The sequence below is a fragment of the Primulina huaijiensis genome, chromosome 1, assembly GCF_012295235.1.
Source record: "Primulina huaijiensis isolate GDHJ02 chromosome 1, ASM1229523v2, whole genome shotgun sequence".
NCBI lineage: Eukaryota > Viridiplantae > Streptophyta > Magnoliopsida > Lamiales > Gesneriaceae > Primulina > Primulina huaijiensis.
In genome coordinates, this window is record NC_133306.1 from 20,336,068 (window position 1) to 20,405,708 (window position 69,641).

At 34.4% G+C, this 69,641-nt stretch overlaps 9 protein-coding genes across 34 annotated transcripts; 4 read left to right on the forward strand and 5 right to left on the reverse strand.

Moving 5' to 3' along the window:
- The first annotated feature begins 3,204 nt into the window (after positions 1-3,204).
- Positions 3,205-7,152, forward strand: LOC140983190 (guanylate kinase 2-like). Of its 4 annotated transcripts, XM_073450144.1 has the most exons (12): positions 3,205-3,498; positions 3,916-3,951; positions 4,084-4,194; positions 4,288-4,364; positions 4,455-4,584; positions 4,862-5,224; positions 5,657-5,778; positions 5,862-5,997; positions 6,077-6,122; positions 6,203-6,308; positions 6,472-6,568; positions 6,914-7,152. In XM_073450144.1, exons 2-11 carry the CDS (start codon positions 3,949-3,951, stop codon positions 6,563-6,565), a joined length of 1,188 nt encoding a protein of 395 aa, XP_073306245.1. In that variant the 5' UTR covers positions 3,205-3,498; positions 3,916-3,948; the 3' UTR covers positions 6,566-6,568; positions 6,914-7,152. The 4 variants fall into 4 exon arrangements, with proteins under 4 accessions (XP_073306245.1, XP_073306230.1, XP_073306254.1 ...); XM_073450129.1 differs by lacking the exon at positions 6,914-7,152 and having other exon boundaries at positions 6,472-6,859; XM_073450136.1 differs by lacking the exon at positions 6,914-7,152 and having other exon boundaries at positions 3,252-3,416; positions 6,472-6,859.
- An 11,538-nt stretch (positions 7,153-18,690) lies between these two features.
- On the forward strand, positions 18,691-22,140 carry LOC140983215 (zinc finger CCCH domain-containing protein 30-like). Of its 2 annotated transcripts, none has more exons than XM_073450174.1 (2): positions 18,691-19,082; positions 19,703-22,140. In XM_073450174.1, the coding sequence occupies exon 2, from the start codon at positions 19,724-19,726 to the stop codon at positions 21,887-21,889; it is 2,166 nt and encodes a 721-aa protein (XP_073306275.1). In that variant the 5' UTR covers positions 18,691-19,082; positions 19,703-19,723; the 3' UTR covers positions 21,890-22,140. The 2 variants fall into 2 exon arrangements, with proteins under 2 accessions (XP_073306275.1, XP_073306266.1); XM_073450165.1 differs by having other exon boundaries at positions 18,691-18,982.
- Positions 22,141-28,669: 6,529 nt separating this feature from the next.
- On the reverse strand, positions 28,670-31,533 carry LOC140983228 (uncharacterized). 14 transcript variants are annotated; one of them, XR_012176399.1, is made up of 4 exons: positions 31,008-31,533; positions 29,713-29,757; positions 29,366-29,494; positions 28,670-29,254 (listed from the first exon to the last, which is right to left on the reverse strand). XR_012176399.1 is itself a non-coding variant. In XM_073450205.1 (4 exons), the coding sequence occupies exons 1-3, from the start codon at positions 31,400-31,402 to the stop codon at positions 29,194-29,196; spliced, it is 504 nt and encodes a 167-aa protein (XP_073306306.1). In that variant the 5' UTR covers positions 31,403-31,528; the 3' UTR covers positions 28,670-29,053; positions 29,184-29,193. The 14 variants fall into 14 exon arrangements, 10 of the variants coding, with proteins under 10 accessions (XP_073306306.1, XP_073306301.1, XP_073306295.1 ...); XR_012176400.1 differs by having other exon boundaries at positions 28,670-29,257; XR_012176402.1 differs by lacking the exon at positions 31,008-31,533 and adding an exon at positions 30,462-31,001.
- Positions 31,534-32,897: 1,364 nt separating this feature from the next.
- Positions 32,898-35,461, forward strand: LOC140983293 (polyol transporter 5-like). The gene is made up of 3 exons (XM_073450281.1): positions 32,898-33,127; positions 33,380-33,742; positions 34,085-35,461. The coding sequence occupies exons 1-3, from the start codon at positions 32,974-32,976 to the stop codon at positions 35,116-35,118; spliced, it is 1,551 nt and encodes a 516-aa protein (XP_073306382.1). The 5' UTR covers positions 32,898-32,973; the 3' UTR covers positions 35,119-35,461.
- A 273-nt stretch (positions 35,462-35,734) lies between these two features.
- LOC140983311 (alpha-1,6-mannosyl-glycoprotein 2-beta-N-acetylglucosaminyltransferase) lies at positions 35,735-37,628 on the reverse strand. The gene has a single exon (XM_073450302.1). The coding sequence runs from the start codon at positions 37,235-37,237 to the stop codon at positions 35,936-35,938; it is 1,302 nt and encodes a 433-aa protein (XP_073306403.1). The 5' UTR covers positions 37,238-37,628; the 3' UTR covers positions 35,735-35,935.
- Positions 37,629-39,745: 2,117 nt separating this feature from the next.
- Positions 39,746-46,770, reverse strand: LOC140983320 (uncharacterized). Of its 9 annotated transcripts, XM_073450380.1 has the most exons (6): positions 46,295-46,770; positions 45,859-45,962; positions 45,671-45,739; positions 45,247-45,297; positions 45,065-45,147; positions 44,265-44,464 (listed from the first exon to the last, which is right to left on the reverse strand). In XM_073450380.1, the coding sequence occupies exons 2-5, from the start codon at positions 45,925-45,927 to the stop codon at positions 45,100-45,102; spliced, it is 237 nt and encodes a 78-aa protein (XP_073306481.1). In that variant the 5' UTR covers positions 45,928-45,962; positions 46,295-46,770; the 3' UTR covers positions 44,265-44,464; positions 45,065-45,099. The 9 variants fall into 9 exon arrangements, with proteins under 9 accessions (XP_073306416.1, XP_073306481.1, XP_073306463.1 ...); XM_073450362.1 differs by lacking the exon at positions 45,859-45,962 and having other exon boundaries at positions 45,077-45,147; positions 45,247-45,267; XM_073450372.1 differs by lacking the exon at positions 45,859-45,962 and having other exon boundaries at positions 44,265-44,485; positions 45,077-45,147; positions 45,247-45,267.
- Positions 46,771-46,907: 137 nt separating this feature from the next.
- LOC140983303 (adenylosuccinate synthetase 2, chloroplastic-like) lies at positions 46,908-50,512 on the reverse strand. The gene is made up of 4 exons (XM_073450292.1): positions 50,054-50,512; positions 48,516-49,208; positions 47,747-48,058; positions 46,908-47,324 (listed from the first exon to the last, which is right to left on the reverse strand). Exons 1-4 carry the CDS (start codon positions 50,384-50,386, stop codon positions 47,154-47,156), a joined length of 1,509 nt encoding a protein of 502 aa, XP_073306393.1. The 5' UTR covers positions 50,387-50,512; the 3' UTR covers positions 46,908-47,153.
- A 2,489-nt stretch (positions 50,513-53,001) lies between these two features.
- On the reverse strand, positions 53,002-60,144 carry LOC140983361 (uncharacterized). Its single transcript, XM_073450394.1, has 15 exons — positions 59,934-60,144; positions 58,951-59,742; positions 58,516-58,609; positions 57,666-57,852; positions 57,159-57,414; positions 56,656-56,871; positions 56,483-56,569; positions 55,742-55,876; positions 55,501-55,614; positions 55,166-55,413; positions 54,986-55,066; positions 54,163-54,394; positions 53,683-53,781; positions 53,401-53,586; positions 53,002-53,137 (listed from the first exon to the last, which is right to left on the reverse strand). The coding sequence occupies exons 2-15, from the start codon at positions 59,371-59,373 to the stop codon at positions 53,039-53,041; spliced, it is 2,457 nt and encodes an 818-aa protein (XP_073306495.1). The 5' UTR covers positions 59,374-59,742; positions 59,934-60,144; the 3' UTR covers positions 53,002-53,038.
- Positions 60,145-65,271: 5,127 nt separating this feature from the next.
- Positions 65,272-65,858, forward strand: LOC140959187 (uncharacterized). The gene has a single exon (XM_073417046.1). The coding sequence runs from the start codon at positions 65,396-65,398 to the stop codon at positions 65,660-65,662; it is 267 nt and encodes an 88-aa protein (XP_073273147.1). The 5' UTR covers positions 65,272-65,395; the 3' UTR covers positions 65,663-65,858.
- Positions 65,859-69,641: the final 3,783 nt, after the last annotated feature.

Below are 69,641 nucleotides of genomic sequence, written 5' to 3' on the forward strand. Positions count from 1 at the left end.
GGCGCCACGGGGTACTATATCAATCATGAGGAAGTCAGAGGAAGGTTGCATTAGCGGATGTTGGGTCGAAGTACAAGTCATCGTAAACATGTCTCCGAGGTCATCAATGTTAAGTGGATGTGGGGCCCATACATTAAATTAAATAATATAAAAACATGCTTTCTCACATATCTCACATCGGTTTTGTTATAAAACTGAACGAAGAATTTAGTTATAAATAGAGCTCAATTCCACCAGTTATTGTATCTCAAAATCAAAAGCTTTTTAAGCTTTGATAAAAAGAGATTGCATAGAAAAAGAATGTATTTTTTTCTTGAGTGCGGAAATTCTCTTTTGTGAGTTAGAGAAATTATTTTCTCGGTATACTCGGGTTGGGAGTGTGCGAAAGATTGAGTGTATTGGTGTATACACTTGTTGTAATATTATTTCATGTTATAAAAGTTGGTGCTCCGTGGACGTAGCCTATATTGGGTGAACCACGTAAATCTTTGTGTTCTTGTTGGTTATTTTATTCTGCAATTATTTGGTACTATATTATCATCGTGATTGGCATCGCTTCGGTGTAATTCCCTAACAATCAATAACTTTTTCCCCACATATACCAGTTTAAATTCGTTCAGTTCATATGGCAATTTGTTTGCAATTATATATTTTGTGTTATCTCTCTTTTGCGAGTCAAATAGTGACTAAATCGTTGGGGTTGTTACGTCAGAAAACTCTTCTGATGTCTCATTCACGAGTTTGTTGTTTGAACTATGTATAGGAGTTCAACTGTTAAAATTCATATCTCAGAGCTCAGTCATTATTCATCTCGAGCACTATCCACGAAGAGAAGGCTCCTAGCTCAGAAATCAAACACTAACTCTACCCCATTTTTCCGAATTACATCACTAGAGTTTCAAAAAGCATTCACGAAGTGTTTGGATTTCGACTACGCTTCTCCTGTTTGATATTTAAAAAAAAAAAACAAAAATCAAATAACAATATCCATCAAAGAGACTCGAATTAAATTATGGGAGAAGTTGACATCTTGGATGATATTGCAAGGCAAGTCATGATATACTATTGTTCTATTCTTCCAAAAGATGCATTTGTAGGCGGAAATATCGTCCCCATCAACAAGACCCAATACTATTATTAAGGGCCAATCCTAATAATATCCTAGCGGGCTGGCCTGGGTAGATTTCACTCAAATATGGGCCTAGTCATACAGGCCCCGTAGGGAATTACATTTTATTTATAACATAAAAGCTATTATTTTAACCCTATCAATTTTATGTAAATAAATACTAAATATTTAAAATTAATTTACATCTATTTTTTATGAAAATGTAATTTGACTAATATTTCAACTATAAATTTGATCAATAATATATTAAAACATAAGAACGAAGCATAACCTGTTTCGAGAAATAAAAAATAATATGTTAATTACTTAATATGAAAATAAAAGTAATAATTAATTAAGTAAATAATACTTATAATGTTTATCTCGAGTTTTTTTTAAAGGATATTTACAAATTTGATGACAATTTCGGGTAGTTAATGTTTTAGGTAACTTATTTTAGGAATTAAGATTATTATTGAATTTACTAAAAAAAAAAATAAAACAATCAAAAAAAGATGTAATTGTCAATTTATAATACAAAATTAAACTCTATTTTTTTTTTAAAAAATAAGTGGAATATGAATAAAACTCCTGAAAATACCTAATTTATGAAACATTTGAATTTCAATAGCTTTTAAAACCTAATGAACATAAACCAATTTAATAATTATCGAGTTATATTGAGAAACAATTACTTTAAAAACAAAAGTTTCGTTAGTGCGGATTTCCGGACCTAATAAATTCTTTTATGTTTATTATATGTAGATTAATTAATTAAAAAACGTACTGAATATTTTAAATTTGTACTAGTGATTACTTTTTTTTTTAGTTGCAGTACAAAAATTTATATTGATTAATTATTGTGAGACGATCAGAGTCGACCCAGTCTTTATTTGGAATCAAAATTAATATTTTTATGGTAAAAAGTAAAATGTTTGGTTAATTGTATCGATATTAAAAAAAAGTGGTTTTTGCATATATTTGGTTTTGTGATATTTAATCAAATTGTACTTGAACTGATATTTATCACAAAAATTCTTGTGAGACGATCTCACGGATCAATTTCGTGGGTCGAATATCTTATTTGGGTCATCCATACTTTTTATGCTAAGAATATTACTTTTTATTGTGAATATCGGTAGGATTGACCCGTCTCATAGATAAAGATTCATGAGATCGTCTCACAAAAGACATATTCGATATTTATATATTGTTTAGATGTATAAGATAAGATGACTTAAGTCAAACGGGTAGGCGGCTTAATAAAGCGAAGGGTTTTTAGAGCTTGACTCATTCAATTTCTTTCGAACTTGACTCATTCAATTTCTCTGTGTTGACAGTAACGTGAGAAGATAAATTTTTAATTTCAGTCAAAGTCTATAAATTAATAAAAATGTAATTATGAAAGAGATTGGAAATGTGTCGATGAATATTATTTTAGAGAGCAATAGCGAATAGTTCTCTCCTGAAAATTCATAACCATGTACATATACTTAATGAAACCATACTTGGATTGATAAATTTGAAGTTATGAATTTTAAATTCATTTATTAATTGTGCAAATCAATTTGACGATGTATTTTAAATCTCAAATAGTTATTTTTGAGTCATTGTGGTGAACTTTAAATATATTTTTGAGTAGGTCTCTTGTGAGACGGTCTCACGAATATTTATCTGTGAGAATAGTTTCAATCCTACCGATATTCACAATAAAAAGTAATACTCTCAGCATAAAAAGTAATACTTTTTCATGGATGATCCAAATAAGAGATCCGTCTCACAAAATACGACCCGTAAGACCGTCTAACAAAAGTTTTTGCCTTTACATAGAGTAATTTCAAATAATTCAATTAAATATTTTCTCAAATTCAAAGCATTCATTCAAACCCTAATTAAATACTTGGATTTTTTATTTTCTGATATTTTACCAAGACTAATTTACCCTTATTTTATATATTGATGCATGAATAAATCTAGAAAAATACAATCTTATATATATATATAATTTTTTTTTTTTATTATTATGAAGAAGAAAAGGTGAAAGACAAACCGAAAGCGGACATGGTCCAAGAATTCCAAGCTTGGTGTTTATGCCACCGGCATCCACCTCTCTCCCACGCACAAACTAATACACACGGTCTCTGGATTATTTATTATCGTAGCCTCTCGACATTTCCTTGCAATTTCTTCATCTTTTTCAATCCATCCAAAGTTTTCTTCTCTCTTTTGTTCCTGTGGTGGATCAAATCACCACCTCAAGAAAAACCCACCGCCGAAAAGGGAAAAGTTTGAGCCCCTCAGTATTTACGTAAAGTGCCCCTTTTTCTTGGTGTTTTTCAGTTTTAATATTTAATTCGATAATTTGACCTTGTCGTGGTCACTAGATTGAGGTGGGTTTTCTTCTTCTTGTAGTTATTTATGGTTAGGGATGCTCCTTAGCGGAATTTATTGGTTGGTTTCATTACTTTCTCGCATGTTGGTCGAAAATCAATGCAGTTCTCGGCTTCTTTGTCGAAGTCAGCACAATGTGTTTTGGGTCGTTTCTGTTTTCCATTTGTTATTTTGTGCGGCATTAGAATCTTTGATTTCGGTTGTTTTTTGAGATCGTTTCTTGCATTTATATGTTTGAATTAGGTCAATCATTAGGTATCGATATGTTAATGAAGGATAATTCGTAAACGGGTATGAAGGGTGAAATTTTTTTTATGACCTTTTAATCTTCGGTTGGATTTGAAATATTTTGTTGCTATGAGCTTCGGATATTAGTTCTCTTCTGATCTATTGCTTTGTAATTTTACACATAACAGATTCAACCTTGATTGGGTGGATCACCTTTATCAATGGTGAGATGATGTTTCGGATCTTGTTCTTAGTTCTTGGATAGGGAAATAGAAGAAAATAACGTTTTTGTTTTGTTAGGATATTGTGATTTGAGTTCCCTATGGTCGTTTTAAAACTGTTCTTGATTTGATCAGGGAGAAGCTCCAGCTTTCTTTGTAGACGATCTCCCAGGTGATTACGCAAATGGGCATCACTTAAATTGGAAGGGCAATGAAACCGCTGTTACTATTGACGGCAATAGAACTGTACGTCGCTTGGAATGAATAATGTTCTTTAAGTGTGTTGTTTCTTCTCTCTCATGAGGTGACAAGTTCTTGTTTTTGAATCTATCGATTTAGTATTTCATTGATGTGACGAAAAATGGAGATTCTTCAGTGGTTGGAATTCAAGTTTTTGATAGATCTACTGGTGAATGGTATGGTTTTAATGTACATATAGTTATTGAATTATTGTTGTGTCCTTTCATTTAGAGAGGAGGGGAGGGTTTATACTATCGTCTTTGCAGGCAGATCCCCACTGTTTTAGGGACAAAACCTGATCTGTCTAAGGGTCACTCAGCTATTCTTTTGGATGAAGAGCGAATCTTGTTTATTAAGGGGGACTCCACATCTGATGCTTGCTTTTGGTTTCTTGAGGTAATGTGGAATCATGTGTTTTTACTGCTGTTGTTAGTTGTAGCCAGGGGCGGATTCTGGAAAATTGAGGGGGCAAGGGGTGGCTAGAGATCTATATTTTTTGGGAAATTACTCGTACATTCTTGTTTTGTCACTTGACAACGCACTCACACTTGTAGGGTCCCAGTCCCTGCTACCATGAGAGAAGGATGATGATTGTTCACTTCATCGACTTATTGCAGATAAATTTGTTGTTATAATTTTATACGTAGTGTGGTTAAACTCTGAAATTGTGCAGGTGAATACTCCTTTTGTAAAGGACCAGAAAATCATATTAGGCACCGAAGTGGTTGCCTGGAGTAAAGGAGTGATTGGCGAAACTGAAAAGCCAATTATTATTAGTGGCCCTTCTGGCGTTGGTAAGGGTACCCTCATTTCCAAATTGATGGAAGAATTCCCATCAATGTTCGGATTCTCTGTAAGCCACACAACACGTGCTCCAAGGAACCATGAGAAAAATGGTGTCCATTACCATTTCGCCGAAAGAAGTGTCATGGAGAAAGATATTGAAGATGGAAAATTTCTAGAGTTTGCAGCTGTCCATGGAAATCTCTATGGGACAAGTATAGAAGCAGTTGAGGTGGTTGCGGACAAAGGAAAGGTACGTAATTTCTTGGGGTGTGATTGAAATTTGTTGAGGTGGTTGCGGACAAAGGAAAGGAAAGGTACGTAATTTCTTGGTGTATGATTGAAATTTGATAATGTGAGTAATCAATTAATGTTTTGAGTTTATGCTTCACATACTTTGATTTTTCACCTGAGAACAATATGATTTCATTTGCAACTCTTGGTAATCAAAGAATAAATTTTGGAATCAGATTTGATAATTATTAGATCAATATAGCCTTAGCCCTATTATTTTACATTGTTAATGTAGATCTCCATTCCGAATCACGGGAATTACATGTTGTGCTGCATTTCTCTCCCCCGCCATCTTTTTTTTACTTGAAAATTCAACAATAACTTTATACATATGGATTTTTTGCATTTATTTAGCAACTGTAAAGATGGTGGTTTGTGTGATTTCATGTAGAGATGTATCCTTGATATCGATGTTCAAGGGGCGAGGTCTGTGAAGGCTAGTTCTCTTGAAGCTGTTTTTATCTTTATCTGTCCTCCATCATTCGAGGAGCTTGAGCAACGCCTCCGAGCAAGGTGCTCTTCTATACCTATAGGTGTTTTGAATACTCTCTCTGTGCTGGCCCTTTTACTGAAAAAGTTTGTAAAAAATGTGGCAGGGGGACTGAGACAGAAGAACAGATCCAGAAACGACTCCAAAACGCTAAGTTGGAGCTTGAGCAGGGAAACTCGTCTGGTCTCTTCAACCATATCTTAGTTAACGATAACCTTGATGTGTGTTACGAGAATCTTAAGGTGACTATTGCATCTTTTTTTTAATGATCCATTCATAAAAAAGAAATTGTTCTTAAATTCTCTCTCTTGAATCCTGTAGAAACTTTTGGATCTCGATAGTGGCATCAAGACCACCAAGAAACCATGTAAGTTTGTTCCTCTAGTAAATCGTTTAGTTCAAGTTGTTTATAATTGATATTTGGAGTTTTGCTTTGTGTCTATCCAGTTTCAGAGTCCATTCTTGTACCAGTACAGCATGAGACATCAAAAGTAGAAAACAAGATCATGATAACTTATGCTGCTCGCAAGCAAGAGAATTCAGCTGTTAACACGTATGTTTCTACCTTTTATGTATGGAATAGATTTTCAAATTCTACCTATAATTTTTCAAAAACTATTGTTTCGCCCCGAAAATCCATAGGTCCCTGTCGCCTCCTGTATCCTCCCCACTCGCAGAAGTTGCATAAATTCTGATTTCTGCAGCATTTCTTGTAGGTTGGTGCTGGATTTATCGTCAATCAAAGGTGGGACGCCTGGTCGGACAAGGGGTCTGAATATTAACGTATTAGAACCATCCAAAATGGCATAAACGGTACCATTACACCGAGTTAACTCCTCAAATTTATCAACTGACGAATTTTCCTTCATAAACTTTTAATCCATTGTTTTATGCCATTTACTCGGCTAAAAAATTATTGAAATTTCAAGATTGAAGCTCAGTGTAGCCAGACAATTTGAGGGTATAGATTCTTGAGAATGTTGCGGCAGTGTAGGTTGAGCTAACATCATGTTCCTAATTGTCTTCTGATGGAAACACTAAGATTCATATTGGTCGTCCTCTCTTGGAATATGATAAATTTCTAGAAACTCCATTTACATTTTAGATATACATATACACTATTTATATATATGTCAACACTTTCTGTCCGTTGAGCAGAACATGGCTGCCATGTGCATTCATGGATGGAAGTAAGGAAAAAGGACCACCTTTCATGGATGATATGTGTAGGGTTCCTTTCAAGTTAGCCAACTACGATTTTAGGTTGGGGTTGAAATCTTAGTTCTGAAATCCCGAGTTTATTTATTTTTGTGTAACTCGGAAATCAAGAAATTTCTCATAACGATGTGAAGAAATTTCAATAGTAATTGTGATTGATTTTAAATATATGAATGTGTTTTTTTTTTTTATGTTAGGGTCTTGAATTCACCTTCTGCCTATTAGACTAGATGCTCAATCAAATTGGTTTGCATGATTCTTTGATGATGATTGTACCATTCGTATTGCTATGAAACATCAACTACGTCAACTAAGTATTCGAGTAACTGATAAACTTCTACATTACGTAGAGTGTTTTTCTATTCTTTATTATAAAGATAAGACTATCGAAAAAATTATTTTGAAATATATCAAAATATTTTATTTCATAATTATCATTCATATTTGATCTAGCACAAAAACTCTTGTGAGACGGTCTCACAGATCAATTCGTAAGTCGAATCTCTTATTTAGGTTATCCATGAAAAAATATTATTTTTATGTTAAGAGTATTATTTTTATTGTGAATATCGGTAGAGTTGACCCATCTCACATATAAAAATTCGTGAGATCGTTTCACAGTAAAATTATATATCTAGACATTATTAAATTTGTGTTTATGTTTGTCATTTAATTTTATACATATTCCGATCCTCCACTAATTATCAGATGGGATAGGTTTTTTCCTCGAAGCCGGGCTTCTCGCATGATAAGTGGTAGACGTCATACTCGACAGCTTGCAAAAAAAAGAATAAGAAAGGGGACTTGAATTCAAACAATCATTCAATACTGAAGTTTTAAAGTCGCGGTCCAGGTCCATTGAATTTGTCAGTACATTTTATCCAGATTCCATTTAGATAACTATTTATAAAAATATTTTGTTTAAAATTATTTTAAAAATAAATATGTATTTGGACGATTATTTTATAAAATATTTTTTCAGTTAAAAATGTTTAAACAACTTTTTCTAATTTTTATTATAAAAACATCAAAAAACAATTTTCAACTATTCTTTAAAAAATGTACTCAGAGAAAATTTTTTTAAAAAACATTTCCAAAATTTTTTTTCTATAAAAAACTCATCTAAAAACATCTTTTGCGAATTTTATACTCATAAAACACTAAAAATATTTTTACGATTCTTTAATAAATTGAGCCTGGGATAGTGATCGGACATGGACGAGTTTGTCATCCTCATCTATGAATTCAATATTCACTGTCATGTCCATTATTATCTCCGCTTTTTCTGGTTCATGGAATCCATGAATCCGCATTCACAGGGATCAAAACCCCATCCCTATCTTATCTTTATTTCAAAAATATTAATGATGTATGGTTTGGAGAACGGGTTCATATAATCCCGAACGAACTTATTATTATAATGATAATATTAATATTAATATCAATATTATTTATTAATATTATTATTATTTTCGGGGTGAGTTCGGGAATGAAGATAATATCTCTATACTCATCCTTCATCCCGAACTATTTCAAGAATTTAAAAAAATCCATGAACTCGGAGATTCCTGTCCTGGTTTTTGGATTTTTTCGCGAGGCTCAGAACTAATTGAAAAAATTGTCATCTCTGACGGAGCCTTTGTTTAATCCATCGTTTCTATTTGCTGCCGAAGGATAATATTCTTATCAGTGGCATGACAAAAAGATAAAACAACGAAAANTTTGTGGGGGCTTATCGACGGGGATCACTTTTGGAAAGTTCAAGAAAACCACCCCCCATTTAATATATTTCTTTGGCTGAGTCTTGTTAATTATTTGGAAAATTTTATTTAAAAGCTTTTAAAAAAAAAATACACACTATTAGAATTATATTTATTTAATATATAAATAAATAAATAATATTAATAGAGTATTCAAATGTGCTAGCAACTCGTAAATCATTACACAAAATAATTTAGATTTGAGTTTGACTTTTAAAAAAAAAAAAAAATCATACCCCGAAATAAAAATCCACCCGAAATTCATAAAAGATCAAATCAAGAGTAGAAGATATTTAATTAACTATATATTTTAAAAATTACTAAAATCATGACAAAATAAAATTTGAATTGAATGTAACCCTTACTCTTTTTCGTCTGAGTTGAAAACTTTCAAATCTTGATTACAAAGCCCATATATGTGTAGTCCGAAGACTAGATGATTTTGAAGGCCCAAAATAGGTAATCGGCCTTGGAAACTTGGGCCTTCGATGGGTCTCAATATTTTTAAAAACTAGTTCAACTTCAGTAACAACAATATATTATGAATAATGCAAAATGTACAACGATATTTATAATTATTATATCGTGAGATTTCGATAAATGAAAATTTTGAAGTGGATTTTTTTGTTATGAGAATTGTTATACAAATTTGGTTATACATGTAACATTACTTATAGAATATCTGATACCAAAATTTTGAATTTGAGATGAAATATTGAATTCGATTTACAAATTTAACAAACACTCCCCTAAGTCATAAATAAATCACAATTTGTAAACATTTTTTACAACTATCGGTATAATCTCTATATTCTAAATTATATTATTGATTAAAGATACATAAATTGATCAATAAACTAATAATTTTACTATTTAATGAATATACGCATAATCAACTTGTAATGTGTGTATTTTGTTGACTTTAACCAACCAAATATGAAGTAGTCTATTAACGTATTAGGAATGTATTAAAAATTAATTAATCAACCAAATTGATTATGCTATAAAAAATTACATTGTTTGACAATTTCAATAGCATAATAAAATATTATGCACAAAATATTTCAAGAAAACAAATTATTTTAAAATCGTGATGAATGTATCTTCGGATCATAGGGTTTTTTTTTAAAATATTATAAATTAATTAAAGCATTGTAAAAATATGACAAGTTTGGAGAATTTGTAAAAGTAGTGCAATCCGAGACTTACTGTCCCGAATTTAGATTTTTTATTTTTTATTTTTGCAAAAAAAAAAAAGAAAAAAGAAAGTGGGGTGGCACAGATTCTAGAATCCGTGTGTCCAATCCGTGTCTCCGGACTTTATTTTATTTTATTTTTTTTAAAAAAAGGGAGCTATTGACGACGGTTTAATAAAAAACCGTCGCTGTTTGCGACGGTTTAAACAAAAACCGTCACTAATATTAACTGCAGTCTGAATCCGTGGCAGAAATCCGTGACTTGCCCCTTGACTTTTAATTCTCGTGACTTCCAGTATTTAAATGTGGTGCCATCCTCCTAATTTCGCATCGAAGTCGAGCTAGCCGCAGGAGCAATTCTTTGTTTCGAATACCGATCTTCAACTTTTCCATTTATTAACGTAAGTCTTCGATATTTTTCAGAATAATTAGAGGTAACGATATTTTTTGTTGTTAATAATATTTATTATTGAGATGACACCACTGAGATGACAACATGATTAATTATTTCAAAATTGTATATCTATTAGATGATTATCACCTCACTGATAGATATAGAAATGAGTACGATCAGTAGACAACATATCAAAATTGATTATATATATATATATATATATATATANTAATAAATAATAATTGGTGGTAGAAACTACAAAGATGAATTATTAAATTTTAAATGGTGATGGTGCTTTTCTTCGCATTTGGCAACTAAAACATGACATGTGTACATAGGCCATCGAATAATGTCCCTTTTTTTTTTTTTTTAATTTATTTTCGGTGTCTGTTCTTTTCCTCGATTTGTGACTTTCACTAGAGAAAAATGGTTTTATCATTATATCCATCGGATATAGATATATCAGAATGTAATCGAAACACATCATTCTAATATGGTAATGGCTTTTAAATAAAAGTAATATTTGTTGGGTCACTAGTGAGTTCAAATTTTGAGGAGAAAGTTTTTTTTTTTGAATTTTTTTATATAATTAATCAATAAAATAAAATAAAGATATAGCATTTTAAAGAATAATCACAAATAATATAGTTAGACATTTACCATAATTGACATTTATTTACAAGAAAATATAATTTAAAAAAATATTGATTCAAAATAAATTTAGAAGTACTTAGAAGGCAGACGTTTACAATTCTTTATCCAAATTTTTTTAAAAAAAATAGTATTATTTTTATAACACAATTTCTTACAATAATAATAATTTTTTCTCATTTATAAATTAGAACCAACATAGAGTTATGAAAACTCATATTGAGAATACTTAGTAATTTGTTACAATATTGAACTTAAATTAAATAACATGAGTAAAACAATAAGAGTAGGTCTCTTGTGAGACGGTCTTACGAATATTTATCTGTGAGACGGGTCAACCCTACTTATATTCAAAATAAAAAGTAATACTCTTAGCATAAAAAGTAATACTTTTTCATGGATGACTCAAATAAGAGATCCGTCTCACAAAATACGACCCGTGAGACCGTCTCACACAAGTTTTTGCCAAACAATAATTAATTATTTTCGAAGACCTAAGAAGCAGAACCGTTTGAATAGGGAATTCTAGTAATACACTTGCTGCCTGGCAAAACGGACCCAAAACGCCTAGAATTGCGATTAAACAAGAAACAAAAAATTTGCCAAACCATTGCTATATAGAAACACTTAAAAAAATCAAATTTACAGGATAAAATAAAATTGAAGGTATACAATACACGTAAATTACTTTTAAAAAATGGGATGAAAAAAACAAAGTAGTAAGAAGACACAAAATAAAAATAGTTGTCCTGTTTATGAGTGTAAACAAATCGAATCGAGCTGAATGTGTTGAAATTTTTAAATCTTTTGGTTCAAGTTCGATTTTAGTCTGAGCTCGAGTTCGAGTTCGGTTTGAAAGATCCGGACATGTTCGTAAGCTATTAGAATTATTACTCGAAAATAAATAATCAACATATTTGAAATCTATTTATTTTATATTTATAATATATCAAAACTAGCGAGCGGCTCGCTAAATATCGCATAATCTAATTTAGGCTCGAGTTCGATTCGAAAAAAGTTCGAACATGTTCGGCTCGAATTCGAATGAATACTTTTCGAGTCAGATAAAAAATTTCGCGAGCCGAATCAGTTTGTTTACACCCCAAGTCATGCCCCGAGCCTAGGACTGCGCAAGCACGACTTCATAATACACGTTTCTAGCAACTGCTATGTATCTATCCTCGCTTTATGAAATAACTAGACCAAGTTGCTGTATGACTGTGTTGTAACCCTTTATTAACTAATTCACACACTCATAATCTCATATGGGATGAGATATCACAATCACCCATCCTCAAAATATGATGATCTTGTCGCCGGCATGATCCTCTATCCATTAGCTTCGTGAATTTAAAGATGATTTTTATCGATTCAGTGGTGGCTTTCGTGATATAGAACTTTGCCCCGCAGGTTAAGAAGTGACCCACACACACATAACACTCTTTCCCGCATAACACTTATTTTTCACTATTTTGGTTGGTGATTGCCTCTGATACCATTATGTCGCATCCGAGCCCAGACCTATGCAAGCGTGACTTCACAATAGGTCTAATAGAAAATATTTCGTATTCATCATTATTTTACTAAAATAACTAACTAAAGTTGCTATATTAGTGCATTGTAATTATTTATTAACTAATTTTCATACTCCTTATGATCGGATATGGGATGAGATAACACAATAGGATTAAAAATCCATGATAATTGAAAATTATAACACTATATTTGGTTAGACAATCAATTTAGAGAGACACTATAATATTTATAATTTTATATTTAAGATTTTTTTTAATTTTAATTTAAAATTTTTGATTGAAAGTTATATTTCTAATTAAAACTTTGAGAATGAAGAAGAATCGAGGGGGAGGGGTATAATATTTTTATTTTTTATTAATTTATTTTTATATAACAAATTATAAATATAGTTTTTTTTTTTAAAAAAAAAAAAACCAAAACTAACAACTAGAGATAAAAGCTGAGGGATGCGGGTGCCACTGATGCTCCGTCTGTGCTTACACAATAACACACAAATAAATTAATTATAACTTAGTCTTGAATGACCTTTTGCTGATTAATAACCAACTAAACAAGAACATGCATATGTTGATGAGTAATTTTGACAATATATTTTTTGTTCTTCTAAAATATGATATTATTGTTATCGGGTCATCCGTTATAAGCGCTGAAGTTTATGAGTTTGGAGGAAGAAGACGAAGGCCTAATTTAATGAAAAAGTAAGATTGTATATGTTGGTGAAAAAACTTGTTATAAGTGGATTTAAGGAATCTAAAACTGGCGGTAGGACCAAGTCGAGTTAATGTTGAACATTCTTTTCTTTAAGAAGATTTTGCCTCTTTCACGATGCTGATAGGATCCGACATTCTTAGTTCAACTTGTGATATCATCACTATCAATAACAAGTTTTACCAGCACAAAATGTTCCAAACTCTCTCTTTTGAATATATTGGATCTCAATTTATTGTTGTTGTTAATATGGAAAAATCATTGATCCATGAAAATTTGCACCATTTCATGAAATAGTTAACTTACTGATATCGACAACAAGATCTTTGGATATGTTTTTCATTAAAAGACTTTGATTAATTACAGAAGCTGTAATAATTCACTTCAGTTTGGACTTAGACACTGTCGAATTGAAATTCTTAGTTCCCTTTACAATTTATCAGCATACAACTGATTTTCTTTCTTAGCACAACTGATATTAGAAGATCAAATACAACAGTGTAAGGTGCTAGTACTTTAGCTCAGATTATAGCCTTAAAGCTATGAATGTTTCTGTGAAGTGTGAGCTTTTCTGTATGAATATCTTAACTGAACATGTATATCTGAATTCGAAAGTCAATCAGAATAATTGTCCAAAAGTTCTTCTCTCAGCTGAACTCCTCGGGTATTTATAGGCTTTGCTTCCAACGGTAACATTGAATGTATTAATTAATACTTATCCTTTGATTTGTCCTTTCTGAATATGTCAACATTATTTTGACAATAGTACACTGTGACAGTCTGTTATGCGGCGCTCCTTCTGATAATCTTTGTGTTCTTCATTCTTGAAGTATTCAATATGTCATTCAGTTTGTTTATGCACTTTAAAGTTAACTAATCGATATTGACAACAAGATTATCGAATTCAGTTTATCACTAAACTGATTCACTCTTTCGAAAAACTTCGAAAATGGTAAATGTAGTTTACGTAGGTTGGCTTTTTGGGATTTACAAAATATGTTTGTATATTTGAATATATAAAAAGAATAAAGAATCTAGCTTGTGATTTTCTGATAAATTTCATTTTATTACTAAGGGACTAGTAATAAGATAGTGTGTGGGTGTGATGAAAATTAAAATTAATAATTTATTATATGTTAAAACCTGTATTTTAAATTTAAGTTTCATTAAAATTATAAAATTGTCTTATTTTAGTATTATTTGTTTATATTTAAATGTCTTACTAAATATGTTTTATTTTCAGGTTTTTTACATGTTGATAAAATAATGATAACTCAAGCTACACAATTCAAATTGAGGTGATTCAAACATGTTTGGAATCCTTGAGGATGTATTTACAACTTTGCAGAAGACATGAAGGCCTAAAAAATCTATTGAGATGATCAAATTGTGCAAATATCAAAAGGATGACAGATTTACTTTTACTATACCAGCTTATAGTAAAAAAATAATAACTATTTTAATACTTAATCAAATGAGGTGAATCAAAATACCAAATTCATCTACAGCCAATTCCCTACATATGTTGTGTTTTGAGCAAAGTCAAATTTGGAGATTAAAGTCGTGGATCATATCATTCAAAAAAAGGTCATGGAATTGAAGTTAGAGGAGACAAAAACTACTATTACAACTACATGACATTAATAAAAAATTTTATCTTTTATCTCATTTGGTCTATAAATAGAGGCCTTGTGTTAGCTTGAGAGATATCATATCCCATTGTAAAATAAAGTGTGTGTGTATTAGTGTGGAAATAAAAAATTTAAATTCCAATATATTTTTTTTCACTTTTCTAACTATGAGTGATGATTTTACCGTTGATCAAAAGTAAGTTAATGACAAGCTAAATCAAATACATCAAGGTGAAGATGATGAATTTTTGGTGTAGTAAGATTATTTATATTTTGTATATTATTTCTATATTTCTTTTCATTTAACTAACTTATTTTTACAGTATGTATAAAAATGAATTATTTGTTGTTATCAAATATATATATATATATATATATATATGTATATATATATTTAAAACATATTTTTCATTGAGAAGATAGCTTGGCCATGTCGGTTGTTCTAAATGCAATATTATGATTCAATAATAACATCTAACAATTTAACATTTACCTTATTGCAATTAACATTTTACCTTATTGCAACTAACTTATTAAATCATATATTTCATTTAGGCAATAGCTTGGCTCTGCCGGTTGTTCTAAATGAAATATAATTATTTAATTTAACATTTATTTTATGCAATTTTATATTTATACAATTATATATATAATCATAGGTGCCATATATATAAAATATCGGTTAATTCAGTATTTTTTTATAGTGGGAACTATATTATATTATGTATGTGTTTAAATATTTAATTTTTTTTCTTGGAACCATTATTTATGGTATTTTCTTTTGTTTTTCCTTTAGTTAAACATTATTACATAAATCAGGAATAAATCTTTGAGCCTTGACAAATTTATAATTTGTAAACTTATTTCTTGCATTTGGTAATTTATAAATTAATAAATTTAAATTTAAAATAACCTTTATGTGGATTGATCTCGTACTTACGAAATATATTACTTGCAAACAACCTACACTTGGGTGAATTATAATTTATATAGTAGCACTTCCATACTCAATCGATATCTTAGACCTAAAATGTCCTAGGTCACCGTATCAGTATGTGTCGTATCATCACTCGGTTTCTCTCGATACCCAATCGTCCAAGAAACATGGCTGAGCGGCCCTTACTAGTTCAAGGCTTATATCAAAGGATACTCATGCTCAAGATGACATGCATATGCCACATAAATATCATGTCATGACAATAAAACATGCATCATATGAAAAGTAAAATACAAAACATAAGAATACATACTCAGCTGGATATCTCTATCAGTACTTGTATACCTCTATTATAATCTTGAATCCCTACGCTCCAAGCCTAGACAATATGACCAAAAACAATATTATACTATAATCATGCTTGATAACTTAAAATCTATCTCCCAATTATAGCTAAGGCCCTCTGACATACTTTCGTCCGTCGATAGCCCTTCGAAGATGATAGCCTTGCCGCTCGATCTTTGAGTTGCCGATTAATCCGGGAGAGTTTTGCAACTCGTACAACATTAGGGAATAGCTGGAAAATCCCATAATATGTTCTAGAAACAATAAAGTAAGCTTGAGAGGTGTTCTTGGAAATGAATCCCGAGTGACCTATTTATAGGTGGAGTTTGGAAGATCCAAACAGGCTTCAGACATACTTATCATGCTCGCTTTGACACCTCATCGAACAAGTAAGATTGGAAGCTTCGATCTTGAAAGGTCTGAACTATTGTATGTCGATGTTCGTTATACGCATTACTTCTTTTTTGGCTGCAAGGATTCAGAAGGTCTGATCCTAGGTTTGGAAGGTCCGAATTAACAGACTGGTAATTCTGAACTGCTTTGTGATATTTTTGAACCGACTAACGTCTTTTTAAGTTTCGGGTTATTACACTTTGATCCGAAGATCACTCTTGTAACTAAGTACTTTGATCTCGTTTTCTGGTATGATATTTGACCTTAGCTCTGATCTTGATTTGACTACATGGAACAAGTTAGTTCAAAAGTGTTTTAAGTATTGTTAATATCCAAAACTAGATTTTATCTTATAATTTCGACGTGTTTTTCCGACGCTTAAAGTATAAGACAGGAGAAATAGAGGTGATAACAAATTATGATCAAATTATGAATATAATGAATAAATAATAAAGTCCTCAAACTTTGTTTTTACAAGAGTGAAAGTGGAGGAGACACATAAGTATTATGTTTTTTCCAGCTATAGGGCGCTACTATCTAGGTCGAGCTAGTACACCAGCTTACCTCTTATCTCCTTGGCCACTTAGCAGCATACTTCATAACTCCTAGACAATCATCATATCATCATGTTACACCTCCTGACTAGAACACTCAACTATCCTCTGGTTACGAACTTTCCCTTCTATGGCGATCCAATAGACTAGGGTCGAGCTCCATCCACGACCCCAACGCACCTTTGGGTTCCCTAGCACATTTCCTAGCTACATGCCAATTGATGATGCTTACCTTAATGGGCTGGTCCTGTTGTTCAACCCTTGTTATTTGGACATAAGAACAACAAGTTGGACTTAAGCATGTGATAAGCTCACTTGTAAAATATCAACAGTGAAAGTATAATAAAGACTTAAATTTATGAACAAACCAACAAATGGCCGGACGTGAAGCCTACATTTATGAACAAACCTGCATTTATAAATAAAGGACCAAAATCAATAGTAGTTACTTGTAAAATAGTTCGAAGTGGCATAACCGGCTTCCAAAGCGGTAGGAAATATAAATACTATTCACGCATGATACCGATCTTCTATTCGTTTGCATCTTGCCCTTTATATATATAAAAGGGATATATACGACTCACGCATGACACCGATCTTCTATTCGTTTGCATCAATCTTCTAAAATACGACTCGTGAAATCGTCTCACACAAATTTTTGCCTAATAAGATTAAAAAACTACAAATAATCATAAATTGAAAACATACGTACATGATACCGATCTTCTATTCGTTTGCATCTTGTCCTTTATATNGTTGTTATTTATTATTATTTGTAGCAGTTTAGGGCGTCAATTTGTGTGAATATAAGAATGTATTCTTATGCCACCTCTTATTCGATCGACACTTGTGAAGCAAGAATCGATGGATATATCCCAAATCGACCAATTTAAATTAAATGTAAATGTGGGGAAACACTATAAGATGTTGGTCATTGAATAAAGTGTAGTCTTTCTTTTCATATTAGATTACCGATCACTCCACTAACTAAAAGATACCAATATAAAGCCAAAAGATGTCGACTTAAGAAATTACTCGATTACCACCATTTTACCATATCATGGAGTAACTGTTATCTTTAACACATGTCCTGAATATTGAATTTGAATATTCAATGCCCACAAATTCAAAATACTAGGATAAAAATTTGTGTGAGACGGTCTCACGGGTCGTATTTTGTGAGACAGGTCTCTTATTTGAGTCATTCATGAAAAAGTATTACTTTTTATGCTAAGAGTATTATTTTTTATTGTGAATATCGGTAGGGTTGACCTGTCTCACAAATAAAGATTCGTGATACCGTTTCACAAGAGACCTACTCAAATATTAGAAAAGCATAGTTTTTAACATTTAAATTTTCTAAGTCGTATTCTTAACAAGTAATCAAAGCTACAAATAACAACCAAACACTAATTAATACACACAATCCTAGCTCGCTGGTGAACTCGAACTCGAACTCGAGATTCCAAGATTTTAAAACATCAGATTTATCATTCGAAACAAATTTTGCATAAGAGAAGAGGTATATTTTAAGAATATAGGAGAGGGTAAAACAAGATTAACTATTAGTATGAGGGAGCAAACTGCAATTTAGCTTTATATAGAGAAGACACGAGAGACTGAGGGCAGGCCACGGCGGGCAGAAAACATAAATAAACGTAGGAAATGGTTAAGAAAAAAGAGCGAAAGAGAAGAAAAGCATCTGCCCTTCTTGTCACTTCACTTCGATTTCTTTATTCTCTCCACTTACTCTTCTTTCTCTAGATCTGTGAATAATCAGGCCCTTACAAAGCTAACTCCTCCATCTTTACAGTTTTTTTGGGTCTGTATATACTAAAAAGAATGAATTTTTTGCTGCTCTTGGTGATGGGGTCACTGGGTTTTTTCCATCTATTTTTTTCCTGGTACTGAGTTTTTGTTTGTTTTCTAGTTTCGGTTGCTTTTGTTTTGCTTGAATATGTGATAAATTCGTGAACTCGCTGCTAGCGAGCTAAATGTACTGGTGTAAGTATTCTGATGCTGGCAAGGTTCCGATTTTGGTTTCCTTTGTTTTTTGCTGCGCAAGAATCTGATATAAGTCCAGATATCTGATTTTAAATTAATGGGCATGCATCATAAAAAGGGTTGCGTTGTTTATATCCCTTTTATTTTCTTTCTCTGGGGTTGGACTTTGACTTTATGAGAAAGGGTTGGATTTCTTGGCCGCCGGTTTCTTGTTGAACCATCCAAACTGGCAGTAAGATCGAGGCTTTTTTTACTATTTTGATATTGTTATTTTGGGATGGGTCGATTATTTTGTTCTCGTATATATGAGGGTAGTTTTTGCTGTTAATTTGCGGTGACCCCTGCCCCTTTTTAATCTTAAATCCTCGTGCATCAATGAAATCTACGACCCTTTCTAATTCTGGATGTTACTATAAAGTTATTTTTCATTTTTTAAATTTCTCGTGTTTAACTCTTGTGTGCCTTTATTGTTTTGGGCGATCTCGGTGGACTAATTTTCATGTCTATCTATGAACTGTATGTTATTTAGGAATTTTGTTGTTATTTCTGAATTTATTGTTGCTGTTCTTTTCTCTTTGTGATTCTGATATCAAGATTTCTTTGTTTTTGCCTCCTTGAAGTTGAAGACTAAAAATGAAAGCATGTGCAAAATAGATTGGTTAGGGCCTGGAGGTGTATCAATTCCCGTTTACTTTGACATTAGAAGAGACGGTGTAATCATGGATTCCAATCTCTATGTTGAAACTCTAGATTATTTTCATAACTTGCTTGAAGTTGCTGCGAACAATGATGTTGAGGGCTTTGAAAGGTGCTTGGATCAATTAGCATCTAGAGTTGATGAGGTCGGAGCGTGGTATGGACGACAAAAAGGCTCGAATCAAATAGTTTTGCAGCAAAGGACTCCCTTGATGGTGGCTGCGACTTACGGTAGCGTTGATGTTGTGAAACTGATTGTATCTTTACCTGATGTTGACATGAATAGGTCATGTGGTGTCGACAAGAGCACTGCTCTTCACTGTGCTGCATCTAGTGGGTCGGAATATGCTGTTGATGTCGTAAAACTACTCTTGGCCTCGGGTGCCGATCCTAATATAGCTGATGCCGATGGGCTTTTACCTTTTGATGTTATTGTTGTATCCCTGAAGTTTCCGGAAATGAAAAATTCCCTTCAAATGATGCTCGCAACGGATATAATGTTTGAGAAAGCACACAACCTTAGGGTGTCAATTGAAACTCCAGATTCTCCGCCATTTTCACCGGCCCATGGACATGAATCCCTGTTTTCCCCCTCTCAACTGGCACCTTCTCCAAAGAGTGCAAGATTTCATGACATTCTCATGCCATCTGCACCAGAGAAGAAAGAATACCCAGTTGACCCTTCTTTACCTGACATCAAGAATGGCATCTACTCAACTGATGAGTTTAGGATGTTTTCTTTCAAGGTGCGGCCCTGTTCTCGTGCCTATTCACATGATTGGACCGAGTGCCCATTTGTTCACCCAGGTGAAAATGCGCGGCGGAGGGATCCAAGGAAGTATCATTACAGCTGTGTGCCCTGTCCAGATTTCCGCAAGGGGGCCTGTCGAAGGGGGGATATGTGTGAATATGCTCATGGTGTTTTCGAGAGCTGGCTCCACCCAGCACATTATAGGACTCGGCTATGCAAAGATGGTATAAGTTGCAACAGAAGAGTTTGTTTTTTCGCCCACACGCAGGATGAACTTCGACCATTATACGTCTCTACTGGTTCTGCTATTCCGTCTCCTCGATCAAATACCTCAGCTGCTAATGCCATGGATTTTGCTGCAGCTATGAGCCTTTTACCGGGTTCACCCTCGATTCCTATGATGTCACCATCTCCATTTTCTCCTCCTATTTCTCCATCGACCAATGGGATTTCGAGCACGGGTTGGCAGACTCAACATAACGTTCCATTGCTGCACTTGCCTGGAAGTAATTTCCAGTCCAGTCGGTTGCGATCATCTCTGAATGCTAGAGATATTCCCACTGAAGGCTCGAGTTTTTTTCCAGAAGTTGATGTCCAACAGCAGCAAATCTTGAATGAGCTCTCTCTTCTGCAGAATCCGAGTATTAGTACCAATTTGTTGAACCGTTCTACTCATCCAAAAATGCCAAGTCCTTCAAATTTGGAGGATATATATTCTGCAGAGAATTCTCCTAGATATTCTGATCAGGCATTTGGTTCAACAGTGTTTTCGCCTTCACACAAAGCAGCGGCCCTTTATCAATTCCAGCAACAGCAACAAAGCATGCTATCTCCAATCAGAACTAATTTTTCGCCAAGAAACATCGATCACTCTCTGCTGAAAACACCCATACGTGTTCCGTCTCCTGGGAGATTGTCACCTCGAAGTATAGAGCCAATATCGCCAATGAGTGCTCGAACATCGTTGCTAGCTCAACGTGAGAAGCTACATCAACCGTTTCGAAGTCTTAGCTCACGTGAACTTGGTTCTAATGTTGCAGCAGCCGATGCTTCTTCAGAAGACACTTGGCCCAATTGGGGCTCCCCTAGTGGTGCACCAGAGTGGTCAGTCCATGCTGATGATTTTGGGAAGATAAAGAGATCTTTATCGTCCGAGCTTCTCAACAATGGGGAGGAGCCGGATTTATCATGGGTTCAGTCACTTGTCAAAGAATCTGGTCATGATATGAACGAAAATTCCGTAGCTGGTACATCCATGAGTATGAGCGAGAATCTGAGTAGCCAGATGGAAGAAATTGATGAATCTGTTTTGGGCGCATGGCTTGAGCAAATGCAGCTTGATCAGCTGATGGCTCAATAAATTCGAATGCATCTACTACAACTTAAGATCCGTCAACACGAGATTTTTGTGGAGCATACAAGGTTTGGGAACTGACACAGAAATGGCTTAAGTTCCATTATATCAGATAAAATTAATATTGTTTTTTCCTTTTGATTCATTCTGAAACTAAATATTGCAAAGAATGAGTAGCTATGTGTTGTTGGATGAGGGCCTAGTCTAGGAAACACTCTTCCAATTGCCGATAAATATAAATATATTTTTTGGTTTATGGATAGATTTTGCGCTTAATTTTCCAATGCTGTGGTACGATGGATGTCTTTGAAGGTCTATGCGTGTGAGGCCAACATGGCTGTGGGTGGGTAATTCTCGATTTGGTCTTTCATGTCTTTGAATGTCTATGCACTTCCTGGAAGTAATCTCCCTTTTTATTCCTGTAGTCTCTATTCCTATTTACCCTGTTCTCTATTTTTATTTTATTTTTAGATATGAGTACTTGACATTGTTATACCTATCGAACATGTTCAAAAGCATAAGACTATCGTGTTTTCGTATAATCAATTAAACATTTTATCTCGTTGACCGAATTATTGTCGGGTCATATATATCAGGTTTTACAGATTGTTCTTCACAGCTTAATCACACAGCCGCAATTGATGGTTCATGAAGTAGATCTATTTAACATAACTTAATGCAACTTTGTACTGTTTCTTTATCTTATGGTATGCAGCAAATAAGTTTAATTTTAAAATAAACAAGAGAGACATAAGATTATTTTATTCAAACATACGTAATATTATGAGAAGAAACTTGTTTAGTTAGTTATCGTAGTTAAAATATCATACATATAAATTAGAAAGAGAAATATTTAAAAAAATTTTTGAAAGAAAATGAAGAGGTTAAATGATGTTTTCATCTTTATTCTGTCTTGATATATATAAAGAAGATTTGATGGATTTGAAATCCGGACTTCAATCTTGAATTATTTCTTTCCCTTATTTCCAGTTGTGGTCGACAATGTATTATAATGGGTGGTTGAGTGGTTCATTCTTTCACTAGCTAATGGTCCAATATTCTATTAATTATTAATCTGTCTTTTTGTGGTGGTGAGTCACATCCCACCTGCGTTCTTTATTTCCGTGGGGAAATATTTTGCTTTTGAGGTCCTTGAAGAGAGAGTTTTTTTTGGTGGTCTTTCACCACTTGGGCATGTCTCTGCAAGATATTTTCAGTCAGTTCTTGGCCGAAAGCCTTTATCAAATTCTAGCTTCTTTTGGTTCGGGCATTCTGAACAGATGCATTCTAACCATCTTTCCACAAGAACTATGTTACAGAATTTCCGACTAATTTTTTTGCTCTCAGGCAACTTGTTATTCCATAGAATTTTTTTCTTTTCAAATATGTCTTATGCAAAACTTGTAGTTTTTCCTGTCATAATTTTTAAATGAAATATCCATTTAAAGAATTTTGATAAAACTTGATTTTGTTCATCTCTGTAAGACATATTCATAGATCTCATGTTCTTCTCGTAGAGATGTCATCTTCAATTGATGAAACAAAAAGAGGTATTTTTTCTGCTGGAGAATCGTTGATAAATTTCATAATAATTATTTCTGGCCTCCTTAGCTTGATAAAATGAAATAATTCATATGAGCTTTTCTCAGCTGGTTTTGGTGTTGTAATGAAAAAAATATAGCTCCAGAATATCTTTCCGGTACAAATAATCGTTGTTTGGTCATGTTTCATGAGCTTCTTGGATCCACTTTGGTAGCGCTGATATTTCTAGGAAGTTGGGTGATGTATAAACCGAAACTAGAGCCCCAAATTCATACCATGTCTTGACTTCCATAGGATAAGAATTTGGTTTCATCCATACCCTTGGATACTTTCCTGCTATATCAATCCGAATTTTAGCTGGGTTGATACATATTTTTATTTTCAATTTCTCGTAGCTTTGTTAACATATCTGAAATGGAGAAATTATAAGCTCGTTAATACCACCTTAGATTTATCCTTGTTGGTTTGAGGTATAAGGTTGAACTTTCTTTTTTCAATCCCCGAGGTGAAGGACTAACTTGAAGGCTCGAGATTAGGACTCAGAGCTTCAATTTTTTCTTGGGCTGACTCATCTCCCGACTTAGCACTTGTGCTAGGGTATTTGAATTCCTTGCTCATTGTATAGAGACATGTACTCGAAAACTCTCCTTTTAAGAAGCAAGTTGTTTCTCAATAGTCTGGAGGATCGGATTTGAAATATAGATCATATCTGAGTATAAACATGTAATCATCATGTGATTCGATTAGAGACAATGCTTTTATCAACTTGTTGTAGCTTGCCCTCGACTTCTGCATTTATGGAAAGCTTGTTGAACTATGTTGGAAGCATTTTAAGGTGTTCTCTCAAATGACTACATTTTCGTGATGACATCGACATTAACGTTGTCCATATCTTGTTAACAAATATGGAAGAATATTTTCATGAGATTTAATAATAACAATATCAAAAATATAAATTTGATATAAAGCGTATAATCTTAATAATCCAAGTGTACCATCTTAATAATTTAACCTTATCGGGTTTAGATTCAATTATAATTTTCAAAAAAACTTTCACATGTGTATCATTAACTTTTAAGATAAATTTCTTTGCAAGTAAAAATAATTGTCATTTTTGCTGCATAAAATTTTTTTATTGATATGTCATCGTATGATTTATGCATATCAAAATATAGTCCGCTGCAATACCTACATGATTGTTCTCTATCTGGTGTGAGTTTTGTAAGAACCGCTGCCCACCATTGGTCTCCGGTTGTTCTCCATTTGGTGTGAGTATTGTAGGGACTTGGCATTTTAGCAAAGAAAATTTGCATTGCTATATTTTCGAGCCTGAATTCTATCTATATTTAATGAATAACATGATGTATTAATCCACTAAACATATATCATATAATTCAAGAGTATACAGAGCTTGACTATATTTCTTTTTTTCATCTGTATCTTGAGTGTGAAATAAATCTACCCCTATAAAATGTGTTTTAAATAATCATTCTTTCTGCTATCTCGTTAAGAGGTTTTCCGGCTAGAACTTACTCTTTGGTTTCTATCGAAGTCATGTTCCAAGCAATTTTAACCGATTTCATAAGACTCATTTCTGAAAGTTTAATGAATCATTTTCTGTTGAGATCAAGTGCTCCTACTGCGATTCTCATAGCCGATGTCCAATCATCTATGAGATTTTCTCTATTTTTTATGATCATAACCACATAAAGTTGTATTGGTTCCAAAATAGATTTCTCATAGATTGTTTGGTGTAAGAGAATTTGACTTCACCTTGACTTGGTTTCCGTTGAGTGTGTTTCTTCACCAACCTGAAAATCATTTCGGTGGTCTTCCTATGTTTGTGTCATAGGATCTCACACTTTCCATTGGTGATTCTTGTATTCTACTAACTAACACCCAGTTGTGTTCTTGTTCAAATCTACAACCTAAGATTTGCCAAAAACTAGTCTTGTTGATCATCCAGACCAATCCTATATATAGTTTTTATCAAATTATTGTCTTTTTTGAGACAGTTTTGATGAGATTGATCATTTTCTCGTCGTCGGTTAAATGTTTTTATATCACTTTAGCGTTCTCTCTTTGATGTAATATATGTTCAGTACCAAATGATCGTGATAATCTTCCTTCTGAGAATCTTTTACTAGTATTGGGTTGTTGTTCTATATTTTGGATTCTTGTTTGAATATCATTTAGTATTCCAAGAATTTCTTAAACTTTACATTGTACATAGTATAACAGATTGTCATAGTTTTGTACCGTTTTTTGGATCTCTCTAAGATTTCCGGAGAGTTTAGAGAAATCTAGGACTATTTATAGGAACATATTGCTCATAATCATAAATTTATTTTGTGATTCTGATATGTTTCTCTTTGCTTATGATACCTAACTTTGGTTAGATCTTCTTGTAAATATTCTAAAATATTGGAATAGGTCAGATAAAAAATTTAATCTCTAACCTAGCTTCGGATCTATAATTTTTTAGAAAATCTCCTCTTCAGATATTTAATTACACAGTAGTAATAATTTGTAAGTTTGAAATAATTTATCTCAGCTCCGATCTATTTTTATGGTCCGGTATAATAAATCCTTAGGGATGTCAATGGGTCCGGGTTTTACCCAGACCCACAATGGACCCACCCCATCTGGGGCGGGTTTTGGCATACTAAATGGGTCATGAGGCGGGTCTCGGGTCTAATTTTTCAGACCCATCTGGGTATGGGACGGGTCATGGGTCCTATAATACCCGCCCCATACCCTCCTCATATATGTGGATATAAATTGATATGCTCGCGAAGATGATTGTGGGGTGAGGTGGAATGTAAATAAATCACAGTTTTATTTTGTTATTGTACTTTAATTTCAATTTTGTTACTATACTTTCTATCTTTAAATTACATTTTTTTACGGTTTTAAATTACAATTTTATTTTTTCAATGTATTTTTTCTATTTAATTTTGTAGGTAATTCTTCAAGTAATTTACCAACTTGTCCTACCATTCTTGATGAAGAGGAATATGATCATGAAGCATGTGTCTAAAATATTGCTTACTCGATGATTTTACATTGATCTGTTTAAGTTCTGATGAGTTATTTTTGGGGATGACAAGACTTTTTTTAAAGAGCTAGTAACTTTTTTTTTAATGTAATTCATTACGTCGTGAAAATTTTTTGTTTGTTATTATTAAGTGTGGTCGAAGACATGAATTATTTTTCTATTGTGTTTTATTTAGAGACTTGTTTGTTTCATAATTCAGTCATGTGATAAAAAGATTACAATTTTCATTTAAAAAAAATTCGGGCCTAACGGGTTTCGCGAGTCTACCCGACCCCATTTCGTATTTGGGGTGGGGTGGGTCCGAAGAATATTTAACCGGTGTGGGGCGGGTAATGGGTCAAAGTTTTCTTCATGAGGCGGGTCTTGGGTTTAGTCATACCCGCCCCATTGACATCTCTATAAATCCTTAATAAAATAGAATCAGGATAGTTTTGATATTTTTTATATTTATGCTTTGAGGAACCATTTTGGGCAAATTCTTTGAAACATGGAAACGATTTGGGATAGTTGAAAGAAAATGAATTAAATTGAGATTTTGTTAAACGTTTGAGATCTAATTGAATTTTTGTCCGCTTTGGGTCTCAACTAAATTCTCAAATGGCCAAAAGAAAGCATGGTGATTTCTTGATAATGCCTGAACTTTCAGTGATATTTTCTGAATTTTTACTTGCCTTGCCTGGGACGGATTATCAAGAAAAGAATGAAAAGTGGGAAGCAGAGGGATTTGAGTTCTTAGATTAGAAGACAATGATTTCAATTCAAAAAAGGGGAAAAACCATTTTTTTTTTTGTGACCCTTATTGGGAGATAAGAAAGCATTTAACTTCTATATGAATCTTGGTTTGGCGTCACTACAAAACAATAATGGGATATGGATATGCATGATGATAAGAGTGATGGAGGACATTGCTTAGGTTCAAAGAGATGAGGACATCTGGACATGGAACAATAATGCGGAATAAGCTGCTGTCAGGGGATAAAAACTACTGTTGAATTTCCAAGAATGGCCGAAATAATTAAATTTAATCATGTATTCAAGATAGAAAAATAGTTTTTTTTAAAAAAAAAAATTGAAAAATAAAATGGGAGGATATGGTATTTAATCTAGGGAAAGTTGGTGAAAAATCTATAATCAAAATATTTTTTTTGGTTCACTCCCTACCCACAAAATTGTGGTACTATGTCATACAAAATGTGGTACACTTCATGTGGAAATGTGGTACTAAAAAAGTACCCAGAGACTGAACAAAAAAAAAATCGACGACCGGAAACTTAAGACCTATTTCCCGTTTAATCTATTTCATCTTGGTATTGGTTCTGGTTAATGGATTATCATGGAACATGCACTTTGAGCGTTTGGAATCCCAAAACTTCCATTTTCATATTTTAAATTAGAGATAAGAACATTGGGATGTGGACGTGATTAAAAAAAATGCTATTATTCCTTTTAAAAATTCATGGGGATCAAATGTTAATGGGAATTTACTTATCTACAATATAAAACAATGGAAATTAGTTCCAATTATTTTGCCTGTCCCATCAGAAATACAAAAAGAATTCCATTTATTCATCCTCTTTCGGTGGCTAAAGAACCTTTTTCCTTGTTCCAATTAATTTTTGAAGATAATATTACGCAAGAAAGGGACTTGAGGCCAAAGGGTACAAGGATTTGTGATCAAACTTACTCATCTTTCCTTTTATTAAGAAGAAAAAGGGAAAAAGTAAAAAAGAAAAACATAAAGAATATATATATGCTTTGGCCATTTGTCAAAAGCAAATCTATGTATTGATCAAATCACTAGATTTTATTTCTGAAATCTTTCATATTAATTTATGAGAAATGACGCAGAAACAGCATTTGCCAACTTTTAAAGTTTGTAGTTCAACTATTTATTGTACCTATTTTCTGGTAATAAGAATCACCATTTGTTGCATTGTCTGAAAATTGAAAAGTAAACACAGTTGCCCCACCCATTATTTAATAATGCTTGACGTTGGTTAGATGCAATTGACCGCACCACAAATCTGAAAAACACACTTTCAACTCAAAGCCATGTTGAATTTTATGATATGATCTCATAAGAACAAGACACTGTTGCTTTGAGTCAGTTTTGGGAGGGTTTTACACGAAAACAAGACAGGTACAATAGAGCCACTAAAGCTTAACCAATATTGTGTACAAAAGGAAAACCGAAACAACTCATAAATTTTGAAAAAGAAACTTGTGTATATTGTAGGACATGATATTCAGTTGTCATAAAATGGTAACTATAATTCCCAAGTTGTACATGATATGCTGAAATGGTCGACGGATCACATGTTGGCAGATATCACATTCTCGGCAGATTCAGTTGCATAGATTGAACATTAAACGGCTCAAGATCGGATGTCATTGATATGGGATTTTCACAAAGGTACAAAATATACAATAATCGCTCGCACAATTAGCCCGTCTTTTGAATTTGACTCACTCCAGCCAAAACCAGTACCTCAGGATTTGTGAAATCACACTTGCTCGGAGGAAACCATGAGGACCCAACAGTTTCAGGCATCATATATTGATACTGTGATCTTGAAGAACTTAAATGGATTTACAGTGAACTGTATGTAGGTACTTGTATAATGAAAAAACAATCTCATTCCAATTGTATTTTCAATGTAAAATCCAGTAATTCGCTAAGGGGGACAAAATTGCACGTACCAAGAATGATTCAGGATTCAACATCATCACCATCTCCAATCAAATTACAGATATCAGAGCACTCCGAAAGACTGCTGACAAGAGAAAAAAATTCGAAGTGCATAAGAAATGGCTACACATCTGCATCTTAACATCTATAGCCTAATAAGTAAATGAAGATTGTTAGTGCTATCAGGGGGAACCTGAGGGGAGAAGGGGGCCCGACCTGCCTTGGCCTCCTCCCCTGATTTTCTGGGTCTGCCCCAGACATCCGTAGCCATCAACTAAGCCCATTGACATAGCATTTAGTTTTGAAAGACATAGGTTATGTGCTTGTGTCTCAAAGCAATAGAGAGTTGATCATGATTCAGATCACTTACAACAAATTTTTTGGCAAATTTACATCGTTAAATTCCATCACATGTATTGAATTGAAAGAACTGCTGTACATACTATCAAATGATCGGGGTAAATTATGAAAATGTAGAAAGCATAAAGCAAAGTTATGTAAGACAGTGATGAAATATCAAGGGGAAAAAAGGAAATATACCAATATTTACGACTCCGGAATCCGTCCTTGAAAACAACCAGAGGTCTGTACATAAAGGCAAAACATTCTCATCAATATATGTATCGAATATCAAGATATAAATACTAAACATCATGCATTTGCAAAGCACCTTTCAAATATGTGCATTTAAAATTTGAACACACTGAAAACTTTGAAGCATAGAAAATGGCATGCATATGAGAAATACCGATATCATTGGAAAAAATCATTTTCACGAAGAGTTAGATACAATGCAGTCATGCAGACATTACTATTTGAGAGATCATGATGCTGCTATCTATGTTCGCCCTCTCGCTCTATTTCCATCATGCATTGCACCAGAAGGGTGTAGTTCAAAAACATGCAATCATTGTCTTTCGACGTGTGGCCGATTGAGATCCTATTGCATAGAGATAATATTATCTATGAAGAGATGAAATTATTCACTAGTTTCATTTTTTGCAGGTCTTGATAAATATATGTTTCTGCGATTCTTCAATTTTGTGTTGGCTTATATCAATTTTTTGGAAAGGAAACATCATCATATTGAAATATTATCATCTTAGACTTACACTAACTACTGATACATAGAGACATTATTCTGAACTCATGTGCTAAATTGGGAGGCTATGCTACCAATCCAAGAAAGCAAGGTTCTATATGTACCATGGACATGCCAGAATGGCCAAACCAAGAATGAAAACTAGCATTGACCACAATTAACTTCGAAGATAAGCTGAGTAATTTACCACCGCAAATCATCCATTTAGATCAGACTCCAGCTATTCAAGACCGAGGAGGTAGTTGCCACTATGCTCGTTCATCAAGTTTGAAGGACTATCTATAGAAATCAACTTGAACTTGCATCTCCATGAAAGTCTAAGTTTTCTTCTTTCTCAGTCCAAGTTTTTACAAATCAACTAAAGGAAATGAATGTGCAGTAAATTTCAAAGTGTATACAATATAATTATAAATGCAATCCACTTCACGAATCACATCACAACTCAAATTTTACCACAAGCAAGAATGCCAATCTGAAGTTGTCCAACAAAAAGGCACTAATCACGCGTGGCAGGCCGACAAACACAATAGAGAGAACCAAGAAACATATTACGAGTTGATAAATTTTAGAAAAAGTACATGAAAAAATTAGATAGTTAGTCTCCACTATGTCCATCCAAGCGTTAATGCACGTATATCTCTTTCAATCTAATACAATGTGAACATTTTCATGATCATGGCTAAATCCTACATCTCTGAGGCAGGATATATAGGATAAAAGGCCTCATTTTTACCTCCTAATACTGAAAGGGCCTTCGCCAGGAGAACCAAATCCACCCTGCATGCAAACGGTCGTACATTTACTGGTGCAACTCTCGGCTTTTCTTGACTTGGGCCTTTGGATTTTATACCTCCTTTTGCAATCCTTCAGTTCAGCAGTGCACTCACTGGACAAAGTTTGCGGTATGTTCGATAGAGTCTCCTCCTGCTGTCGCGGGCCCACCACCTCACTTCTGCCCGCAGACAACACCAATGCGGTGGCGGCGACTGCAGCTATGGCGGAAGCTATTTGCTTGCCTGCGGTGACGCTTGTGTTAGCTAAAGAAACAGGCTTGCTTCTTGTTGGCAATTTACCTCCAATGGGGTATATCACCGAGCATTTGGTGGACGTCGAGCCAAAGGATAGCATCCCTGTTCACGAATTATTTTTTCCCTGTTTTATCTTAAAGTTTTGCATTCTTCCATTTACATCCCCATGTTCTAGTGGGGACTTCAATAGCCATGTCCGAAACCAGACAAGGAATGAATACGGTTGTGGAGACGTTAAGGGGTGATGCTGATATTAATTGGATTCAACTGTAAGTAATTCAACACATAATGCAAAACGATTAATTGGATTCAACTGTAAGTAATTCAACACATAATGCAAAACGGTAAATTTGACTTTCATAATATGTTAATATTAAAACTTGGACTTTAACTCAACTCTAAAAACCAATGTTCTAAAATGGTGTTAGGCGGCGACCTACCGCACCGATAAGGTGCTAGGCGGCCAGCCTAAGCACCTGGGCGCTCCTGAGCACGCTTGGGCTGGCCTAGGTGGATCTGGACACCCTTAAATACCCCTTAAATAGGCCTGATTTGTTTTGAAAAAAATAGTTCGAGGTTTTAATATTTTAAAACCCAATTAAAATATTAAAAGTTGAAAAGAGGTTGTCCTAAATCTAACGCAGAACCAAAGAAATCGAGAAGTCTGATGGAAAATATTTACATCTCTCGTCTTGTGGAGCAGCAACGATATTTTTCTTCTACCTCTTTTTTCTTTCGATTTCTTGCATTTCTTGATATATCTACCTTTGCTACATCAAGTATATGAAACATATTTAAAGAATTTTCATCACTGATTCTGGTATCATTTATTAAGCAACTTTATCTGGTTTTATCGTTATCTCAATCTCCTCGTTTCAGGTGAGTGTGAAAGTCCTTGGTACCGTAGAATCCGATTAACAGCGCCTATTCCCCGCCTAGGTGGCTTAGACGCTAGTCGCTGGTCTGACGTCCGACTAACGCCTAGCGAATTTTAGAACTTTACTAAAAACTAAATAAAAGAAAAGATTGTCCAATCTAATATATGCAATTCTCAATAACCCTGTACAACTAACATGGGAGATATTAACAACATATCATTAATGATATAAACCAATCAAGCAAGCCTATCAAAATCAATAACAATAATAAACTTAATTACTACAATAGTTCCAAATTTTAGTAAAAAAAAAAATTTATTAAGAAATTTAAAAGCCTAAAATATTTTCAAATCGTGAAATTGAAGTGACAATGCGAGTCCGAGATAAACATGAACCACAACACGACATATCTTAAGAAATTAAAATAGGAAAAAATATCTTGCTTTTTTAAAAATATTATTATTTTGATTCCTGTTGTGTGTGTGTTTTATTTATTTATTTTTTTGAGTTGTTTCTGATCATTCATTTCCTTTTTTTCCCCCAAATATATACCATTTCTTCTTTTATTTTTTTGCGAATAAAAAAAAAATTAAAGATGGAATGGTAAACTTTGCTTGTTTGTCCACGCATTCATGAATTTGTCTTGATAAAGATACGTGGATAGAGATTTCTAATTAAACATACTTTATTTAGTCACTCGATGCCAATCATTTTGCATCTACAGTGAAATTCAGATAATAACACAAAGATCATTCATATATTTCAAAAGTTGAATCCAAAGAAAATATTAAGAATGGATGACCAAAAGCTATCTGATAACTTCAATGAAGTTTCCAGCAAAGCCCAGATGCCTAATAATTCTGCAGCCACAAAGAAACACAAAAGAAACAAATATGCTTTAGCTATATCAATTCTTGCTTCTATGACATCAGTCTTGCTGGGATATGGTAGGTATTCTTATTATTTTCTTTTAACTTGGTAATATTTTTTAATTAGTGTGGGGATTTTTACATTTAGGCATGCATATTCTCATATATAGAAGTAGTTCTTTAGTGACCAGCATGTGATATCATCCAGATTGATAGAATTAATGATTTAAAGTAGTAACAATATTGAAAATTTTGTCCATTGTTAGTTATAAATTAAGTTAAAGATCATGTAATAAGAATGGTTTCCTTTTATCAACAATCAATATGCAGATACAGGAGTAATGAGTGGAGCAACTCTATACATCAAGAAAGATTTGAAAATCAGCGACGTCCAAATTGAGATTCTGGTGGGGACCATTAATATTTACTCCCTCCTTGGATCCGCCATGGCGGGGAGGACCTCCGACTGGATTGGGAGGCGCTACACCATAGTTTTCGCCTCCGCAATCTTCTTTGTAGGTGCAATACTAATGGGATTCGCCACTAACTATGCCTTCCTCATGGTGGGTAGATTTGTGGCTGGCATCGGGGTTGGTTACGCACTCATGATTGCGCCGGTGTATGCTGCGGAGGTGGCTCCCACCTCCTCCCGTGGATTCCTCACTTCTTTCCCTGAAGTCTTCATCAACTTCGGTGCGTATTTTGGCTTGGCCATTTCGGTTTAGTGTATGCTGTGTTAGGAGGAATACTTTCTGCATAATATAAACTTGTATAAAGAGAAGTTTGTGAAGAGATAATGGCAAATGCTAATAGCATGTTTGTGAAGAAATGACATGGAATGCATAAGTTTTACTTGTTTCCTTCTGAATATACGCATTAAAAGATCCATGCATACATATAATTCCGCATAGTAATCACTTCTCAATCGTTGCGAAATATCAGTCGGGTAAATTTTCAAGAAGCATAGGATCACTTTTCTCACTCATTCAATTATAATCTAAAGATATTTGCTGATTAATTCAGTTATATGAACAGGTGTTTTACTTGGATTTGTATCAAACTATGCATTCGCCGGTCTCCCGCTAAAATTAGGCTGGCGACTGATGCTCGGACTCGGTGCAGTTCCATCCATTTTCCTGGCCATTGGTGTACTAGCCATGCCAGAGTCGCCTCGATGGCTTGTCCTCCAAGGCCGCCTTGGTGATGCCAAAAAAGTACTCCTTAGAACATCAGACTCACCAGAAGAAGCTCAACTGAGATTTGCTGACATCAAAGAGGCCGCAGGATTGCCTGAAAACTGCAACGATGACTTCGTAACTGTCCCAACACACAGCTACGGCGAGGATGTGTGGAAAGATCTGATCCTCCATCCAACACCACCAGTTCTCCACATTCTAGTCGCTGCCATTGGCATACACCTCTTCCAACAAGCTAGTGGCGTAGATGCAGTCCTGATGTACAGTCCAAGAATCTATGCGAAAGCTGGGATAAAAAATGATTCAGACAAGTTACTCGCCACCATAGCCGTTGGGGCAAGCAAGACCTTATTCATTCTGGTGGCTACATTCTTAGTCGACAGGGTTGGGCGGAGGGTACTCCTGCTGACAAGTTGCGGCGGAATGATGGCATCCCTGATCGGACTTGCTGTTGGATTAACCATAATCGACCACTACAAAGATCAAACAATTATATGGGCAGTGGTGTTATGTATCATCACAACTTTATCGTCTGTCGCCTTCTTCTCCATCGGAATGGGTCCTATAGCATGGGTCTACAGCTCCGAGATATTTCCATTGAGGCTGAGAGCTCAAGGGTGCAGCATAGGAGTTGCCGTGAATCGGTTTACGAGTGGAGTCGTTTTGATGACCTTTATATCACTTTACAAGGCTATCACGATCGGTGGGGCATTCTTTTTATTCAGCGGAATCACCACAGTGGCTTGGGTTTTCTTCTACACATTGCTACCTGAGACACAGGGGAGAACCTTAGAGGAAATGGAGGCTTTGTTTGGGAGTTTCTTCAAGTGGAGGTCCACTATTAAAGAGTTGGACAAAAGAAATGAAGCCTGACCTTTTATATTTTGTTGTTTCATTTGTATGTATGGGTGTGGGTGTGATTTAGTCGTTCCAATCACTCACCTTTTTGTGTTGCGGGTGAAACATCGAGGCTCGCTTCATATGTTATTTCAAAAACTAGAAGTTCAAGATGCAGCACAAACTTCGAATAGAAGATTCGAGTGTTTTGTGTAGTTTGATTATAAAGTGAACCATCTATTCTTGGTTTATCACCTCTCTCCTTTGTTCGTGGAAGACGAAAGTTGAGTTGGTTCTCAAGCTTGTTGAATCGAAGAGTCAAGTCTGAACAGAAGGAATATCTATTCAGATTGAATTAGAGCTGAACTATTTTATTCAACTGCTTACAAATCCCTTTTAGCTCTAATATATTCATCAATAATTTATCCACTAGTAAATGAATTTTACTTTTCACAATTCACTTGAAAATATCATGCTAGACTGAAGTGTGTAGACTTAAAGTATATAGCAGTATTTTGATCTGTTTGCACCTCTAGGATATCGTGCTAGACTGAAGTGTCTCTCAAGGTTCAACCTTGTATGTAAACAGTAAATAATTAAAATTAAGAGCAAACCGATAAAAATCAGACAATAAGGGGGCATAAACATGCTAAGTGGAATACATTACTGGTATAAATTTGGGGAAAAAAAAGGTGAATTACAAATTGCAAGTTCTTACACACGATAATGAAATGACAGTGTAATAGACTCCTCTAATGTACAACAAACATGCAAATACTAAAGCTATATCCCCATTCATCACAGGACAAACAACGTCCACTTCAGGGGTGCGTGGACGAGCTAAAAGTTATTCTCACACCTCTCTCAAATCTGTAACCATATACATCTTGGAAAATTGCATACACAATTCACGATCTCGTGTATCTCCCCACCCTCCCCAACCCCGAAAACCAGCTTTATAACCAGGTTGGTTCTTGTATACATGTACTCCCCAATTTGATTTAATATTCGGAACTCTATCCTCTTCTTCCACTTCGAAATTCACAGAACCATTATGAACGCATGCCGCTTGCTCGCCCTGTCCTTGATGCAATCCGCATTTCCCAAAGTGAACGGCACTAGTCCTAGGTCCCCGTAAGGAGTAAACTGGTCCTCCAAATGAAGGATACACGGTAGCCCACATTGTTATATCCCAATTATAATCATCAAAAGAGCAAAACTCTCTAGCTTTCTTATGTATCTTTCTCCATACGGTTCGGTTAAAGGCATATCCCACGTTTCCCATCCTCTCTGCAATCAGAGTCTCCGACCTTTCTCCTCTTAACTTCACATCAGAGGGTGCAAGATTTGTAGCATAGCAAAGTGGGCATTTTTTATGCTTCAACTCCGTTAGTAACATCAAATTTCGATATGCATTAGGATATATAAAGTGATCCTCTTCAATGAAGAGAGTATGACCCGAATGTTGGCTAGTCTCCCTTAAACCATCCCACACAGTGTTCATCATCCACCACCAATGATGTTTCAATGACACAATCTTCGGCGAACGGTGGTTGCCATACTGATCCGGATTCCCTTTACACTTAATCATAGTAGGATCTTCTTTGTCCTTACAATCGCCAGGCGATACACCAGGAAAGCTACTATCAAAGACATGAGGCGAATACGGGGCAAAAATTTGTTTCACTCGGCAAAACTTGATACTCTTTACAATTTTATCCATCTCCTCAAAAAACCCATCGTGACTAACTATTAGCAGCGTTTCGCTAATCCCTACAACTTGGGAAAGGCTATAGACGACCACTTGAAGATATTTAGGCCGGTTGTGAACATACAACACGATGACTATATGATTCTTGGCTAACTTAGGATATAAATCTAAGTTCTCCGGTGGCATCTGATTACGCTCCTCTAACAACATAGAAAGCTCGTTTTGTCTAGGAAGCTCCAACTTCTTGGAAAATCCCAAAGTATAGTTGTCAGTAGTCAATCCAAAAGAATCATCATCACCCTCAAAGGTGTATCTGTTGATTAAATCTACGATAACATTTGTTCTTAATATCAAAACCAAAAACACAGATCCCAACAGAAAGATAAAAAAGGCACGCCTAAAAGACGCATCTTTTATTCTAGCTTTTCTTAACAAAGCCGCCATATCTATGATCTCTACCCAATAATACAACTCAAATAAAAGAAACGATTTTCCTTTTTCTTGCAAAATCTTCGACAAAACAATCAGAAATCTACGAGACTAGGAGAAACTGTGAACAAGAAGAACCTCGAAAAAAAGGATCTTCGGAACGGAAAACGCGCAGCCCATCCCCCCTCGAGCTGCAGAGTTAACTTTTTCAGAGAATCGATGAGATTAAACGGTAGACTGGTGAATGCTGGAAACCACTTGAAGAAAACCAGTTAAAATTCAGGAAATGGACAAGAAAAGCGATCCCTTGTAGAAGGAAAATACCGGGGAGAAATTCAAAGATGCAGTTTTAGATGTTGGACGAGGGGGCCGGCGCCTAGTCTAGAAAAACTCTTCCAATTGCCGATGAACATAAATATATTTTTTGGTTCATAGATAGATTTTGCGTTTAATTTTCAAATAATGCGGTACGAAGGTTGTCTTTTTCAGTCTAGCGTGTGAGACCAACATGGCTGTCGGTGGGTAATTCTCGATTTGGTCTTTGATATTTAAGTAATTATTAATTATTAATTATTAATTATTAATTTAGTCATTTTTCTATTTAGTGTCTTTGTTTAGTTTCTCTGCGTATAAATTTTTCCTTTTTATTTCTATAGTCTCTATTCCTATTTACCCTGTTTTCTATTTTTATTTTTATTTTATTTTTAGATCTAAGTACGTGACATTGTTATATCTATCGAGTCTGTCCAAAAATTAAGCAATGAAGCTATGTCTCTGTTTGTTAAGAGATTTGATAAATTTATGCGCAAAAATCAATCTAAGTTTGCTAAACCATATTATAAAAAGACCATACAGATGATGGTCAAGCATGTTTTAACTGTGAAAAAAGGGAATTTTATTGCAGAATGCAACATGCCAAAGAAAGATGAAAAGAAACCGGCCGAGAGGAGACGATCCGAAGATGATAAGAAATTTTTCAAAAAAAAAAAAGATCAACGAGTATTAATTGCAGAGGAAGGAAAAAGCAAGTGGGCTGACTCAAACTCAAAAACAGTCTATCTCTAAGGAATCCTCAAGCGAGAGTGATGATGAGACAGTTAAATGTCTCATGGCTGATAAAGAATCAGAAACTATTGAGGATATGATAGTTGATTTTGATTCCTCAGAATTTACACGAGATGATCTTGTCACACCATTGCATGACATGGTGAATGAGTTTAAAGGACTCGCAACGGTTCGATGAAGCCAAAGCAGAAAATCAAGACTTGAAAAACAAGTCAGTGGTAGTGGGCTCATTCATGAGAATAATATAGTGAATTAATCAACTGAACGCTCAAACTTGGTATTTATAGGAGAATACCTGAGCCCGTGATGAGCCTGTCTTCCATTTAGGCTAGGGATGAGCCAGTGGTAGTGGGCTCATTCATGAAATATCAGGTAATTTACTAAATAAACAATAAAAACTCACACTTTTATAATAATAATAGATAATAGATAGATAATATATGTATAGTTTCAATTTACAGTTTTAACTTAAATAAATTTTTTAGACAATGATCATTATTTTCATTCTCGTGTAAAGGTGTTGAGTTTTTTTGAACCAAATGAGTTAATGTACTTCGATTTAACAAAACAATGAAAATGGACGAAATCATATTAGTGCTAATCTAATTTATATTACTTTAATTGATCGATATATAATTAATATGTGTTCTTCAATTTTTATTCATCTTTTTTTTATTTGTTGGATACATAGATTTTTATATTAATAAAAATAAATTTAACTTTTTCTTAATAAAATTAAATCAGAAAGTTGCATTCCTGTGAGAAATATAACCTCGAAGATGGAAATGGTGAAGATCAAAGTTCCATAATCCTAATTATGGGTAACAAAATCAACCCCAAGTGTTCAAACAATGCTCTACTTGGCCTATCAGCCTGTTCAAACGGGAAACCGGAGTTCTTGCATGTTAATGGGAAAGATAAACTTGAAGATGGTAACACTGAAGATCAAAGTTTCATGATCCCAATTCCAACCATCGTAATTCCAACCAGAACCATCTCATGCCCGACCGTTGAACGTTTAAAATGTCTATAAGACCAAAAATAGTTCCCAACGGGTTTTGTCTCCAGTAGGCATAAAGTATGAGGCAAACAACTAATACAAGACCGTATTTGGGTAAAGGAAAATAATGGGTAAAGTAAAGGCTATGTTCCAAAAGAGGAAGGTGATAAAATATTTATTATTACATACCTTCATTTCCTTGCGGATGTCATTAGCAGGGCACTATTATCCCCACGCAATAACTATACAACATAAAGAAAACAGTAACACTATCAGTTCAACAAAACTGTATCACAAAAAGAAATAACCAACAATGCCCACTTGTGCAGCACAAATAAATGCCAAACCGAAGAACTTAGTTTTCTCATGTAAAATAAGGAAAAATTTATCTTGAAAAGTACATACCATGAGACATGCAGGACAAGATGCAATGAAGTGTGGACAACTTAAGAAAAGGAAAGAAAGCAAGTAAAAGGAGTGAAGGAACAAAAGGAACACGAAGAACAAGAAAAACAAGTACAAATGGTAGAATCAAATAAGGCATTAATTAGCATATTGGACAAGATTGCTATCACAAGCATAATTCGCACATCCATAAAATGACATTCTAAAATTCTTATTTGACCATGTAGCAGTAGACAGCATCACCTGTGCATTTAAAGCACTTTCCAATACTTGAAGAAGCAAGTGTTGGATGCCCTATTACAGCAAAATTGCAAAATCATAAATAGTTCTTTTGCCAGAGATTATTTGCAGGGAATAAAATTTGACGTTAAATAAGTAACTTGAAGGTTTTCTACACCTTTGGGGTACAAGTCTCTCCACGATGTCATCAACTGCAATATTGGAAGCAGAACAAGCAAGAATCTTTATACCCCGCTTTACTTCTTGTAAAATAATTTCGATTACAGTTGTGGTTTTCCCAGTTCATGGGGGTCCATGCAACAAAAAGAGGTCCTTGGACGACAGAGCCTTTGAGATAGCATCTTTCATAAGGAAATGAAAAGGAAAGAAGGTAATCTGATTTAGTTAGTAATTACAGTTCAGCAAGGAAAGATGTTAATGAGAAAAATAGTTAACCTATATTCATCATTATAGATAATCTTATGCGTACATATTACCAAAAATAAAGATACCAAGTGAAATAATATAATCACCCCTTACGGAGATCCCCTTGCGCATAAATTGAAAAGGAAGACGTGCTATTTGTTTACATCCATTAGTTTGATAAAGTGAAATAATATAATCACCCCTTATATCAGTCAAATATTCCCAAGACAATGAATCACCATGTGGTAGATATTAGAAATAAAGATTTGAAATGAATGAGATCATGATTACAAAAGGATATTTAGCAGACAGTATTCCGTCCCTCAAAATTAGGAAAAATGAGAGCAGGATTGGAAGTAAACTTAAAGGTAATGGGGTGACCACTTCTCCAATGTGCCTGCTATGACCTTATAAAATCTCCCACTTCAAAAGAAAACATAATGGCTTCAGAATTGTATTTGGTTTTTTGTGTTCTCTGAATTCTTGATAATTTCGGGGATTTTTTCTTTTTTTGAGTAGTCTTTGGATAATACTTTCCGAAAATTGATGTGATCGATCATTATTGGTATTGTACAGTGATTGTGTTATGATTGTTGCAATAGATAGAGAAGAAAAAAAGGATAACAAGATTTGAAAAGTAAAATTTTATGCAGTTTGAAAAGGTGAAAAACTTCAGACAAAAAAGTGAAGGAAAATGAAAGTTCATAAAAACATCTCCAGATGAAACAAACCGATCATTACTCTCCTCCAATTGTAATATTTTCTGACATGATTATATACATGTAAGACGACAGAAGCCATACATTTTATGCGATTGATATTATGTAGCACACTTTAGATCACCCGTAATACAAGCTGAGGGCTATAAAATGTTAGGTTTGATTATTTAATAGGGTGGGGCCCACGCATTAAATAAAGTCTTACCAAAACGTTATCCCACATCGAATTTTTATTAAAGTTGGACGAGGGAATTAGTTATAAATAGAGCTCAATTCTTTCAGTTATTGTATCCCAAAATCAAAAGTTTTTTAGCTTTGATAAAAAGAGAGTGCATAGAAAAAGAGAGTGTATTTTTTTCTTGAGTGCGAGAATTCTCTTTGTGTGAGTTAGAGAAATTATTTTCTCGGTATACTCGGGTTGGGAGTGTGAGAAATATTGAGTGTATTGGTGTATACACTTGTTGTAATATTTCTCCTGTTATAAAAGTTGCAGTGCTCCGTGGACGTAGCCTATATTGGGTGAACCACGTAAATCTTTGTGTTCTTGTTGGTTATTTTATTCCGCAAGTTTTTGGGTACTATTATCATCGTGGTCGGCATCGTTTCGGGGGTGTAATTACCCAACAACTGGTATCAGAGCCTTGTTATGAAAATTCTTAAGAATTCTGAGTATGCTCTGTGGTTGCAGCTTTGTCTGATCTTCCACATCAGAAAAGATTTTTTAGACTTTTTGCTAAGGCTAGAGAAGTGATGGCCGGAGATGATGGATCGGGACCGAGTATCAACAAGTTCGACGGTACAGATTTTACGTTCTGGCGACTACAAATTATTGATTATTTGTATAGCAAGAAGTTGCATCAACCTCTATCTGGAAAGAAGCCGGAAAAGATGGAGGATGATGACTGGAAGCTTCTTGATCGACAAGTGTTAGGTGTAATACGATTGACCCTAACGAAGAACGTGGCACATAACGTGGCGGAGGCAAAAACAACGGAGGAGATGATGTCCATTTTGTCGGACATGTACGAAAAGCCATCGGCAAATAATAAAGTATATCTCATGAAAAAGTTATTTAACTTGAAGATGAGAGAAGATGCATCGGTGGCTAAACACATCAATGAATTCAACACGATTGTTTCACAGCTGACATCGGTTGAAATTAAATTTGATGATGAGATTCGGGCACTTATTCTTTTGGCGTCTTTACCAGACAATTGGGAACCGATGCGGGCAGCGGTTAGCAACTCTGTTGGAAAAAGAAAGCTACAATTCAATGATGTCAGAGATCAAATTCTTGCTGAAGAAGTTCGCAGGATGGATTCTGGTGAAGGAACATCATCAAGTTCTGCTCTAAATCTCGAGAATAGAGGAAGGGGCAGGAGTGACGAAAAGAGTTTTAACCAATGGCATGGTAGATCCAAGTCGAGAAACGGAAAAGACAAAAGCAATTTTGAAAAGAATGTGAAGTGCTGGAGCTGTGGTGAGACTGGTCACTTGAAAAAGAATTGCAGATCAACAAAGAACGACGCTAATGTTGTTACTGAGGAGGTACATGATGCTCTATTACTATCCATGGAAAGCTCGGTTGATTCTTGGGTTATGGACTCGGGAGCTTCGTTTCATACCACTGGTAATCGTGATGTATTCGATAATTACATTGCGGGAGATTACGGAAAAGTTTTCCTGGCTGATGGAAAACCTTTGGAAATTGTTGGTATGGGTGATATCCGGATGAAGATGACAAATGGATCTGTCTGGAAAATCAACAAAGTAAGGCATGTACCAGAGTTGACACACAATCTGATTTCAGTGGGACAGCTTGACGACGAAGGTCATAAGGTGACCTTTGGTGATGGTTCTTGGAAAGTAAAAAAAGGAGCCATGATTGTTGCTCGAGGAAAGAAAACTGGAACACTGTATATGACTTCCGGTTTGAGAAATAAATTAGCGGCTGTGGATGCTGGAGCTAATTCAAGTCTATGGCATAGTAGGCTTGGGGATACGAGTGAGAAGGGAACGAAGATGCTTGTCTCAAACGGAAAGCTACCGGAATTAAAGATCGTTGAAAACAAGCTGTGTGAAGCTGTATTTTTTGGAAAGCAGAAAAAGGTGAGCTTTTCAAAAGAGGTTAGAGAACCGAAATCAGCGGATTTGGAGCTGGCACATACTGATATATGTGGACCATTTCCTGTGACATCCCTTGGAGATCACTCAAGATATTATGGCACTACTGTTGACGATTCGAGCAGGAAATTTTGGGTTTATTTTGTGAAAAATAAATCGGATATTTGAGACCTTTAAACAGTGGGAGTTAGCCATGAAAGATGTGATGGATTCACTGTCATCCAATCACATGTGGGAGTTGTCATAACTTTCTGAAAGTAAAAAGGTTTTACATAGCAAGTGGGAGTACCGGTTAGAACATGACGGTAGCAAGCGGTACAAAGAAATACTTGGTGTAAAAGGTGAAAAGGAAGTCATTGGTTACACTGATATTTTCTCTCTGGTGGTAAAGTTAACTACTATCAGGACTGTACTTGGATTGATGGTAAAAGAAGATTTACATCTGGAGCAGTTGGATGTAAAGACTGCGTTTCTTCACAGTGACCTAGATGAAGAAATGAATCAATCACAGGGATTTGAAGTACGAGGGAAAGAGAAAATGGTGTGCAAACTTCAGAAGAGCTTGTATGGTCTCAAACAAGCAAGACAGTGGTACAAGAAGTTTGATGGTGTAATGAATAATGATGGTTTTCTGAGGTATCAGGCTGATCACTGTTGTTATGTGAAGCTTGATGGTTATTATATCATACTACTGATATATGTAGATGATATGTTGATAGCAGGAGCTTGTCTGGAGCAGATTGATAAACTCGAGAAAGAGTTATCAAAGGAATTTGCTTTGAAGGATTTGGGTGCTGCAAANAGTGTATTTTTTTCTTGAGTGCGGGAATTCTCTTTGTGTGAGTTAGAGAAATTATTTTCTCGGTATACTCGGGTTGGGAGTGTGAGAAATATTGAGTGTATTGGTGTATACACTTGTTGTAATATTTCTCCTGTTATAAAAGTTGCAGTGCTCCGTGGACGTAGCCTATATTGGGTGAACCACGTAAATCTTTGTGTTCTTGTTGGTTATTTTATTCCGCAAGTTTTTGGGTACTATTATCATCGTGGTCGGCATCGTTTCGGGGGTGTAATTACCCAACATAAAATACATCCTGTAAGATATTTTTGGGAGAAGACCTGTGAGGAATAATGATTATAATTGACAGGAGTGAACTTGATATCCTTCTTGGATACTGTTGGCGGTCTCTCTCCGAATAAGACAGGAACCAGATCAGCGGCAGGACCTTTCGGCACACCTTTACTTAGTTGAATCAATGTGTCCTTCATCCGTCGATATGTCACCTACAAATGAATAACAAAATTCTAAAACAAAATTAGGTTCAAGTCAGATAAAACTTACTTCAACTAAACTCAAAAACTTGTAAGTTCGTTAGGAAACATTACGTAAATCTAAAAGCAAACATTCCTCCAATCTTAAAAGAAGAAAGACAATTGACGCATAATTTTTCCTTCAAAAAGGAAATCGTATAATCTTGAAACACTCTGGATTGACTGCAAGTTAAAAGTAACGAGGTCCCTCGCAGCTTTATGAATAACTTTGATCGAGTGCAGCCGAGTAATTTAGCAAAGGGATTCGATCAAGTCTTGAATCAAGATTTGAGTACCCTCCAACCCATAAAATTTTTGGGGTAGCAGAGTATTATTTTACAAGATTAGACAGAGGTTTGATACTGTAAACTACTACTAGAAAGGGGGAGTTATCTGTGTATAATCTGGCTCATTCTCATATAGGCGACTTAAAAACGTCGGTCGATCATTGCTTTTCTTAAGGCGAAAAGGTAGGAAAATTCAAACTTTAAATTAAAAAACTTAGCGGTAATGCATCCTCTAATTCATTGCATAACAAAATTATTATTATTATCAATGAAGTGGGAGATGTACCTCGTTTGCCACCTTTTCAAGGCGCAAGGGAATATTTAAACCCTCTTCTGTGATGTCATCAGAAGCAACCGTAATAGATGATCCTGCTCCATACGAAAATGTATTCTATTATTAATGTGTAGCATGATGTTTAATTTCCAAAACTTTGAAGCAAATGCATTGCTTTGGGGAAACATATGTACCTTTATTCGGTAAACAACACCCTGCCCAAGTGGAGGGGAGCCCAAATCAGCCTTGTTTAGTTTCAAAACCACGACATCATGATTTCCAAACCGGAGAGCATTAAGAATTGTTGAGGAAAGAAAACAGAACAGCAGCAAAGAAGAAAATGTTCATACATGGAAAACTTGAATCATTCTTAATATACAAAAGAGGTAGAAAAGAAAAAAAAGAAACAATCATACTACTTCAAAAACTAATATATTGCAGATTGTCCACTACAGCAATCATGTTATTAGGCATATCATAACTAATTCAAAGAACCGGCGAACCTCAAATGGAATCATCAAAAGGAAATCTAATTTTCTCCTTTTTACTGAACATTGACACATGCTTCGTAAGGTATCGTCATGCTTTGTAGGTTACTGCATTATATCCACTTAATACCTTGTGAGGAGGTAGTACATCTCCCTTGTTAGAGTGAAACTCCAGGAGTGACTTTCCCAATAGCCCTGTCTACATAAATGCAGCACTTAGAAAGTTAGAAGCAGCCAAAGAACAACCTAAACATTTCATCCAAAATACAATTAATATTAGTAGCAAACACACATAAAATATAATTTTAAGACAGTAACCTGAGCATCTACACACTTCAAGTTCAGAATAGCGGACCCTTTCTTTTGAGCAATGTCCAAACTCCTCATCGGCCCGAGTTCATTGAAACAGATATCTCAGCTTCCTAAGACAATCAAAATATACCCATTTAATTACTCCTAACAATAACCAGAAAAAAGATATCACTTCTTTCACGAACACATATTATCCGAATACCTCAGTCGATAATTTCCTTTATATCCAGTAATTATTATTATAGTAAAAAGGCCGAAGCTTGCAAATGAAATTAAGATAATACAAACCAAACCTCGAAATGATGATTAAAAAAATGGAAAGAAAACATAAAAAACATAATTCTTCGATCAAAATGCATATGAAAAGGCACTGGAAACAAGTAATCAAATCATACAAAAAGCAAACAAATAAATACACGGAAATTTGACTAAGAACGCATACTTCCTCCATGTCTATGAGAGGCGCCATGGTAGATACAAAATGTTCGAGCGTAATTTTGTCAGCCGAAGACTTGTTTCTTGACTTCTTTCCTTCGTCCTTCTCCATTGCTTCACACTCCACACCACTCTACTCCGTTCCGCTCCACTCTTCGCTCTTCGAATGTGCTGTTCGTAGCAGCAGTATTTATACGTGCAGACCTGAAAATCGTGTTTCTGTGCGAGGCCTGAAATCCTTTCTCGTGTTTGAACAAGGTGCGATCTTCATTCCATAAGGTATAAACAGAAATCCGATTATTTTATTTGAAGATTTTCTTCCTTGGTAGTTTTCCCATATTTTTATTTTGATTTTTTTCTTTAATTCTTTTAATTTATATACACCACTCATTTGAAATTAATTATTATAAATATAATTCTATTATAACTTCTTTGATAGCAACATACTTCCAGTGACTGCAGAGAACTTCTTAATCATTTCATGTATTATTATATTATTATTATTATTTATATTTTTATTAAATATAAAATGAGTAGAAATAATCAGCTTAAAGAGACTATGGAACATACTCATCATCATGATTGATGACCCAAATATTTAAATTTTGAACGCAGCAAAATGTAGATAATCAGCTTAAAGAGACTATATTTGCAAAAATCATTACACAAATTGCATTTTATGCCACCAAATTAAGTCACCTTTTCAAAAACCGACAAAAACAAAAATAGAAACAAAACAGAAAACAAAACCCATTAGCCCGCAGGGCAGGGAAAAAATGCCTTTATCCTGAAAAAGGTTCATGTTCAATCTTAAAGAAAAGAAGATGATTTTCACCAAGATTTAAACAAGCTGCAATATCGAATTCTCATTTGTATATAAGGGCATCACGCCCTGGTCCAACACCAACGTAGTGAATGGGAACACCAATGAGTTCTTCTATCCGTTCGACATACTTACGAGCAGTCTCAGGAAGTTTGGAGTAGTCTCTGATAGACGAGATATCAGTTTGCCACCCAGGTAAGACTTCATATTCAACCTAAACATATTTAGAGAAACGTAAATAGTCGGTATATCAAAAGAGATCTGGGTGGAGATGAGTAATTTTCATGGTGAAGAGAAATCCTTGAAGATTTAGTTCCTCATATTCTTGAGGTGATGTTTACTTTCATCCACGTCGACACCGGAATGAGACGATGCCATCCACTTCCAAAATTTTGACATGGGAGGCAATTCTAGGGAAGAGGAGTTGGGAGATATAGAGAATGAAGGAACATGGCTGAGTCCAAATATTAAATAAAATGAAAGAAACACGAAATAGGCGAGAAAATGCATGGTCCAACATGATACGATAACTAATTTAAATTTAAAATTTCACTCTAAAGTGCCAAATAAGCCCCAACAGGGGGTAAATTATAAAGGAGGATGAAATATGGGGTAAACAAATAAATTAAAATGTACCTGTATTTGCTCCGAAGTCCGGAGGTCAGAAGGAAATGATTGGACTTGAGTGCCATTTATCTGCCTGTACCCAACACCCAACTGAATTTCTGACAGATCTGACAATACATCAAGCTTGGTGAGGTTCAACGAAGAGAATCCATTTATCTGACAGCAGTATTTCAGCGCAACTATGTCAAGCCAGCCACAACGACGAGGTCGGCCAGTTGTTGTGCCAAACTCCTGTCCAGCGAACCTAAGCAGATCACCACCTTTACCCAAGATTTCTGTTGGAAAAGGCCCTGAGCCTACTCGTGTAGTGTATGCTTTGACCTGCATAGCAATTGAGAAAAATAAATGTCATTCACAATAGTAAGATATGTAAATAGGATATAGGATGATTCTATAATACGAACATGTATATACGACAACTGAAATTCAATTTTTGTCACCCCTCTCGAAACTATGAGATATTCCTACAATTTATCCTTGAATTTCAAGAAAATGTGTGTGGGACTGAGTATGCATTGGAGAATCGACCAAAACTATAACAAGTAGCAATGGTAAAACTCATTTCAATCATAGAACAGCTAATGTACAAAATTTAAATGCAATGCCACGTGAACAAACACGCAAGATGGAAGCTTGTGTGCTACATTTCAATATCCCCATGAACAACCACACAAGACAGTAGGGACAATTGTTGCTCCCAAACAAAACTATCAACTATTTTCAAATGAACCGTAGCTAAGAAATGCAATATGAGCAATATCGAAAAAAGCCAGCTTACCACCCCTACAAGATCACCAACAACTCTAGGGGCAATGCCAAGACCAGTGCAGATTCCTCCAGCAGAAGGACTAGAGGAAGTGACAAAGGGGTAAGTCCCAAAGTCAATATCCAACATGGTCGCCTGACCACCTTCGACCAAAATCTTTTGCTTCTGCAATATGGCATCATTCATGAAATGCACGGTATCTGTGATGAAGGGCTCCAACCTCTCAGCATACTTCTTGTACTGCTCCACTTCTTCCCTGAGCATGTCAGGGCCATAGTTAAAACCTCGGAATCTGGATGCAGCATCAGATAGTAAAAGGTCGAGCTTCTGAGGAAAGGTGTCCATATGCCTCAAGTCACTAACTCTTATACCATTTCGATTAACCTTGCTTGAATAGCAAGGTCCAATTCCTCTCCTTGTAGTACCAATAAAGGATTTGGCAAGCTCAGCTTCTCTAAGCCCATCCACCACTTGATGAAAATCAAATAACAAATGAGCCCGATCAGATACCAGGATCCTTCCTTTGCAAGAGACTCCATTAGATTCAAGACCATCTATTTCTTTAAATAATCCAGGTAGATGAACTACTACTCCATTACCAATTACACAGATAATTCCCTCGTTGAGGATACCAGAGGGTACAAGGTGAAGTGCAAATTTCTTGCCTTCTGAATTGTAAATAGTGTGCCCAGCATTAGCTCCACCCTGACATTGAATGGTGATGAAAGTTGAAAAACAAGCAAACCACAACAATGAAAACTGAGACCTACTATGGTACAATTTGTGTGATATTATTTTAGAAGAATAGAATCAAGGTCCCCTGAACTAACTACAGGTTCTCTCACTTCCACAGTACATACAAAAATCTCGTTGATCCAGAAAGATTGTGTAGGGGGTAGGAAATGAAAAGGAAACTATATCATACAACCTAGCGCAACATACAAAGTAATTGACATATCAAAAGTTGATAGCCATGTCATCCATCTCTTTTCTCCCAAAGAAAGCAGTCAAAGATGGGGTAAAGCGAGCATGTATCCAGCTTTGGAGTTAGCTATCAAGTGATTCAAGGGAAACACCTTGGTTGTATCAACGTATTCTTCCCAACAAACATTGTAACAACTTCAAAAAATTAGGAGCTAAATGTTTCTGGAGGGGAAGGTTGCTGCCAACAATACTGTCTGAGGCAGAGATAGGAAGGGAGATTAGAAATCTTCTCTGCGTAATTTTCCAAAATGATAAATACCAATCCCCCAAGAAAGACCATTTCATCGAGCATAAACAAAAATTCTTGGCATTCATATAAAGTTACAGAAAATTTTCAACAGCTGATCGAGAAAGATTAAACAGAAACTAAGATTTTTCTGAAACTAAAATTCCATAATTTCCGGTGTTTTTACAGAAAACGCTGTTGAATAGCATAAGCTACATAATAGTCCATTGTACATCATTATTTACCATTTTTATTGCAATTTAATTACATTTTATGAAGAACAAATGTAAAAATATAATCTTTTCGCTGCCATCCACAAGTCTATATCAATAATGTGTACCTGACAACGAGCAACAATATCGAAATGTTTAGCCAGGATATCAACGAGCTTTCCTTTCCCTTCGTCTCCCCACTGACAGCCAAGCACGCCGGAAACCTGACTCAGTGATCCAATCCGACTCAGCGCAGAGTCCAACTCACTGGTGTCTTGCTCTATTACAGGTGAGCCACTATTCCCGGTGGAGCAGACAATCGGAGAACCAATCGATTTGTGCTGCTTGACTATAAGTGAATGGGCGAGGTGGCCGCAGAATTTCACCGAGCTGGGGACGGATGGGGTAGAGGAGATGGAAAATGAGGTGGAGTCCAGCATGATGGGTGAGGAGAGGTTCATGGCCCCGCAGCGGCGGCGGTATAATTTTGTGATTCAGTCGGTTAGAAGTAGACGGAGTGGAGTAAGGAAAGATACGGGGTGTTGAGAGTTACATCGAATACGACCAAACCAAGCACCGACTCAGAATCTCAAAACAAAATACAATATGAATATATTTGGGATTTCATTTTTTAAAACATGTATAAATGAAACCCAAAAAAATTGAATATAATTGTGAATTCTTTTATTTTTTAGTGACGTCATCTATTAAAATTCGTCATAAACCACAGTGAGCAAATCACGTGTGGCATACTCGACCGGAAAAATGTTAATCAAAATCATTTGGTTAAGTACTCATTACTCCATTAATTCGAATACCTCGTGTGCTCAATTAATTTTATTTTCTCATATTTCAAATTGATTTTATTATATGAATGCATATTGATCCGTCTTGAATCCCAAATCCGTAAATGATTTTAAATAGAATCACGACAAACTGTGATTCATCTGTTAAGACTGGAATTTGGACTTAACTCAACATCAAAAGCTAGTTCAAGAAGGGAGGATTGTCCAAGCCCATATATACAACTCTCAGGTATTTTATCCAACCGATGTAGTGGTGTCAATCGGGTCGGGTGGGTCGGGTTTCAGGTCAACCCGTGATTTTTTTTTTCAACCCGAACCCGAAGCAGCCCGAAAACCCCCAACTCGAACACGAACCCATCTAACCCGACTCAACTCGTATAACCCGCCTAACTCGAATTTTATTTATTTTTTTAAAAAAATTAATGAAAAAAATTCGAAAAAATAAAAAATAATAATAATATTTTAATTTAATCACAAAATAACAAAATTTTCGATTTAAATTTGAAAGTTTAATGGTAAAAAATTAAAAGTATATTTACTAAATCAAATAAATAATTGTTAAAAAAATAAAAAAATATACAAAATATATTCTAAATGATGAAAATTTATCATATAAATATACAATAAATTTTGTTCAAACATACAATATATAAAAATATAGGTAATATTTAAAAAAAAAAAATTTCGGGTCAACCCGCGACCCAACCCGAAACCCGTCTAACCTAACACTAACCCGAATCCACCCAACCCGAACCCGAAAAACCCCAACCCGAACCTGATTTTTTTCGTGTTGGGTCGTGTCGGGTTGACGGGTCGTGTTGCGTTTTGACACCCCTAAACCGATGTAGGACAACTAACACACTTCATTCACGTCTAGGCATGAACATCTAGAGCGTGAAGTTTACAAATGACCTTCAACACATAACGGTGGGACTTGAACTCTGATACTAGCTCAAGAGTGGAATTTGGACCTAACTCAATCTCAAAAGCTAGCTCAAGAGTGTAGGATTGTTCAAGTCCATATATTCAACCCTCAGGAATTTTATCTAACCGATGTGAGACAACTAACACACCTCTCTCACGCCCAAGAATGAACATTTGGAGCGTGAAGTTTACAAATGACCCAATTTTGGATAGAATTGGTGTCCTAACTATGACCAATCCGATACATAACGGTAGAACCTGAGCTCTGATACCATGTTAAAATTGAAACTTGGACCTAACTCAACATCAAAAACTAGCTCAAGAGGAGAGGATTGTTCAAACACATATATACAACTCAAAAATATTTTATCAAATCGATGTGGGACAACTAACATCATCTATATTTACATTCCATTTTTTAGTCAATACATTTTATTTGACCTTTTAATTTTATATTTGACAATATTATCCTTATCCATTACTTTATATTTTTTTAAAACCATACATCAATAATTTTTTATTAAAAAATGTAAGTTTAAAAAATAATTAAAGTAAAAATTTAGTATTTCTGAAAAAAAAAACATATTTTTGTATTTTAACAAAATAAATTCAGATTTAAAATTTTAGTTTTAATTTTTTTTATAAATATATTATAAAATAACTAGGTAAAAATAGAGGGATGTAAAAAAAAATTTGTTAATTTTTTTTATTCAAATTATTTAATATTTGTTAAAATGTAAAATAAATTAAAATTTGAGATTAAAATTAATAAATTGAGAATATATCATTAACAAATTTACTTAGGAAAGGAACAATAAATAAATAGTTAACATTGTCAATTTGTATAACAAAATGCAAAGATTGAGTGCACTTACAAAATAAAATAATAAATTGTAAATATCATTTCCCGTTTAACGTGATGCATATCACTAAGATTGAAATATAGATTAGAAATATATATATTTAGTAGCACAATCCTTGCACTTCTTTTCACAAAACATGCAACTTTGTAATAATAGCTTGAATTTGCGTTTGCATATTGGCAAAAACTGGTAAAAGTAGTGAATCATTATTCATTAACAGTGATGATTGATTATCCTTTTCTTTGTAAATTGGAATTTTCTGCATGCATAAATGGACATCTCATTTCCTATGGTGTATGAAAATGGTAAAAATATTGTTAAGAAAACATCCATCTCCCTCTTCTTGAGTTCAAACCTGTCCTGTCATTCCTGTACTTCACAAAATTGAGAATCGATGCAAAGAAGCTCCGTCTGAGTAACAAGATATGTTCCTCTTACCGCAGCACGCACTGTGTCCTAACATGAGACTGCCCGATTCTTAAAACCAGTTTTCTGTTATATGGCAGTTCTTGGGCATCAGCTATGTTCTAATCAAGCATTCTCTGGGTAAACCAAAGTCCTTTTTGCGAGGAGAAAACTGTTGTCTCCAAGGGTCGTTATGTAACTTGTAATGCAATACCTGGCGCATGAGAAAAATTCAGTCTCAAGATTCGAGCATAAACAAAAAAATTGACAATTTTATCCAATGTACAGGCAAATAGCAATCAAGCATGGATCCAGTAGGGAGCCCTAAAATCTGACAAAATACTAGGTCCGCCCCTGATAGAAACTGAGAGAGATTTTTCGATTATTGAAAACGCAATGCAATGCGAGGTAACATATATAGCATTTAAGCTGTCTGATATCTCGGAGAGGTATCAAGAAAACAATGTATCAGTTTACCTGTATGAGTGTGCTGAAGACATCGTCTTCTGTAAGTTCTGAGAACAATAGAGCCCAACTTTCAACAAGACCAAGTGTGGCGTTTTGCCTCTCAGCTTCAAGCAGAATAGAATCACGATACAAGAATCGCTGCCAAATCTTTTTCACATTTGCTAATTTGAATTCTATTTCTGTCTCATTGATTCTCTGGTAAAATGTAACCCAAGATCGGTCAACTTATGTGGATCTTTATGCTATCAAATACAATAGACGTGACAGCTACTTGAAGGAGAAAACATTTACCCGTAGAATATTTATCATATCTGGGATTTCATCTTCACGAATACGAACAGCAAAGCTTTCATAATTAAGGACATTCTCATATGGCAGATGTATTCCATCCTGAAAGAGGTAAATTAAAGGATTTAACCATTGGGAGTAATGATATATTTAAGCTATAACTATCTAAAGTAACTAGAGGAATCAACAAGGACAGATCTAGCAAGAGTCCAGGGTGGAAAATCGCTCATCAAATTTAAAATATATATGTTTGTGTGTATTTTTCTCAAAGTAGAAGATTTCTCCCAGCAAAATCCCAATCATTCTCACCGCCCATCATCAGGTCAGCCACCATGAGGAAAAGCAATACGTCAAGAAAATATGGCATTCAAGGTGCGTAGATGCACAAGCATACTAAGTACAGCCCTTCGACATACAAGTAGTTTATGGGACATACAGCCCTTTGATATACAACAGGAGAACAATTTACTCAGATTATGATACCTGAATGATAACCGGAATGCATCCTTGAAGAACACTATCTTCCATACGGCCACTCCACCCATCTCCAGGCATAACACCACAGAAGACGGAACTAGCCAATTGTTCATAGTAATTATCTGCACGCCGTGGAGTTACGATCACATCCTCTGCATGCTGATTCCCAAGTTTTCCTTCTTTGTCAGGGCTCGATCCGAACTCTTTAGCCACCTTTTGCCTTATTCCCATGCTATACCTGTAAACATAGCCATCTTAGCATGCCGGTAGTCATATAATAAACTGAACAACTTTTTGGATATTAGGAGTTTGTTTCAGGGCACAAACAAACCGAATAGAGTAGAATGTTGCCAACATTTTGAGGTTTGGGATCAAGAACTTTTCAAGTTAGCTCAAAGCTAAAAAAGAAAGATCTATTTCGGGTAGGCGTTCAATTCAGACGGGGATTCGAGCTCAATCGTTCAATAAACCAAACTTAATTATATTTTAAATTATGGCTTGAGCTCAAGAGCTCATTAAATTTTAGTCATATTTATAGAATATTAATAGATATATCAAAGCTTGGTAGTGACCTACTGAAATAGTAATTTGGCATAAAAATATACAGAGCAAATTTGAGCTCGACTCAAATTCGATGATATCAAATATGGATCAAATAACATTCAAGATGGCTCAAAAAAATTGTGAGCCACCTCGATTCGTATGCATAACTAATATGTTGTCTCGGCATCATGCTCTCTCCATCACGCCATGTTAGTTAGGTTCAGTGACATAAATACTTATTTCATGAGATAGCATCAATAATGCTCTTAAGATCGATTTAACTTACGTAGACTCAGGTCTGCCATAATCATAAGCTGGCCCTAAATTTCCATTGAAGTAGAACAGGGTTTTTCTCTTCTCGCGAGGCCTGAAATGAATCAGTAATGTTAAATCATGCATATGATCTCGTATACATATATATATGGAAAATGAAAACAAGAATAAAATGATTTTAAGTGATGCACACCAATCCCAAAGTTTAAGAAATATAGAGTGCTCCTCAGGTCTCTTCCATGCAGGAAGTACAACATCTTTGTCCGGGTCAAAGCATGAGTGATTTCCCCGTCTATCAGAAGAAATAGTATTCCAATTATCAGCCCAATATGCTGTTGTTGAATAGTTGTGCTTCGAATTTGTGTTTCCCCAGTGGACGAGCATTGTGCTGTTCCATATTTCTTTAGGAGCATAGCAAGCACCTTCATCCCATGAAAAGAACTGTTTTCAGACACCAAAATTTAATTAGCTCAAAGGATAAGATTGTTCTAATAGAGTTGAGTGTTACATCAAATAGGGACAGCTTACCCATATGTGATCTTTTCCTGATGACTGATTCCAATAAGGATATTGCGTCATAACGTGCCTGTATGCCTTCTTATAGAAATCTAGAGTAAATGAACTCCTCAACCCATGATGATCCTGAATTGCAATTAAAAAAAAAGGAAGATATGTAAAAATTAAAGATATAAAGATGCAAAAGATATGTATGGTTCTACAGGTATACGAGGAATAAGACAGTCAAATACATTATTATCCTATCTTTTACCTCCATGCTCAAGTGGGGAGCGTCATCAGCTCGGGTTATAATACATGAATCAAGCACTGGAACAAAGAAATAATCGGCGTCGTCGCCGTTTAATGTCCTGTAAGGGCTGGCCAGTATACTTTCATAGATTGCCATCTGCAAAAAAGAAGTATGTTAGAATCTATTTTCTGTCAAACATAAATTAATCTTTTACCGTGAGTAGAGAGTTTTTTCTTCTTTTTTTTTGAGATAATGAGTAGAGAGCTTTAGATGTAGATATTTTGTAAGCTAGTGAATTTCTTTTGTATAGGATATCTCGTCTATGGAAGCTAGATAATCCGAAGTTTGAACTCTTTTGGTCATTCGATTTTAGATTTCAATTATGAGACCTATGGGTTATGGGCTCACCACGCTTTTGATGTGGCTATTCTCATCTTTTTCTTCCAAGATGGGTATGATTTATTATGTGCTCTAGCTTGAGCGAGATTCTCAGAAAATAATTTTGTCACGTACAAATTCATATCTTATTGTAAGCCAGCTAACTTTCTAATGAATTTGTCATGTTCAAATATAAATTTATCTTACTGTAAGCTAGTTATTTTTCTATTTGCACTGTATGTATGATGTTTCTACTATATAAGGCAGATAAATCGAACCTCTTATGATCATTTAAATATTCTTCCAAGCTAAGTGTTAAATTGATGCAATTCAACCTTAAAGATAACGAAAATATGAAATGGAATCAAATATAGTTGTTAATACCTGGGCGCCATATAGCTGCTCTGTCCACAGTGTAGCATTTCTGTCATCATATATTCTATTTACACACTGATGCTTGTAATGCCGCCCCTACATTTTCAAGACAGCCAACACAAAATATGATTATTTTCTTCCCGAATAGAAAGACAACCAGGATGAGACTACAGATTAGTTACCTCAAGGAGAAGGCTATTGAACTCAGCAGGCAAATCATAAACATAAATAAGAGGCCTTCTCTTTTGAACTATAGCATTGAGATTAGCAATATTTTTTATGAGTTGTGAGCTATCTGAGACATTAATCTGCGCAGGTCGAAGCCACTTAGGCCACTCCATAATTGACGATGAAACAGATGGAATACTACAATCTACCCCGTACCAGCCGCTTTTACACTGCACATACGCAGTTACATTCATATTAAGGGCAATAATAAAATAAATCCAAAAAACAACTAATTTCCTTCTTGTCAAAGCAATAAAAATTTCAAAATAAAAGTGGCAAATCCGCAAATATGACAAAGTACGACTTTTTGTTACCAAATTTTGTTGAATATATTCTTCCAAATCATTTTCACTATAACCTAATTCAAAGATTACTAATCTTGAGAATACAAAGGTAAAAATCAATTCAAAGATTTGACAACCAACCAGCAATATCAAAATGCAGTGGCATGTTTTACCTGACAGAAGCCACCACGGCAATGGCCACGGCCTGTGCATTGATTAAGGCACACACTCTCAACCGGAACCTCACAAAACTGGCCCCAAAGGCCATCATACTTGCAATCACATTGCTGCTTGAATTTCACTTTGGAACCATATGCTTCAGTAGGATCCACATTACACCAGCCTGATATACTTCCATTCGTAGTGAAGATATCTGGATCAGCTTTCGTCCAATCAGCCAGACGTGGAGCACCAGGTGCAGTAGGCATGCTGGAAATACAATATAGCTATGACATGGACAATATTGATGGAGCAATAGCAAACACAGTGGTGTAGGCGCAGACCCAAGGATTAAAAGAGGCAGCAACTAAATAGATTTCTGTCGAGGAGGCAGAACTTGGAATTTTTTAGAAAAATAATGTAAAATTTTATTATTTTTTCAACATGATAGGGGAAGAACTGCCCCCCACTGGATCCGCCCTTCTGTATCAAGTGTCTAGTTTGCGTTTAGTTCATCTCACTTTATTATGAATCCACATGCCTCAGCAGTAGGACGGTTAGGATACTTCGCTCTCTCTCCACAAAAGCACATGACTCTTGATGTATCGCAATGGGCCGGACAAATAGAAACAACCCAATGCCCATACGGTTGCTCTTTGGAACCGGGATAGTTGCATTTTAAATGCTGTCTTTCTGAACATCCTTCCCCTGCCATCCAAACATCAAATTTTGTTGATTTGAAAATAAATATAAATTTCAAAAATTTCTCTAATAAAAAACTTAGAATTTCTGAACTTAAGAGTTAAACAGGATATATTACAAACAGACTGAAAATTTTACTTTCTTAGACAACAGTTGAGCATCACATGCCTATCTTCTACGCATTCACAGATCACGATTAAGTTAATGTGTTTTGGCATTTCGATATACATACTATACTAAAGTTTGGTCAAAGATGATGTTTATAGCCTAAGAAAGTATGATCCAGCGAATAAATGGTCTCATAATCATAATCATCAATCACTCAAATGCAATTTCCGAGTAAGTACACATTATATAATATGAGGAAGTATGTATTGTATCCGACAATTTAACTCTAATAATTGGTCTGTTTCTTCCAAGTTCAGATGGTTGGTTTAACATAGCCATAATCATCAATCACTCAAACGCAATTTCCGAGCAAGTACCGATTATATAATATGAGGAAGTTATGTATTGTATCTGAAAAGTTAACTCTAATACTTGGTCGGTTTCTTCCAAGTTCGGATGGTTGGTTTGACATAGCCATAAAAACACAAAGAGACAATCAGTGTGCATAAAGAATCGTCTAAATAAAAGGAGAAATAAAATAATTAAGGTTAGAAAAGATACCAGTGAAGCCATGAAAGCATCGACATTCACCCAACTCATGATTACAAATGCCTTGATCACTACATTGATTTTTGCAATGCTTCCCACCAATTTCCTGGCATGCATATATACAGAGAGTAGGTTAAGCTCCAAATGGTAGAAATTAAAACAATCATGAAGTTTTTTCAAGAGAATCAGCTTGACTTTATGCGGATAAAATTCTCAGTGGATAAAGTTGTGGTAGATCTGAACACGTGATTTTGTGCAAAATACAACTACAAGTTTAAAAGAGTCCATCAACATGTTCAAAAGGGCCATGAAAGAATAATCCTGATGATGAAGACAATTGTTAAAAATCAAAATGTGCATTATATATTTTTTTATCAAGTCTGATTCTATGATACATTCTCCGATTTCTAACAATAGTCATACTAAGTTACTTTTCGAATTTATTACCTCGACAATGTTAACAGAAGTGGCTCTCGAGTTGCAGCCAGATAACCATCCACCGACCTCTGCCTTCCATGGAGCACCATTATAAGTCACAGCACCATGCCAGTCGGCTAGAAATTGAACTTTTAAATCAACCATCACCTGCAAGTTCTGTTTAGAGTAGTCTGTGCTTCCTTCTATCCATCCCTTTACAGGAACATTTTCCTCGTTTAGATTTGCTTTTACAGAATCTGGAATATTGCTCTTGCCTAATTCAGTGGATCCATTTAGTTGGAGACAGGAGCTCTGAACTTGTCTGAGGCTCATGTAGTCCAAAGAAGGGACCAGGGGATAGAGGAATAAATGGATGACTGAAACTAACGCCAAAAACGAAGCTACAGCAGCAACCAGGGACCATGAACACTTCCATTTCTGAAGAGAGAACATGATCCCCGTAAACCCTTCTTCTTGATTTATTCGGTCGATTGTTCTCTCAACTCAATATATGACTCCAGAAAATTGTATAAACCAAATAATACTCAACTTCGAGAAACCAGAGCCAACTAAAGTACCGACATCAGATTTCTAGTTTAAAATTCATAGGAAAAAAAAAAAGCAAGGTTTCTGGATAAAAATGCAAAGTCAAAGTGGGGACAAAGAAAAAAAACAACTGGAAAATGACTCAAAATCAAAATTTTAATACATTTGACCAAAGTTCAGAATCTTCACCCACAGCCTAGATGGCATAAAGGCTCTTCTCACCAATCCAGCACGTTCAAACAGTTCAGCTTAAAGAACACGATAAGAGTTCAACACCTAACAATGGAAATAAAAATATTCATGTCTAGCAAGAAATCAACTTATTGCAACATAGAAGAACCTTAAACAAGATCGCGGATTCGATAATGATTAACACACACAAAACATAAAATCATTGGCAAATTTTAAGATTTTCGAAAACGGTTCTACACAAACTTGCCTGGAATTCAAAGCGAGAGAGGGATTACCAAGAAGCGGAATCTGTGTCAATTGTCAACACGACCCAGATGGAAATTCACAAGTAAATTATAAAAATAAATGCATGCACAGCCTCTATATACAGACACACATATATAATGTATACACACACACACATGGCTGCCACTGTATTCGAGCTTTGGCTGGAAGCTGGATTTGGACAGAAGGGTAGAAAATTCCTGTAATTAATAGTTAGTTAATGCCACTGTGTTCTGGATTTTATTTTGTTCCTGAAAGGAATGTTGTATAGGAAATAAATAGATTTGTGTGTATCAGTAGTCAGTGTTGTGCTCGGTGTTGGCAACACCGACCCACAACATGTAGCGAAAATTAATTATAAACACACAAATATGATTTTAATAAATAAACACCAGTTTTAAATCATGCACAAATACGAATACTTGTGCGATGTCTCATGGCAAAAATTCACTAGAAAAATATGTAAATCGTTTATACCAAAACAATACTAGTGAAAATAACAAAACTAAATTCTTTGACACTCCAAGGGATTAACATGCATCAAAATAAACCAATACTAAAACTAGATGCGTAAAATAAAAACGTATTGCTTAAAACCAAACGAAATCATTCTTCGATCAACACTCTACGTCAATGTTGTTCTTCGAGTGTTGGCAACACAAATCAGCAACACGGCAAAGTCTGTGACTCAATCACACAAAGTCTTCAACATTAAAAATATTTTTCAGTAATCTCTGTAAAAGGACTATGCACAAAGTCCACGAAAAACCACGCAAAGATAACACAAGAGAAAGCTCACGAAGACACAAAAGAACACTCTTCAAAACCACGAAAGGAGACTCTCCAAAACATCACTCAAAAGATCACAAAAAGGTCTCCACGAAGAGTCTAGATTCGCTCTCTCTCCAAAGCTCTTCTCTCTCTCAGCCTCTCTGCCACTCAAGCCTCTTCTCTCTCTACAACCCCACTTGTCTCTCAAAAGCTTTTTTTTTCTCTCTCAAAAACCTTGTACGGCTGTAAGGCTATACATCTTTATATTATGGCTTTGACCTAAAAGTTATTCCATAGAAGAGTCCTGAAAAATATGGAAACAAGATTTTCATTAGATATAAAACTCTTTTAAACATGGATAAAATATATTGGAGATAAAAATAATATTAAAAACAAATCCTATAATATCTAGATATAAATCAATCAAGATCTTATCAATTATAAATAAATCAAGCAAGATTTCATAATCTAGAAATAAATCAAACAAGATTTTATAATCTAGAAAGGCAAAATCTTAAATTGATAATATCAAAATAACGAAGGAATAAAATATTCTTTTCAATCTCCCCCTTTTTGCCTTTCTGGATAAAACATCCAAAAATGATAATCTTTGTAAGCATCACAGTTAGTTAAGTTTTCCCTGCGTTAGAGTGTATCTCCCCCTGAATTAAACATGTTAGAGCACTGGTGTTGTTGACAATGTTGTCAACACCATCATTAGAACACCTGAAAACATAAGAAGACATACGAATGAGAAATTCATTAATCACGCAAATAGATATGAGAGCAACCCAAAAACAGCATTAAAGACGGAATATAAGTATTCATTCAATCTCAGCAACTCCAGATGTTTTAGCATTATTCCTTGGCATTTTTGGTCCTCCTAACAAAAATATACCATTCCACTTCATTCTCTAGATGTTTACAAGGTTTGTGTTCCTCGAGAAACTCTAGCCCTAGAACCAATTGATCTTGTTCTTTTCTTGGGACTTCTTTTATATAAACTTTCAATTCACCAATATTGATCATTCATTGATTGTTTATATCATAGGATGTTCTAAATAGTATATAGTATTACAATCTTTGTCTTGTTATATCAAATATTATTTCGATTTCTTTCCACCCTTATGGACATTTAAGTTTTTCTATTGTTGAAAAACTTTCGGTACTCGTTGGGTTTCTTAAACACGTGTTTTTCCCCACCTGTGATTTATTATTCTACCTCCTTGAAAAGATAATATTCTTTATTCCAGTTTAATATTTTGATTTCTTTGTAGAATAGGTTTGTCTTATATTTGAATATTTGTTTCCTATATTAAAGAAAACTCGATTTTTTTGGATAAATTGTTTGAACAAATTTTCAAAAATATTTCTGGTATTTAAATAAACTCATTTCTAATAAATAATTCTGAGTTTTGTGTATTAGATGGAACATGTGAAATTTGATAGGTAATAGAATATAATCTATTACTCTCTTTCATAAGCTCTTTTCTTTGAAATTTTGATATAATATTAAAGCTCGATTGAAATCTTGATCTGTCAGATTATATGCAATTGTTGGGTAAAATACTCCTATAATTTTCCCTGTACATAGATTCTCTGAGATTGTTCTCAATATTAAATCTTGAAGATTTCATTCGTTTATCTCATCTAGCAATGTCAATAGGTGAATCTATTTCTTCTTTAAAAATAGTTTTTATCATAATTTGGATTGCTTCGATATGAATCTAAAATATGATTCGCACTACTTCTATCTTGAGTTTTGCAATTTCTCAATTTCTTCATATATATCTCGTCTGAAGGAATATCTTCAAACTTGTATACTTGACCTAGATCTTGGTAATAAATCACTTGTTCAATATCCGGAGTTGATTCAAAGTGTTTTATCCATTTTCTGTCATTTTCTGGACAGTTGATCAAAATATGACCTCTTGTTCTATATGTCCAGCATTTACAATCTTTAAAACTTTCACTAGCTTGGGTTTGAGCTCTTCTGAAAGTTTTCTTTGTTGGTATGCGCCCATGCTTTGAGATGGGTTTGATGCTTGAGACAACATCCTACTTCTTGATTATCCACATCTTTGCCCAAATTTGTAAGATTTGGTTTTTTTTTTCTACTTCATACTATTTTTGGTTTCCAAGAACTACTTCCACTTCTTCCTTTAATGGAATAAGGACGAGTTCTAAAGTCCTTCATTTCATGCTTTTGTGGTTTACTTTCAATGATTGTTGGAAGATCATTTTCTTTACAATATAAAGGAATATGTTTATTAATATCATTTAATCGTTTGTAATTATTTTGTAATATTGTCATATGATACCATTCTGTCAATTTTTATTTGACAAAAGAGGCCTTTCATGCCAAAGTACTTTTATTACTGGGGACATATTCCCTAATTAATATTTCTCTATGGGGACTTGACATTTTGGCGAAGAAAAGTTGCGTTGTGATATTTTTTCGACCCCTGAATTTCATCTATATTTAGTGAATAACATAATTTATTCATCTGCCAAACAAATATCACGTAATTCAAGACTATACATAGTTTGATTTTATTTATTTTTCTTTTCTGTGTTTTGACTGTTAAAATAGTCTACCTCCATAAATTGTGCTTTAAATAAGGTAGTCATTCTCCCAACTATCTTACTAAGAGATTCTTCGACTAAGACCAACTCTTTGGTTTCTGCCGAAGTCATCTCCCAAGCGATTTGAACTGATCTCATCATACTCATTTCTAAAATTTTAATGAATTTTTCTTTATTGAGATCAAATGTTCCTGCTGCAATTTTCATAACTGATGTTCAGTCATCTATGAGTTCTTCTCTATTTTTGAAATCTATTACATCAAGTTAAGCATAACCCCATAAGAAGCATCAGTTCTAAAACAGACTTCTCATAGGGTGTTAGGTGAAAAAGAATGACCTTGTTCCCGCAGGATGTGCATCTCCACCTACTTGGAAATCTATTTGGGGTTCTCTCATATTTGTATTATGAGATCCCATATTTTTCCCTTGGTGGTTCGTGGGAAGATGACCAAGTCAATGAGGAAGGTTCGCCCCATGTTGTATTCATCTTCAGATATCTTGAGATTCGTAAAATATTCTGTGAGGTCTTGAAGATCTTCTAGACTAATTCTTTCTATAGTTGTTATGAGCTTAATTTTTTTCTGAGACAATTTTAATTTGATTGATCATTTTCTCTTCGTCAGTTAAAAGTTTTGATATTACCTTGACCTTTTCTCTTTGTTGTAATAAGAGTTCAGTACCAAAAGATGATAGTAACATGCATTATGAGGTCCTTTTACTATAATTTGATTGTTGTTCTAGAGTTTGGATTCTTATTTGAATATCATTTAATGTTCCAAGAATTTTTTTTGTTTTTCAAGGAATTCCTCAATTTTATGAGATACATAGTATAGCTGATTGCCATAATTTTGTATCGTCTTTTGGATCTCTAAGATCTCAGAAATCTATTAATATTTCTAGGAAGTTAGTATTTTGAATCATAAGTTTACCTTAAGATTCTGACGTGTTTCTCTTTGCCCCTGATGTCTAACATTGGTTAACTCTTGTAAATATTTCAAAGTATTAGAATAAGTCGAGTAAATATTTAATCTCGAACATATGTTCGGATCCATAATTTTTGAAAAAATCTCCTCTTCAAACATTTAATTATACAGTAATAATGATTTTATATGTTTGAAATAATTTTACTCGGCTCTGATACCATTTCTGTCCAGTATAACAAATAAGGATATTTTTGACATGATTAGGGAGTTTAAATAAAATTTTACGGTATAAAGAGCAAATAACAACTTGTGTTTTAATTTGGAGATTTATCTCCAATTTCTCTTGAAAACATAAATAGTGTAGATCGAAATAATTTTCACACATAGTTTATTTCAAGTAATATTTAATCAAATGTACCATACGCAATGGAGCATTCAAATGTAATTCATTGTTTTCATATATTGTAATAGCATCCGTCCAATAGCCTGATTATCTTTTGTTTTGTAAAAGTTGAGTTGCAAATCAAAATAAAGTGCATGAGATAGATGAATATTTGTATAGAAATATGTTTTTACTATATAAAAAAGCATAATATCATACAATTTTTTTTAAGTTTGTTACTTCTAATTTTACATTTTGTTGCTTCAACATAATATTTTTATGTTTCCAAGATACAATGTGTATAAAGTATTAATAATTAGAGCTTTTAAAATTTTGTTGACTTTTGATTGGCTCGACCATCTGAGTCATATGTATGCCTCGACTCACCACTAAACGCCTAAGGTAAAGGTAGAGTTGTCGATTGCCATTTCTCAGCAAATCGGTCGTCATCTAGAACACTGATTAAGAGTGATCCGAATAAAATAAAACGTTTGATCGGATGGTATGATCCTCACAATATTGCAGTTTGGTGAGTATGATTTCTCTTTAATTTTTAAAATTATAATTGTGTAAGTTTACACAATGTACACCAGTACCACTCAAAGCTCCGGACCTGAACTCGTGCTAGGAAACGAGTCAAACCGATTTTAGCATATTCTTATTTTTTTAGGAAAACGCGATTTTAGCATATTCAAGAAAACCGATAAACCTCAGTAATCGTGTTCCTTTCTAGGGTTTCTGCCGCTTGTATTCGGAGAAGGGAAGTGACGCACGATATCATCTGCGGCGGAGCTCACGAGCACCATCAGCCATGGCGAGCACGAAAGTCCAGCGAATTATGACCCAACCCATCAACCTGATCTTCAGGTTTCTTCAGAGCAAAGCTCGCATTCAGATATGGCTTTTCGAGCAGAAGGATCTGAGAATCGAGGGGCGCATTATTGGGTTTGACGAGTACATGCACTTGGTCTTGGATGACGCGGAGGAGGTGAGTGTCAAGAAGAAGACCAGGAAGCAACTTGGGAGGATTTTGTTGAAAGGGGATAATATCACTTTGATGATGAATACAGGGAAGTGAAGCTAGAAAACAGGTAGAGTGTAGTGAAGATTACCTGTATTTTGTTCATCTTTCGTTCTGTTTGAGTTGGGATATTTCTTTACTACCCCATCTGATGGGGGATTGCTTAGTTTTATGGTGGTTTTCCTGAGCTTGCTTATTATGCTCTTGTATTCGACTGAAAGACTTTATAAATGAACCTCTCCCTTTTTCTGTATTATTGATTGCAAATGTTGTGAAAGCGTCAAGATTAAAGTACTGCTTGCTGAATTTTTAACTTGCGTGATATCAGAGTGTGCAAATGATTATGGGGTGCGATGATTTGGTGTATAATTGGGGGAAAAAATCGTGCTTACGTAGGTGCTAGGTCATTCATGAATGGAGTAGATGTTGTTTCAAAAGTGACTTGAGAAGCCATAAGTTAAAGAGACAGTTTTGCTGCATTGTGGTTATTTGCTATATCTCCAGCTTGTGTATTTTTCACTCATTTAGTGGGTTATTGTATCCATCCCAATGCAGAATGTGGCCGTAAATTGTTTTTCTCTTAGGATGCTAACGGGATAGAGTGGTTGTATGTCTCATTGTCTCGAGACTTTCTTGAGATGTTTGTTTACGAGTACCTTCTTGTAGTATAAGGCCTGAAAATATTGGTGTTTTATGCTTATATTATGCAGAGTGCTTGTTTTAAAGTCCATTGGAGAGAGTTTTGATAGGGAATATGCTTTTTGCAATTATTTACCATTTGATAAAGTAACTTAAAGACTGTGATTTTAGTTTTTAGTGTTTGGAATCAGGAATGTGACCCCAAGTCATTAAATCTTTATTGGAGTTTGCTAAAATTTGTATGACTGTCACTATACTGTCTTCAGTTGTTTAATATGTGGTTTGGATGCACAACTGTTCTTTTTTTAAGCCATGCTTTCATTTTTCCTAATTCATTGTTGATGAAAAAATTGTTTTGTAAAATGTTCTCAAGATCGCTTTCATCCATAGTATACTTTATCTTTGTTACTGTAATTTTTGTGGATAAATATTGTGAAGTGTAAATCTCTTAGTTGACTGCTTGTGGGTCGGGCAGACTCCTGCATTTTTGGTTGATCTATACCAGAATATACTTATTCTCGTCTATAGTTTATGATCTCATAATATTGTGTTTCACATACATCTTCGTCTATAGTTTATGATCTCATAATGTTGTGTTTCACCTGCATCTACTTGTGAGTTGTCTGTTATCATCATTCCACATAACCAGAATGATAGAACTAAAAAATTTGGTTGTCAGTTAATGGAAACCTATGTTCCTGGTGAAATTGTTAAGATTGTATGAAAAATGATTGCTAGCTTTAATTATAAGAAAGGAGATCAATCTTGACATTAATCCACAAATCAGACTATCAGCCTTGATCATGAAGGTGAGATTTTTCTTTAACTCAAACTGGTTTCCTTTGAATTCTTGCTTAAATATTTACGCTGTAAGTTGTTTCATATTTTATTCCTCGTGGTATGAATCATATAGTACAAATGAGTAAATTCGATTACATGCGGAATGGTTTTAGATAGTCTTTCTGCACTGAAATAGAAGGATTGTAACGTCGGAAGACCACTACTACTTAACTTTTTCGATGATACAATGATTAAACTCTGCATCTGGACTATCTCCTCTGGCCTAACTGCAGAATTAGTTTTTCCTTTGATCATGGGATATTCAACATCAATTTTTAGGTAGTAGAGTGTGCCTTTATGATTAACAAACATCAACGCACAATAATTGCAGATAAAGAATAATAGTCCATATCTGCATGTTCCCTTCTTCTTGTGGCAAATATTGAAAATGAACGCAGTTGATCGAAACCTGGGATGTTCGTCTTTTTTCTGCCTTAGTACATTATATGATGTTAAAGGTCTCCAAAATGTTCAAAAAACGTCACACTGCGGAAACACATTAAATTATAACATCTTCGTACACTCTAGCACCACATGTCATGTTTCGTTCATACGTTGGATATCCGTCGACAGTGTTCTCAAGTTCTTGTTATGACGTTGAAATATATTTTTTATGTTTTCCTTGATTTTGGAGTCGAATAGCTGTTTAAGAAGATGCATGATTTCGTACCTCCAATCGTTTGCTTTCTCATGTATGTGAGACTGGCTGTGTTTGATGCAATGCTCATTGCTCCATTTGAATTATATTTTGCTGTCTGTTTATTTTCTCATTTTCATCTCCCCCTCAAGATCTGGAGATTGAACCAGGTTCTTTACCCTTAGTGAAAATTATTTACTTCAAATGGATCCTCAATTCACTTTTGAGACTTGGGCTGTCGATAATTTGGGCAAATAAATGTTCTCGATTTCCATAAAAGAAACAATTAGAAAAAAATTATATGTGATTGGATTCAAAACTTTTCATTATTAAATTTTGACTACCACATTAATTAAAATCGTTTGTTAATTAGTGCAAAAAAATTTGTGGCTGAGAAAGTTATAGTTAAGGATATTGTCTAAAAAAAGAGAGAAAAAAATGAAAGGAACATTGTAAATCAAATTTAATTACGAAGTCCCATGTATAAGGATCAAGGATGTTTTATTCTAAGCTTGACTGTAATGAGTTAAAGAAAAAACAGATGGCCTCTTTTTATTTTAAAAACCTTTTACTTTTTTTTAATAATAAAATTTTAAAACAAAAAAAAAATGAGTGAGAAAGAAGAAATAATGGAAACATTTAGCGACTCTTCGCACATGTTGCATGGATGTATGCGATATTTTTGTGTTAATTTTTTTTAATTTAATGTTTTCTTATAATAATTTTTATATTAAGAATGATAAAATCATTTAAAAATTCAAAAGTTTGGATAAAGATCAAATAAAATATTTAATAGATTAAAAAAAAATTATAAAGTGGATATAATAGTGACAAGAGAATACACAAATTTAATTAAACAGATTTTTATAATATTTTTTTATTAAATTGAAATAAGGTAATTTTATAATTTAAGACGGTATAAATATTATAGATACTTACTCCCAACAGTATCTCCCATTGATCGTCAATGTGGTAAAATTAAATAATAATTGATTTAAACTATTTGGTACATAAAATATAAAATAAAATATTATAAAACAAATCAGTTCATATTAAAATAATATTAGATTTTCGAAATTGTCCCGTTACATTATCTTATTAAGATCGAAAATTAATTTTGAAATATTTCCATCTATATAGCTAAACTTGCACTTAATATTAATATCTATTATAGCAAATTACATGAATCAAGATTCATATCTGCGACAAGAGACATATCGAATTACAGTCGACAGTCCTGCTTTTTAAAAGAAGAATACCACAGATATCGGATATAAAGTAAGAAAGACAAAAGGCATCGATCCACGTGTGTGTATATATATATATATATATATATATATATATGTGTGTGTGTGTGTGTGTGTGTGTGTGTGTGTGTGTGTGTGTGTGAAAACTGTTTTTTACAACCATATTAAATATTTAAGCAAGAAAATATTTTTTTTTTGAAAGATATGAAAAACTAATTTTGATTTTAAAATTAAGATTAAAATCCCTATATGTTTTGTTAATGCAATTTACTGAACAATTTTTTGTTTATGATCTTTTGATTGTTCTATTTATCTTAATGGCTCGAAAAAAGTGCATCATCGACGATAAAATAAAATGGACATATGGATTTGCTATGAAATGTATACATATTATAAGTTATCTGACAATTTTTTAAATTTATTTGATATTGTGTAATGTCCACAAAATAATCTCATGTAAGAAATACGCAGGACCTGGTGCTGTATTTTTAATACATGAGAGGATCCAAATCCAATATGACTTTATGTATATTTTCAAATTAGTGTTACAATTTCCGTTGCATAATTTTTTTTTATTTCCATTTAATCATTATTATTCGAAATACACGTCGAGAAATGCAATGATACCTTTGGGACACTATTCTAATAATACATTTAAAGATAAACATTTATC

What these genes read in the sequence shown, in the direction of transcription:
- LOC140983190 (XM_073450144.1), top strand. An exon ending in CTTGCTTTTGGTTTCTTGAG is followed by an intron (nt 4,585 to 4,861) that starts GTAATGTGGAAT and finishes GAAATTGTGCAG; the next exon opens with GTGAATACTCCTTTTGTAAA. An exon ending in TGGTTGCGGACAAAGGAAAG is followed by an intron (nt 5,225 to 5,656) that starts GTACGTAATTTC and finishes GATTTCATGTAG; the next exon opens with AGATGTATCCTTGATATCGA.
- LOC140983215 (XM_073450174.1), top strand. Translation starts at nt 19,724, where the DNA reads ATGTGCAAAATAGATTGGTTAGGGCCTGGAGGTGTATCAATTCCCGTT.
- LOC140983228 (XM_073450205.1), bottom strand. Translation starts at nt 31,402, where the DNA reads ATGCTATCCTTTGGCTCGACGTCCACCAAATGCTCGGTGATATACCCC. An exon ending in GGCCCTTTCAGTATTAGGAG is followed by an intron (nt 29,758 to 31,007) that starts GTAAAAATGAGG and finishes CTTTATGTACAG; the next exon opens with ACCTCTGGTTGTTTTCAAGG. An exon ending in TTCCGGAGTCGTAAATATTG is followed by an intron (nt 29,258 to 29,712) that starts GTATATTTCCTT and finishes TTCTCTTGTCAG; the next exon opens with CAGTCTTTCGGAGTGCTCTG.
- LOC140983293 (XM_073450281.1), top strand. Translation starts at nt 32,974, where the DNA reads ATGGATGACCAAAAGCTATCTGATAACTTCAATGAAGTTTCCAGCAAA. An exon ending in ATCAGTCTTGCTGGGATATG is followed by an intron (nt 33,128 to 33,379) that starts GTAGGTATTCTT and finishes ATCAATATGCAG; the next exon opens with ATACAGGAGTAATGAGTGGA. An exon ending in TGAAGTCTTCATCAACTTCG is followed by an intron (nt 33,743 to 34,084) that starts GTGCGTATTTTG and finishes TTATATGAACAG; the next exon opens with GTGTTTTACTTGGATTTGTA.
- LOC140983311 (XM_073450302.1), bottom strand. Translation starts at nt 37,237, where the DNA reads ATGGCGGCTTTGTTAAGAAAAGCTAGAATAAAAGATGCGTCTTTTAGG.
- LOC140983320 (XM_073450315.1), bottom strand. Translation starts at nt 46,399, where the DNA reads ATGGAGAAGGACGAAGGAAAGAAGTCAAGAAACAAGTCTTCGGCTGAC. An exon ending in CTCTCATAGACATGGAGGAA is followed by an intron (nt 45,740 to 46,294) that starts GTATGCGTTCTT and finishes GCATTTATGTAG; the next exon opens with ACAGGGCTATTGGGAAAGTC. An exon ending in ATGTACTACCTCCTCACAAG is followed by an intron (nt 44,465 to 45,670) that starts GTATTAAGTGGA and finishes ATTCATTTGTAG; the next exon opens with GTGACATATCGACGGATGAA.
- LOC140983303 (XM_073450292.1), bottom strand. Translation starts at nt 50,386, where the DNA reads ATGAACCTCTCCTCACCCATCATGCTGGACTCCACCTCATTTTCCATC. An exon ending in TTGGTGATCTTGTAGGGGTG is followed by an intron (nt 48,059 to 48,515) that starts GTAAGCTGGCTT and finishes ATTGCTATGCAG; the next exon opens with GTCAAAGCATACACTACACG. An exon ending in GGACTTCGGAGCAAATACAG is followed by an intron (nt 47,325 to 47,746) that starts GTACATTTTAAT and finishes AAATATGTTTAG; the next exon opens with GTTGAATATGAAGTCTTACC.
- LOC140983361 (XM_073450394.1), bottom strand. Translation starts at nt 59,373, where the DNA reads ATGTTCTCTCTTCAGAAATGGAAGTGTTCATGGTCCCTGGTTGCTGCT. An exon ending in GCATTCCGGTTATCATTCAG is followed by an intron (nt 53,782 to 54,162) that starts GTATCATAATCT and finishes TACCTCTTTCAG; the next exon opens with GATGGAATACATCTGCCATA. An exon ending in ATATGATAAATATTCTACGG is followed by an intron (nt 53,587 to 53,682) that starts GTAAATGTTTTC and finishes ACATTTTACCAG; the next exon opens with AGAATCAATGAGACAGAAAT.
- LOC140959187 (XM_073417046.1), top strand. Translation starts at nt 65,396, where the DNA reads ATGGCGAGCACGAAAGTCCAGCGAATTATGACCCAACCCATCAACCTG.